This window comes from Myotis myotis, unplaced genomic scaffold (genome assembly GCF_014108235.1).
Source record: "Myotis myotis isolate mMyoMyo1 unplaced genomic scaffold, mMyoMyo1.p scaffold_m19_p_16, whole genome shotgun sequence".
In the NCBI taxonomy this organism is placed as follows: domain Eukaryota; kingdom Metazoa; phylum Chordata; class Mammalia; order Chiroptera; family Vespertilionidae; genus Myotis; species Myotis myotis.
Window position 1 is genome coordinate 17,482,967 of NW_023416320.1, and position 72,089 is coordinate 17,555,055.

General features: G+C 40.3%; 1 protein-coding gene across 1 annotated transcript; it reads right to left on the reverse strand.

Annotated features, from left to right (window-relative positions):
* Positions 1–3,557: 3,557 nt before the first annotated feature.
* Positions 3,558–37,581, reverse strand: TRHR (thyrotropin releasing hormone receptor). Its single transcript, XM_036337542.1, has 2 exons — positions 36,793–37,581; positions 3,558–3,965 (listed from the first exon to the last, which is right to left on the reverse strand). The coding sequence occupies exons 1-2, from the start codon at positions 37,579–37,581 to the stop codon at positions 3,558–3,560; spliced, it is 1,197 nt and encodes a 398-aa protein (XP_036193435.1).
* Positions 37,582–72,089: the final 34,508 nt, after the last annotated feature.

Sequence of the window (72,089 nt, forward strand, 5' to 3'; positions counted from 1 at the left end):
AACTGGAACTGTCCATTTGTTTTGAATATTGTCAAGATGTCTTGTTCTGTGCATTTAGCCTGCTTATGGTTGAATCTCGTTTGGACTTTTCCTATTTCTTTCCAGCATTTAGAATAGTTGTGCTGAGTGAAGCTCTAGAAATACACTCACAATACTGATGGTGAAGTCTTGTTTTATTCATGATCTGTGACCTTTACCTAATTACCTCAGGTGCAGTATCTAACCAAAGACACTCAGCAGTTAGTGAAATTGGGAGTAATAAATAAGTCAAGGAATTTTACTAAGAGGGTTCCTTAATAATATTACTTCACTCCAACAGCAAATTTTAATCTAGTTCTTTAATTTTCATTTGATGGTATGTTAAGTTTTGATTATTTATGGAACTACTTTATGATTTAGCACAGTGTGAGAAAGAATACTTTAAAAAGTTGTATCTCTTCTGTGTAAATCAGATATCTATTGGACATTGCATGAGAACCCTTAATTTTGTTATGGCATTTGCTTTACAGTGGAAATACTGTATCCTTTTGAATTTCCCATATGGTCTAAAACTAACAGATTGTTAGCAAAAAAAACTTTTTTTTTTGGTTAATCCTCACCTGAGGATATTTTTTCTGTTGTTTTTTTGAGAGAGAGAGAGAGAGAGAGAGAGAGAGAGAGCGAGAGAGAAAGAGAGAGAGAGAAACACATAGACTGGTTGCCTCCCACATGAACCCCACCAGGGGTGGGGAGTGAACCCACAATCCAATATGTGCCCTTGACTGGGAATTGAACCTGAGAGAGACCTTTCAATACATGAGCTGATGCTCTAACCAGTGAGCACAGCGGCCAGGGTGCAAATAACTTTAAAAAATTAAAATGGAAAAACTGAGCACATATATTAAATTTCCAAAGGCGGGAAAGGTGTACTCTGTTCTGTGTATAACATGAAAGACAAATTGTAAATTTTTTTAACATCTGGTATTACCACCCTGCAGAGCATATATATATTTTATTCTGCAGGGCATGAAGCTGAAAGAATTTTAATCATCATGCTGGCCTTAATAAAAGAAAAGAAAAAAATGGCATTTTCTCTCCCTGGTATCTACACAATTTAGGGAAGCTGCATTGATCCCTGACCCCTGGTGTTATCATCATTACAGCTGTAGTGAGATTGTGATGAAGATAATGTTGGTTAAAGGCCTATCAGCATGCCTGAGACATCGTTAGAAGCTCAATAATATAAGTTCCTTCCCCTAATGAAAAATATTGAATATATTCCAATACATCCCTTTGTTAAGCAGTTTATTTACATGTGTGTGTCTGTGTTATTATGCACCTGCATGTGTGCTCATGTGGTTTGGGGTTGGGTCCCTCTGGTGCTTCCAAGATTAACATTTAATTCAGGATGCAAGTCAGTTAAAATAGGTTTCTTAGTGTCATGCAGATAGACGTTTAGGGTATTTATATAAATACTAGAGGCCTGGTGCACAAAATTCATGCATGGGTGGGGTCCCTAGGTCTGGACGGCGATCAGGGCCTTCTGGCTGCCAGCCAGGGCCTCCCTTCCCTGGCTGCCAGCTGCTAGCCAGTACCTTACTTCATTCCATGCCACCCCCTGGTGGTCAGCACATGTCATAGCAAGCAATTGAACTCTCAGTCTCCTGGTCAAACTCCTGTGGGGACACTTTGCATATTAGCCTTTTATATATATATGGATTTGCTTGCATTTGTTTACTGACACAGTGACAGGATATGAATGTCTTCCTGGAGTGGATGAGGCCAATTTTTACAAAAGCATATCCTGAAATGAGGTTCTGGATGGCAAAGCAGCATTTTAACAAGTTTCCAAAACACAATGTCTTCTTCATTAAGAAGGTGGGGTGGGATAATTATCAGTAGCAATTAGGTTCCAGGAAAATGCACAAAAAAGGATACAGGCTGGAGAGGGAACATTTTAGCCTATGGGACACTTAAAAGTACCCAGTACTTTCTGGCCCAGTCATTAAAAATTAGCTATTACTGTCATCACCAAGGGCAATTTATACACTTGGAGATGCTGATTGGCCAAATCTCAGTAGGTGAGACATTTGAAAGGGAATGAAGTAAGACCAGACACTGTCTTGGGCAAATTCACATTCATGGCTCTCTAATAATCACTGATACAGACTAGCAAGTCTAAATCATAACTATAAAGAGATACAGATTATGAGTTGAAATTGGTTTTAGCTCTATTGAAAATAAAGCCAACAGCATTTTGCATTGCTTTGATTTAGACTCTGTAAACAAAATATCACTAGCAGTTGAAAAAAGATAAAGAACCTACAAATAACAAGCAGGCAGCAAGGAAAGACAAGTGTAGACAAGTTAACATCTGTAGGCTGTATGTAGTGATCAGAGAGGAGTCACACTGATAGAATAGCAAGTAAGCTTTTGAGAAGGTTCCCATCCTTTAAGCTAGAGTCAGAAGGATTTATTCACTGACATGGCTCAGTACTTTGCACACAGTAATATTTACTCAAGGAGGATTTTCTTTCTTAAAGTTTCAGAGACAAGTAAAACCTTATTTTAAATACTTGGCCTGTCTTGGCAATACTTTTCAATATTAATTGTGTGTTCATTTGTATTTTCACATTTACTTAATTTGAATAATTCTCATGTCTAAGCCATCACTTGGGAGGTTCAAAGAGTTGATAAGAGCTGGATTTACCTAAAAATTAAATCTACATTTCCTCCTAATTTGTAATTTTGACTATTGTGTGGTTTATGTTACATTAAACTTGAAATGATGGCTGTCTACTTTGTAAGATATAAAAATCATCTCAAAATTTTATAAGAATCATGACATTTCCTTTTGTATTTGTTTTAGTATAGTGAACATATTTGTCTGAAATCTCATTTTCACTCAATAAATATAAAATATTTTTCTATTTTTTCTGTAGTCTCAGATATTCATGATATAGCACTGCACTTTGTTGAAATGCTAAATGCAAACATTTAAGCATTAAATTACCAAAATTACCAAACATTGAAGCATTCACATGCTGCAAAATTACCAAATACAGAGGGAGGCAAAGTAGGCTTAACAGTTGTGAGTATGCAAAACACAGAGTTTATTCTTGTATTATTATTTATGAATTATTGTATTATTTTTCCATATGAACAACTGTAAACCTAATTTTGTCCCACCCATATATAAATACTTTGGTGGGAAGTGGAGAAATCCCATTTGGTAGAGTTATTATAAATAATGTAAATTGATGTCTAGATTTTATCTAAACTTCATAGCCCCCCCCCCAATAAAGTGAATTTCTCAAATTAAATGCAAAGGACTACACTCTCAATTTCCACCCTTTGGCTCTTTCACAGGTCTGCTTCAGTTTTTGTGACATTAGCTTTGTGACACTAGAAGGAAAATATGAGTCATTCTGTGGGTTAAAGTATCTTGGGCCAGGATTTGTTAGAGCACTGGAAAAGACTACCTGCTCTGTCTTCCCATATGAGTAGCGGCCTTTTCCTCTCTTGGGTTGCTAACTGCACAGATTCACTTTATGGTCCATTTTCTTCTAACTCATGAGTCAGCTTTGGCTAAAGGTTATTTCAGAAGCCAAACAGGTGTCATCAAAAGTCACTTTCGTGGCAGACAAATACGTGTCGGTGACAGTGATCTCATCATGCTCTGTGCTGAAGTGGTCTGACTCCTTAATGACACTGTAATTTAGGGCCACACTGTAGCTAGCGGGTTTCTCCATGGGCTTCTGCTTACAGTTGCAGAGTTTCCTGAAGGCCGCTCGGAATTTCTGAGACATGAGGTTGTAAATCACTGGGTTGATGGCACTGTTGAGATAAATGCAAATTCTGCAAAAGAGTAAGAACCAATTTTCTTGGAAAGGGCTGGAGAGAAATGAGTTGACGACCACAAGAGTCCGGTAGGGCATCCATAAAAGGGCAAACAGAATGACAACCACGGCCAGCATCTTGGTGACCTATGGAGAGAGATATAGAGAGAAATGCCTGTAAACACAAATGAAAACAAAGCAAAAGAGTGAAAACAATACACTCCCCATCCCAACCTTTAGTTCCGGAGATATAGTTTGAGACAAGGACTTAAGGGTAGGAAGTTTATCTGGGAGATGGTCCCAGGAGCCAGATCAAGGGCATGGAGGAGAGTGTCATAGAAGGAGAAAAGAGTGTCATAGAAGAAGAAAACCTTACTGAGAAGGTTCCCATTGTGGGCAACTGGCAATCAAATAGTGCGCTTCAGGGCTATCTGTCCAGAGGAAGAGAGGACAGGCATTTATCCACTGGCTGCCCTCCCCGCTTTGTTGAGGGGTACCTTTAGGGACTTTAATGGCCCTACATTCTCCTGCCTGGAAACTCCTGGGAGCTTTAGAGAGAACCTTGAGGCAGAGAAGAGGATAGATAGTCAGGGGACAGTGGTGCCTGGAGTAGGAATTCTCTCCAGGCAGGTCCCATCCACTGTAGCTGTGGCTGAAACCAGTCTTGCTAAGAGGATGTGACGTAGGGTGCCAAAATGCATATCTTCAACAAACATTAGGAGGCTTGGGGTCTAACCCCATCTTTACTTACCTTATATGTGATCCCGAGAAATGTGCTGAAGCGGTCTTACACCTCATCTGCAAAACGGAGCCAGCCCCGCTCCCCTATGTCAAACGAGGTAGCATAGTGGCTTGAAAAGGGTAAAGTGTCCTCAGCAAAAAAGCCAATGGCTCTGCAGTGTGGATGTGCCAGACACTATCCTAGGTGCTTGACATATGTGATCTCATTTGAAAAGCTTAAGACTCTCCAGAATAGGTATTGCATACTCCATTTTTCCAATTAGAAAACGGAGGTACCGATGCTGGTTAGCACTGTGGCGGGAGTTGTAGCGTCTTACAGCTGGGATTGGAATCCATGTCAGCAGGAATCCAAAGCTTTTGCCCTTCACATGCACAGCTTTCCTTCGGGGTAAACGGAGAGGGCGGCCAGAGGAAACAAACTCTGGAATTTAGTGTGATCCTAAGCCCGAGCAGTGCACAGGAGCTAGGATGTTAGGGAAGATGAGGTTTAATATCCAAGATTGGCCAGGGGCACGATTATTGAAAGGCATAATTTAGCAGATGCTTCGCTCATTCACCTCCGTGTTCAGTGAAAGGCTGGGAATTGGCCAAGAATCAGAGTTAAATCATCTGGCTTTGATTTTTTAAGTGCTTTGAAGACCTTAATAAAGTCATTCATCTGTACTTCCATTTCTACACCCGGAACTATGTCTGATTATATCGTTGCTTTTACTTCATAGAGGTCTGAAGAAAATAAAATAATGAACACAAGAAGGGCTTTGAAACTTTAGAGTGCTATGGAAATTTTACCCTTTTACTAATGACTGCATAAAGAGACCATAGTGTTTCAACTATAGGAAGGGTGTATTAAAGTGGTAGCAATGGGGGAGATCATAACTGGCTGCTTTTCTTCAAGAGCAACACTTTACACATTTAAAAACAAGGTTCTAGTTCTCTTTAGTCTTCCACAGGGTTTGAGAAATTTCAGCTTCCTCAACCTGTACTTTCTAAATGTTCTGAATTTGGAAAATACCCAGCTACATAGAAGGATCTGATTCTTCCTCCCTCATCCCTCTTTTTTTTAAAAAAAAAATAAATTATTGATTTTTTTTACAGAGAAGGGAGAGGGATAGGGAGTTAGAAACATCGATGAGAGAGAAACATCGATCAGCTGCCTCCTTCACACTCCCTACTGGGGATGTGCCCGCAACCACGGTACATGCCCTTGACCGGATTTGAACCTGGGACCCTTCAGTTCGCAGGCCAATGCTCTATCCAATGAGCCAAACTGGTTAGGGCCTCCCTCATCCCTCTTAACCTCTCGGCTGATTCATTGAAGCCGCACCAGCCTCTATTTTGTTCTGACAATGAGGGGGATCCTATTTTTAGAGAGGGCTTTTAAAAGTTCTTCAATGTAGAAATAAAGATTCCCATCTAGAAACCTCCTCTTTCCTTGGTATCGACTATAAATTCAGCTCCAAACCTGGTACTTAATCCTGGTTGTAGGATCCATTTTCATCTCATATGTGAGAATATCTCCCTCTCTCCCTCGCACTCCTCGTCTTCTGATCGTGGGGCTCTATCTTACCCTTAACTGTATCTCTTTCCCCTACCTAGGAGGTCCCCATGAGTCCTGACTTGCAGAGGTAATGTTAATCTCTTGCTGTTATTCTTTCTGGGTCTATAATAATTGCCACCTTCTTGATACTCTCCAAATATCAACTGCTATAAAACTTCTCACCCATGGGTACGCATCATCTTTTTCTCTTTTTGAATCCCATCTCTTCTTGAGTGACCCCTACTACTTTCTTGCAATGGTGCTTTGTGAGCTACCCACCTGCTCTCAAGTTACTGTGTTTCCTCTGCTTCCACGGGCTGTTTTATCATGTTCTGGAAGCTTCCTGCCCTCCTGTTCTATCTCACTTACCGTTCCCTGAGCATCTCTTCCAACTCAGTGCATGTAGGACAGTTACACTTCATATTTTGCTCACTGGGGGTTGAGCCATTGTTCAGTGGGAAGGTATGGTATTCACATGGGTAATATACCAGGGAACGCATCCCAGAGCTTCTGGCTTCATACAGATAAGGGGAAGCTACTCAGCCAAGAGGTAAACTGAAGCATGATTTTTTCCAAGCAGAGTTAAGATTATGAGTAAATAAGAGGTCATAGGAAATCAAAGGCTTAATTCAGTGATAAATATTCTGAGCTTTGGAAGGAGCCATAGTGATTACTACCTTTATTGTCATATCATCACTCACATCCCTGCCTTTGTTTCCTACCTAGCACTCCAGGTTTCTGACATCAGGTTACTGCTTCACACTTGCCAACATCCTTTCACTCCTTGCCAAGGACCCCGTAGCCTACATTTGAGTCATTCATGATGCCCCATCACAAATATATGTGAACATTATCATATTTCATGCTTATAGCTCTATGTGTAAGCTAGTATTAGCTCTACTTTGCATATTAAGAAATTGGGTTTTAAGGAGTGTGAGTTGTCTAAAGCAGTGATTTTCAACCCTTTTCATTTCATGGCACACATAAACTAATTACTAAAATTCTGCAGCATCCCAAAAAATATATTTTTCCTATCTAACAAAAAAAATAGGTATACTTTTGACTCATTCACAATGGACTGCTATTGTTTTGTTGGCGGTCTCCATTTTTTTATTTGACAAGCTAAGGGGGGAGAAGTTAGTGACCCTGACTAATAGTCAGGTATTGCATCTTTTAAGAATTCAACTGTATGGCACACACCAGTTGAAAATTGCTAGTCTAAAGACACATGGGTAGTAAGTGACAGAGCAGTAATTCAACCTAAGTCTACTTAAGCCAAAACCCATCCTCCTTCCTTTATGCTTCACTTTCCCTGTGAAAACCTTTTGCAATCCAATGATGAGATTTTTACTGTGTTATCCCCATCATAGTCACCAAAACATGTAACTACTTCTAAGTATAAATCCAACAGACTTATTGCTACTAAATTTCCGAACTTAAAGGTTGACTTTCATCTATCTTTATATTTTTCTCTGCAGTTGTCAGGTGAAACATGACACATTCATATCTACCTTTCTGTTTTCACTTAATGTCAGTGAGGGAGCAACTTTCATTGTGTCAAAGAAAAACAACCTGTTTGAGGTTAGAATCTCTGCCATGAGCTTCCACAGCCCTCCATGATTACTTTAACATCACTCCCAAAACTTTTTATTACAATGAACCATATTTGTCCATCTCTCCAATAGACAATGAGCTCCTTTAGGCAGGGAAAGGTTATTCATTTCTCCAGGGAATTAGTGCCAGATGTGATATAGACAGTCTTCAAAAAATGTTGAATACGTTCAGGCATTGAAAGAATTCAAAATATGCAACCATGATCTTTTTGTGGATTTCAGTTCCCCAACATATTGTTAGAGGATTTTTGCAAGTACTTTATTTTTTAATATCAAAAATCCTTTTAAATGGAGATGAGTTCATTAGTAAAATGAGTCCTTAATATATTTCAGTTTTTTATTTGAAATATATTTTTTAAAATTTATGGAGGTATGAAATGAAGTAAATATAATGACTTTCTAAGATTGACCCAGGGGAAAATGTCTCCAGTGAAATGACAAAGATTACATTTAATCCTACTCATAATTATTTTTAGTTAATTTCAAATATCTTTAATTGAACGTATTAACTTTCTAAAATGTTCACGAAGTTTTGTTTTTATTGATTTCAGAGAGAAGGAGGAAGAGGGAGAGAGAGATAGAAATATCAATGATGAGACTCATCTATAGGCTGCCTCCTGCAAGCCCCCTACTGGAGGTTGAGCCCAAAACCTGGGCATGTGCCCTGGCGAGAATCAAACGGTGACCTCCTGGTTCATGGGTTGATGCTCAACCACTGAGCCACTCCCACAGGACCGTGCTGTGCTCTTTACCTGCCCTGTCTATGGTCATTCTCACCACCTCCTCTGAGGCATCTGTACCATTTGTAGGTCACAGTCACAGAAACCGAAGCTTAGTGACAAGAGGTTAGCTCAAGGTCACAGAGCTAGTAAATGGCGGAGTCAGGATACAAACACATGCGGACTCTAATTATAAAACTCACCTTTTACAAAGCAGGATTGGAGGATGGCTGGTATTAAAGACTGCAATAAATGTGAATACAAATAAAGGGTGTCCCAAATTCATGCAAGAAGTAATTTTGATAGAAAACACAGGTTTATAATTAAAAATTGTAAATTTTTTTTTGATTCATAAAGCATATAGTATAGGGTTATGTATAGAATAGCATATTGGGTAAATGGCCTCCACGGCTTTGCTGGCACATACACACTCTTGTTGAAATTTTCCATGACCGTTTTGCATAAATGTGGCTGAATTTCAATGAGGCTCATTTTCATCTTGATGGCTTGGTTAATTGACAAAATTGTTCATTTGGGGTTCAGAAAATCCATGAGTGATTGTTGAGAAACAAATGCATCCACAACATGTCACTGTTTGCTGTGGATTTGGGGCTGGAGGCATCATCAGACCATTCTTCTTCGAAAATGCGGCTGCTCAGGCAATAACAAAAGAGTGCATAAGTGCCAGGAAAGCCGTGGAGGTCATTTACCTGATATGCTATTCCATACATAACCCTATACTCTATATTTTATGAACCAATAAAAAATTTACAATTTTTAATTATAAATCTGTGTTTTCTATCAAAATTACTTCTTGCGTGAATTTTGGGATGTCCTTTATTAACGTCCTACCTTCTATGGGCTTCTCCAAACAGGTCACTCTGTTTTGAAATTCTAATTCCTATTTGAAATCCCCAGTGGGAGGTCACCAGGGAACACCAGGGGGACTACTTTTGTTACGTGAGCACTGTCTTCAGAAATACATTTCTCTGAAAAATCAAAGATGTTCTTCTCATTAATCATCACCAGAGCAGTTACTGCCTGCGTGCCTGCGTGGCACCATCCTTCTCTGCTGCAGCTAACAACTCCTTTCTAAGAGGAGTCAGTGGTCCCATGAGGTGGGATGGCGGGGGTGGGCCACCTATTCACTAAGCCTCTTTCTGCTTCCTCCCAGGTGCATGGCTGGCTCGCTTTTGCAGCCCTCACTGCAGTTAGGCATGCTCACGTGATGAAATCCCTCTCAATGCATAGTGAGTCAAAGTAACAGGTGTCACCGGACACTTTCCTCCAGCTCTCCAGCTCTCTCTGCTGCTTGGAGACCGTGGAAGCCAGGTGAGGCCACAAGATCTTACACTTGCTATTGGCATTGTTGACCTCAAGAAAGGAGATACCTACCAAGAAGGGCGCCTGGGGGCTAGCTCTGCAAGTTTTTAGTGTGGCGATAGCTTGGATTTTAGCACCTCTTCTTCAGTATGAGAGCAAACACCCAGAAAGAAAATGTCCTAAAGATTGTCTTTCACCCTCAATTAATTTCACAGTGGTGGCAGAAGTTTTATTTCTGTTGTTATTCTTTATCCTAAATAAAGTAACAAAAATGCTAATTTGAAAATATCTTGGGCCATTATTTCTAAGCATTGCCATTTTTGCCGAGGCAAAGCATGGGATATGCAATTATATAAAAGACAGTCTTCCTTATAGAAGTCTCTGCCTCAGGATGTCCTTGAGAAACAGCATGACATAATCATCAAGAGAAAATGATCTTACAATATATTTTTGATTGAAAAGGAATTCATTCATCTTATTCTAAGAGATTCATTTGCAGCCTTACTGTGTACCTGTCCATGTCCTGGCCCTGCGGATTTGACAGTGATGCAGAGAGACATTGCCAGTGATTTCAGGTACCTTATACCCTGACGGACAGTTATAATACAACTAGAGGCCCAGTGCATGAATTCATGCACCAGTGAGGTCCCTTGGCCTGACCTGCAGGATCGGGCTGAAACCGGCTCTCCGACATCCCCCAAGAGGTCCCAGATTGCAAAACGGCACAGGCCAGGCTGAGGGACCCCACCGGTGCATAGTCAGGGCCAGGGAGGGATGTGGGAGGTTGGCCAGCGGGGAAGATCCTGATCGGCCGGACCCCAGCAGCAAGCTAACCTACCAGTTAGAGCGTCTGCCCCCTGGTGGTCAGTGTACGTCATAGCGAGTGGTTGAGTGGCCTTAGCATATCATTAGCATATTAAGCTTTGATTGGTTGAATGGCTGACCTGTCAACCAGACACTTAGCATATTAGGCTTTTATTATATAGGATGTGATAAATGCTAAGATAGAGGAAATTTGGGGTTCTATGACAGCACCTGATCTAAACTTGGGGTTGAGGATAGATGGTGAGGTCCTTTCAGTTTCAGTGACATCTAAGCCAAAATCTGAAGGTAAGGAGAGGCAGGAAGAGTGGTACTATGAGATTTGGTGTGTGTGATGATCAAGAGACATGAGATAGCAGGGCATACCCTGGCATCAGAAGTAATTCAATCTAATGCAGACCATGTAATGAAGTGGAGCTTCCTCTTGCTCTAGGAAGCATGTGGAAACCATTACATAGCCATCATTTTTATATGATAAGGCGATGCCACACTCTGTAGGGTGCTTGGCTTTCCATTGCCAGGACAGAAGGAGGGACGCATCTGCCAAAGCAGATAGAGCTTCAGGGCAGAGGGTTTTCTGGAAATGCCAGCTCCATGGAGCCAATTGTCATCCCAGAAGTAGACCAGGCATTTTTTGTAGAGTATATTGAAGGCCGGGCATAGAGGTAGAGAAATCAGTTGATTAAAATGTAGTGTTTAAAGAGACAGATTGCCAGCAGAGGTGGTTAAGGAGAAGAGCAGAGTGGGAACAGGATGGTCTAAGAGCTGGATAAGTTTCTCTTCTTGACCCCATGATGAGGATCAGGTTGAAATTTTGAACTCAAGCCCGACTAGATATATTACTCTTCATTTATTTAATTATGGGGAATAGTGGCATATAGTTCTCATAAGAGTTTGGATTCAGTCCTTCTCAACTTATCCTTTTGTCATCTTTATCACCTCTAGATAAATACTCTAGGTCTCATGGTCTTATGTCTGGACCTCATTTTCCAGAATCAGTAAGTGTACAATTTTGAAAAGTGTCTCCAGTTCTAACATTTTTAGATAATTTAGCTTATACATTACTGATGGTGACACAATATTCAGACATGTTTATGATCATTTTCACATAATTGGATTTTGTTATTTGGGGATTATAAAGCCAGGACAAGGGAAATAGTACCGAGTGTATGTATGCATCCCTCAAGGTGCTGATAAACCATAGGAACAGATTCAGCTCTTAATCACACTGATTGCCAGGAATCATCTTAATTGCTGCATTCACAGAGGTGGTGCAGTTTCATGAAGTGCTGAAGAAATTACTAGAATTCATTTCACTTTCCTATAGCCAACTAAGAACAGGGTGCCTTCTAGACCAGCGAACCTTTTGAGCTCGGCGTGTCAGCATTTTGAAAAACCCTAGCTTAACTCTGGTGCCGTGTCACATATAGAAATTTTTTGATATTTGCAACCATAGTAAAACAAAGACATATTTTCTATATTTATTTTATATATTTAAATGTCATTTAACAAAGAAAAATCAACCCCAAAAAATGAGTTCGCGTGTCACCTCTGACACGTGTGTCATAGGTTCGCCATCACTGTTCTAGATCCAGGTCCCTGGCTTCCTGACCTGCTGTTATTTTCTCTTTTAAAATTCACTATAACTGAAATATTGTTGAAGAAATGTAGTTATACAAAGGTATAGGGGTATCACTTTTAGAAAGAAAACAAATAAATCTTTCTAAAAGGGTACTGCCAATTTAAACACTGAATTTATATAAGTTTTAAAAGAAACGGGCAGACAAAAGTTATTTAATAGAAGGTAACAGGGCCCCATTCAACATTTGGCTCTCATTCAGTAGCAGAATATCTAAATTTCAGGGCACGCTTAAATAGTGAAAAAGCTTTCTCAGTACTAAAAAGGCAAAGCTATATAACAGGAGGTAACAACTACACCAGTAAACTGGCCTTTGAAGAACATTCACCTCTTTTATAACTAATAATCTTCAGAGAAGATAACTATAATGGTAAATAGGCTCTTTATTCATTTTGGATCCCACATTTTATAATACCAAAGCTCTATTTTTTGGCCTTCTGAGCAAAGTAAAACAACAACAAACTTTTATTGGATGTCTGCTCTACGGAAGATCAGGAGAAGTTCTTAGTACATATGCCTGCACATAAGTGCTCAATGAACAGCTGAATTATTGTTGAGTATACATTTATTATCCACAAATGTTAAAATAAAATTGTATTCTGGCTGGAATAGCCCAATTTTTCAGAAGTGTACTTCCATCTGAAAACATGTTCTTGTCTACTGAATACAAGACAGTTACCTTGAATTCTGATGCCAATCTTCGAGGGTAATAATATGTTCTGCATTTGAAGTCTGCCCATCTCCTGGATTGCTGCATATTAAAAATGTGTTCTGTGACTGGGAGTATTCTGCTATTAGATGGCCTTCAGCAAAGTGATCAGCGACCCTTTGCATTTTGTTACATTAATTGAGCCAACTGAAGGATAAACTTGACTAGAAAACTATATAAATCTGAATTAGCCAAGATTTTACAATGACTGAGGCCTCTAGGATTTTCATCTGGTAGATTTTCTGCTTTGTTTTGACTTAGTGTCTGGATGTTGATGTACATATATAATGAATGTGGGGTGCTTCGTATTATGGAGTGAGGTGACTAGTGGGGCTTAAAAATTGAATGATAGCGCTGGAAAAGGGCTTGGAATCCACTCAGAGTCAGATAAAGTATAATAAAAGTGAATAAAGTTGGAGTGATGGTTTATGGTGGGGTGATCATGGACTGTCATATCCTGTGTTGTGGATTACTTATAGGTTTCTTGACAGGAAGGCACTCAGAGATGCTAATGCATGGTTTTTAACTCTATCTGTCAAGTACAATATTTAAATGTTCCATTCAGAATAGCTATTCTGGCAAGAATTATGGAGAATTTTCTGTGCTCTGCTCTGATTTAAAATGTCCATGAATATTGGGTCACAAGCAAAGTCTCCCCAAATTCAAGAAGATTGAAATCATACCAAGCATCTTCTCAGACCACAATGGCATAATATTATAAATAAACTACAATAAAAACAACCCAAAATACTAAAATGTCCATGAAAATAGGGGACATACAAATGGACAAGAGACATATGAAAAATGCTCAAAGTCACTAATCATCTGAGATATGCAAATCAAAATAAAAAAGAGGTATCATCTCACACCTGTCAGAATGGCTACCATCAACAAATCAACAAACAATGCTGGCAAGGATGTGGAGAAAAGGGAACCCTAGTATACTGCTGGTGGGAATGCAGACTGGTGCAACCATTATGGAAAACAGTATGGAGTGTCCTCAAAAAATAAATATGGATCTGCCATTTGACCCAGTGACCCCACTTCTAGGAATCTATCCTGAGAAACCCGAAGCACCAATCAGAAAGAATGTATGCACCCCTATGTTCATAGCAGCACAATTTACAACAGCTAAGATCTGGAAACAGCCCAAGTGCCCATCAGCAGATGAGTGGATTAGAAAACTGTGGTACATCTACACGATGGAATACTATGCTGCTGTAAAAAAGAAGAATCTCTTAACTTTTGAGACAGCATGGAGGGACCTGGAGAGTATCATGCTAAGTGAAATAAGTCAGTCAGAGAAAGACAAATATCACGTGATTGCACTCATATGTGGAATCTAAGTAACAAAATAAATTGATGAACAGAGTGGATCCAGAGATATGGAAGCATGGAAGAGTGCAGAATCTCAGAGGGAAGGTGGGGGAGGTTGTGTGGGTGGGAGATAATCAACTAAGGACCTTGAATGCATATATGCATAACCCATGGACACAGACAATAGGGTGCTGAAGGCCTGGGACGAGGGGGGGCAGACTAGAGGGGGTCAATGGGTAAAAAGGGCAACATATGTAATACTTTCAACAATAAAGAATTATTTAATATATATATATATATATATATATATATATATATATATATATATATGCAGAGATTCACAGGAGGGAAAACTTTGCTTGTATTTGGTGATGCTTGGGGAAGAAATAAGGGGAAAATGGTGACGCAAGATTTGTTAAGCGTCGCTTTGTAAGTATGGTGTACCCAGTGAGATTGGAAACATTTTCTTCTCTACAAATCTAGGGGTGCTGAGGAAGGTAGACTCGCCGAGCAGAGCTGTTTCCTGAGTGAGATGTCTGTGGAGACAGGACTCTGTATCCCAGTGGGGCTGCCTGTACTGGTAGGGTTGCACGTTGGCACCCAGTTGGTAAGCTACGGTACAAGAGCAGGATGAGAGCTGGAGGCACAGGAGGGCATACCTCTGTGCAGAACATGACACGCCGCCTCCAGTTCTCCAGTAAAACGACGCACATCACCAAATGCCAAGTGTGAGGGCATTTCTTGAGGAAAATGGACAGAGCTCTGCACCCAAGTCTGATGTCAGGTGAGCCTTCAAAGCCCCTGCTTTTTAAAAGAACAAAGTGAGAAGCACAAACACACAAGGCGTGGGAAAAAGTGAGGGAACATTGAGCTGTTCTGGTTAATGGTTCAGGGCTCACTTAGAGAGAGACCCCGAGTGGTCGTCAGCCCCACTTTCTGAGAATCTCTGGGAGCCTTTTACCTGGGGACTGTGCAGTACTTCCGAACACGTTTCCATCCAGAATGAGGAAAACGAGGTTTAAAGAGAAGGCATTCCAATCTAACAGTGGGAACTAGCACATGAAAGACAAGAAGAGCATTAAGATACATGACATGCCTGTCATGTGCCAGGCACTGTGCTTGGTATGTTCTTCATAACGGTCCTACTTTACCTGCATGTTACAGAGAATAAGACCAATGCTGAGAAAAGCCATATGTTAATGAGTGAAAGTCACACTCTACCAACATGGATAGTTGACTCCAAAGTCTCCTCTTTACTAAAATACCTTGAATTTGGGGGAGAAACACATTTTCTTTACTGAGGTTAAAGGTTGCAATTGGTGCAGGCTGCATGTGAGAGTGAAGTAGGAGAAGGAAAAACTAAATTTTATTTCCAGCCAACGGTTGTTGCCTCTAACAAAGATATTTCTATTCGCACTGTGATACGAAGTCCTGATGCAACATATTTCTGAGTGTTTCTGATTTCAAGGTTCTTCTCCGAGTGGAAAACAGCTGTGCGCTAGGTAACATTTGCAACCAGACTCGAGGATTAGATGCAGAACTTTCCACATTAGCAGCGGGGCCCGTGTGGAGGTGTCAGTATTGATTGCAGCCTGATAATTGTGCACGCTGAAAGGCTGCCCCCCTCCTGTTGCCTGCATGTTTTCTTGTTCACAGGAGGCAGATATTTGGAAACACACTGGGAAGGGGAAAACTCAGCTGGCAGAATTGGAATTCAAAATTATAATACCGTCTTAATTTAGAAAATTAAATGTCATTCTGAATTCTTTTATGGGCCATGCTGGAACAAAGCTATAGTTTGTCTGCTGTGGGTTGCATGTGCTTTTAGCCCCTCACCCCCATTCTTTTGGGGGGGGTTAATCCTCACTCAAGGATATTTTCCCATTGATTTTTTAGAAAGAGTGGAAGCGGAAGAGGGAGGAGAGAGAGAGAGAAACTTCAATGTGAGAAAGACACATTGATCGGTTGCCTCCTGCACACACCCTGACCCAGGCCAGGATCAGGCCTGCAACCAAGATACATACCCTTGACTTGGAATTGAACCCGGACCTTTGGTCTACGGACTGACACTCTAACCACAGAGCAAAATGTCCAGGACTATTTAGCCTTTTCTAAATGTTCTCTCTTCCAGGAAAATTATTGGCAAATGGCTAAGCGTGTGGAAAGGTCTGCCCTAACACATCTGCTTTGGTTTTCTTACCTTTGCTCTCTAGGGTCTGTTTACTTTTCCTGATCATTTTTCTCATTGGAACCAGACCTTAGAAATTCTGAATGAAGCATCATGGCCAGTTCTGAGCTAGGAGCCTAGTTGTTACCTATAATACTTCTATGAAGAAATTGATCCTTTCTGAGGGACATATTTCCCAATCTAATCTCTTTCCCGAGCGTCTCTGGCCACACAGTCTGGTAAGGGTGACATTGTAGACTGTGATACAGGGAAGCAATCCCTCAGCTGCTCACGCAGCAGGGGGTGGAAAATCAATGAGAATATTTTAAAATGTAAAATGCGAGTGATGGAGAGGGGAGGAAGTGCTCTCTAAATAGAAGTAAAGCTCTTAGGGCTGCCAAATTTTTAGTGGCGTTTAGTTGTTTTGCTTCTAAAAGTCTTGGACCAAGTTCCATGGGGCTGAGCCTGCCTGGGAGGCAGCCTGCCCTTCCTGTACCTGTGTGTCTCCCAGGGGAGACTGCCTGGACCATGCTTGTGCCCTGGAGTTACAGGGCTAACTTCCTAGCTGTCCTGAAAGGACTCACGTGGCGGCGGTTCATTTCTTTCCTTCAGCAAACCATAAATTCAGTGTTTCCACTGATGTTAGCTCCCGAATATGCTAAACATGGGACTCAAGATCAGAAGACTTGGTTTGAAGTCTCAGCTTGACCACTCATGATCACTCAAAGCTTTTTGAGTGTCTGCAGTTAATATATGAAAACATATGTTTGAAGATCAATTGCAAGGAGGACATAAAAACACTCTGTGACATATATTAGAATTTTTTGATATAAAGAGGTGTTGTGTTTCTTAGCTTGCCTCGAAATCTGCATCCCTAGTAAGGAAGTCTAGCTTTATTACTACTCTGTGTTAAACAGATTGAATGAAGTTTCTTTGCCTGTATCAGCTTCTTGCCTGTTTGACTAGAAACCCTTTGGCTCTACAGGTGTGTGATGCAACCACGCATGCTGGTCCTGTGCTATGAGGCCCAAGCTTTCACCACAGAGTATGACGTCATCTGGGTCTCTTTTGGATAATATTGTCCAGGACACTTTGTGGTATTAGTATAGTGGTTAAGGGAATAGGCTGCAGAGCCAGACATAGCTGGATTCTAATTCTAGTTCTGCCTGTTACTAGCTGTATGCCATTGGACAAGACATCTCACCCTTCTAAGCCTCAGTATAGTCACCTGTGAAACAGGAGTAAGTATAAAGAATAAATGAGGTGATTTGTGTAAAGCTCCAGCATAGAATGTGGTCCTCAATAAACAATATCTAGCATTATATTTAGAGTGATTATATATCTCAATCTCTGGGAAAATGTGGAAGATTTAACCAAGTGGCAGAGAAGCCTTTGATGGTGATGGTGATAATAATAACTATTATTATACTCTATTGAGCACTTAATTTATTTTAAACATAGCACCAGAGACTTTATTGAATTACTCGATCTTTACAGTATTTATAAAGTAAGTATTCTCTTCATTTTATAGGTGAAGAGAAAGAGATCTAGAGATGTTACTATTATAGAGAGAGTGGTGGGAACTCAGCCCTTCTCATTACTTTCTTTCATATCCTGTTTATTTCATCTATACTAATATCACATTCTGAAAGGGTTTTGTTGCTTCATTTGTTTACCTGTTTATTGCCTCTCTTTACTCCCTAGAATGATGGCTCTTTGACGATCCCTGCCTTACCCTACCTGCAAGGAGCAACATGCAGGTCTGGCACCTGGTAGGTACAATAAATATTTAGGGAAGGAAGGAAGGAAGGAAGGAAGGAAGGAAGGAAGGAAGGAAGGAAGGAAGGAAGGAAGGAAGGAAGGAAGGAAGGAAAGAAGGAAGGAAGGAAGGAAGGAAGGAAGGAAGGAAGGAAGGAAGGAAGGAACCCACTATGCTATTCTTTGGTATTTTCAGCTCTAATACAAATACCATTATTATTTAGGGGATTTTTTTCTGATATTTAAGATCTTGATGGCAGAAATAGCGTGTATTGCCTATTTTTCTCACTGGCCACTAAAACCAGGCTGGGCATCAAAAAAATGCTTTAAGTTAAACATTAAAGTCAATGTGCAAAAATTCAGTCTCAAAAAGGGGCATGATAGATCAGACTAGAATTCTGGTCAAGAAAATTTTCTGGGGAATTTTATTCTGTTATTTAGTCTGCTACTCTAGAAATAATGATTGGATATATTGTTATGAAGAACCCAGGAAATATAAAGAGCTAAGGAGATGCTAACTCAATACGATTTATGTTGAGCTCATTTCCTATTACTGGATGTTGATTAATAATACTATGTTAATATCTACCAAGGGAAGGTAAGATTTGCCATGCAAAGATACAAATCTCACTTTGACAGGCTTCTTGCTCTGTGTTATCTATTTCCTTTCATATTTATTCATGTGTGGTTTCTCTGTCACTCATGAAGCTTTCTCTCTAAATATCACCCTGCATTTGTATTTTTAGGGCTCATTGAAATTAAGGATGCTCCCATATAAGGGCCAAAGCATTTTCTTTTGGGGAATCAAAAATCAAGATGGAGGCAGGAGATTCACTAGCTGCTAATTTTGGCTGTCTGTGATAAGCTTGAACTTTCCTGTCTTTGTAATTTTGTGGAATCCAAACATGGTTTATCATTTATTTCTTGAGCACCTGTCATGTGCCGGTGCCTTTATTAAGTATACAATATTTTCACAAATATACTTTTGCATAGACATAGTTCAGGGGCCGGCAAACTTTTACCATAAAGGACCAGGTAGCAAATAGTTTAGCTTTTGTGGGCCATACAACTGCTCAATTCTTCCGTGATGTGAAAGCCTCCACAGACAACACATAAGTGAATGGGCCTGGCTGTGTTCCCTTAACACCTGATTTGGAAACACAAGCAATAGAGCTAAATTTGGCCCATAACCTTAGTTTGCCAACCAATGGGAGAGTTGAACACGTCTCATAAAACTGACAAAGGACCTATAAAGGACTTCAAACCACTATGTGGATTTGTGGCTAATTTTTTTCAAGTTCTTCATCTAATTATCCACAGAGCCTATGAAAAATATGGGCCAAATAATCCTGGCTGTCAGCTTGTGGACCAAAGTTTTGATTTTATGTTTGATTTTTCCTATGACAGAAGCATGGTGAGCATTGCCTCTCTAAAATATACCACCTAAAAATGTGATGGGAACACTGTCCTTGTAGTAATTGTGGGAGCTACTTCCCCAGAAGGCATGCACTCTCATGGAAGTTTCAATCAGGAGTGATATATAGGCATCAAGACAGGAGCCAGTCAGAGAACTTGCTCTTTTGATTGATGGCAATTTACCCTCCTGGCCCAGAGAAAGACAAACCCGTGTGTGTGTGTGTGTGTGTGTGTGTGTGTGTGTGTGTGTGTGTGTAAATCAGACTTTCCTAATTAACCAATGTCAGAGACTCCCCGTTTATAGCAGTCACTCTGTGTTGGGATCCCGGCTCCCCCACTTACCAGCTGTTAGAATTTGGAGCCTGTTACTATTTCTGAGTCTTAGTTTTCTGTTCAGGAAAAATGGTGAAAGAAATCTTACCTCATCCCCAGGGTTGTTGTGGATAACTGAGATGATGTATACTGAGTTTTACACTAGTGCTTGGAACACAGTAAACACTCGAAAAGTGAAAGCTATTTTTGAATCTAGTAATAGAAAAACACTCATGACTTACTGTGCCTCAACCCCTGTTCTAAGTGTTTCATTTACATATTGCTCATTTACCCTCAACAATAGCATTGTGAGGAAGGTAGGATCATTAACTTCATTTTACAAATGAGGGAAGCCATATACCACCTACAGGTGGTAAAACTGGAATTCCATCCAGACAGTTTGCCCCCATCTGTGCTTTAACCACTCTGCCTACCACACAAAAGATGGCAGTCTCTTGTCTGTCTGACACTATCCTAAAAGGACAAGTGTTTCTTAGAGAGCTAACACTATATTTGGGTTAAAGGAACATTTCATATCAAACCTCTCTCAATCTCTGGCCTACCTAGAGGTCCCATTCCTGCCACTGGGAGATGCTTCGGTTCTGCATTAGAACATAGAATGTATTTTCTTTTAGAAAAATTGTTATAGAATTTATGAAATATAATGGAATAGTATCCATGATGCTATATATACTTCCTGTGTATAAAAGCCAGTGACTTATGTAGGCCAGCCTGGTGTTTTAACATTGCATTAATGGGAAAAACTCTGTTGTTTCAGGCATTGATTTATTAAGTGACATTTGCTAGTGTCTTGCATATAGAATCAAAATAACACTTCATTCTGAAAATGGCTATTTATTTGACCACCCTATATAAAATTGCACCTCTTCAATGTCAGCATTTCATATCCTCCTTATCTGCTTAATTTTTCTCCACAATCTGATATATCACAATTTGAATATACTATGCTTATTTGTTCATGTGCTATTTGTATTTATTACCTGATTTTGGAGAATATAGCCCTGATCGGTGTGGCTCAGTTAGTTGAAATGTCTCATGCATCGAAAGGTGGCAGGTTCCATCCCCAGTCAGGGTACATACCTGGGTTGCAGGTTCAATCCCCGGTTGGGGCATGTGTGACAGGCAACTGATTGATATCTCTCTCTCTTTCTCCCTCCTTCTCCCTCTCTCCCCCTTCCTCCCTCACAAATCAATAAAAAAATGGAGATGATAAATTGTCATCAGTGCAGAGGAGATGATGTGCGAACATCCTGAGCACCATGCCTGGTGCATAGTGAAAGCTCATAAACTTTACCTATCAGAAAGGTTAATAAACCACAGGCACCTATGCAAGTGGGACAGACTATTTTCCAGGGTGCCTTCCAGGTGGGGAGAAGCCCAGGCAAGCAGCCTGGTGCATGATATTAACTGAAGAATCTAAGCTAGAATATTTAGCCAGTGACTCTTGAAATGGGATGGGAATTTATGTCGGGATGTACTTCTGCTACTGAAGGCAAAATGTCCGGCTCCTCAGGGGCTTGGGAGTGAAATAAAAGTTGACAAATTTATAATGTAAGATGTAATATGTTCGAATCTTTACGATGACTGTAAACATGCCGTATAGCTGAAATATTGGCTAGTTAGCTCACAAGGAAATCACTACTCATTTCAGAGGCTCCTGCACAGAGCCTTTCCCATAGCCCTGCTGCAACAGTTCACCAGGATGCCTTACTTATGCAGACATTTCTCTTCGTTAGAAAATGACTTTGTGAGTTTTATTCTAGCTAATCCTCATACTCTAAGCTGTCGTTACGATAAATTATTGGTGTTTTGAAAGAATACTTTATATTCTAAACAACTTGCTTCTATTTTTAATATTGGAATCGTACTGGGTTGGTTTAGCTGAGGCAGAAAGGTGACCTTCCCAGATAAATAACATTCTAATTATAATAGCTTTACTTTATAACTCTTTAAAAGATAGCAGCGTTGTTGGAAAGTGGGCTTACACTTAAGTATCAGTTTGTAAAAATTAATGAACCTCCCTTCAGTGCTACCAAGAGCTTCTTAATGACCATTAAAGATTATTAGAGAAGATCATTCATACTGTCACAGCCCAGAAATTTCTGTCTTTTGACTAACTGGGCGTAAGAGGAACATGAGTTTTCTTTCAGTGCAGCAGTCTTTGAGATTAAAAAAAATATTCAAGACTGCCTTTTCTACTTGTTGTATATGCATGGATAATTACCTATTTTAAAACATGTTTAGAATGGGGACAATAGGCCTGATGGGATTTAATAACCTCTCCTGACTAATTATTCTGAGGAGATGGGTGGAGTTGGGGAGGAGCCAGAAACAGAAATGGTTATTCATTAGCTCAAAAGCCGCAGTCAATAACAGCAGTTTTCTACCTCTCTGAATTTTGGGTCTGCATTGGATTTCAAGTGGTGCGCACAGTCTTCTTGAGTTGGGAGAGCTCCCCTCAGGAATAAACAAACCTCCTTTATGATCCTGAAGTGTGAAGAGCTCGGTGCACCGGTAAAGGAAGTGTTTTTCTGTGGGGCCTGTCTGGCTCTCACCTTTAGTGCCTCTAGGGTTCTGAGGCACAAAACCTGGGAAGAGTCAAGCACCCTTGATCAAGTCGATCCCTGATTATTATTTGCACCTTTTGATACCATCTTTCTGTGAGCTAAAGTCAGTAACAAAGTCAAGAACTGTGTGCAAGATGGAGTGGGTTGCTTTTGTCACAAGGCTAATTGCTCTTGAGTGTGTTTCCAGAATCCTTCAAAGATAAATTGGAAAGAGCCAAGATGTTTGAGGGAAAACAAAACAGGCTGTGAACACCAGATATGCCAGCTGAAGATGCTGATAAAGGAGAGACATGGCTCAATGCGGTGAGTACAGAGCTATTGCCATGAGTTGTTTGTTTCTCCATGTTTTTGAGGAAGGGATTTATTGAGGCACCTGGCTTCTATCCATTTGGAGGCAGGCCCTCGGATGGAACTTTTTTTGTGACTGTAGAAGTCGCTGCCCTGTGGTAATGCACCGCCTCCCATGCAGTCCAGCCCTTCCTAACAGATCCTTGCCTCAGTGAAGGGACTGAAGTGCTAAATGTGAAATTGTACAGGTTGTGGGTATATCACTTCCCACCACTATAAAGGAAACAAACTGAGGACAATGAAATGCTCATCTAAGTAGGATACCAAGGGGTGGGCTAGAAGGGGTCAATGGGGGGAAAAGGGGACATATGTAATTCTTTTTAATAAAAATTTTAAAAATAAATAAATAGGACACAAAGTATAAAGAGCATCAGGTTCAGTGCTTCTGATCGTCTAAACAAAGGGATGAATTTTTCCTAATTTTCTTGACATGTTTACTGGGAATGAATCTCAGGACAGGCCCACTCCAAAGTGTTTAGATGTCGCTAAAGAATTCAGAGCACCTGCAATTTACTGCTGTACCAGGTTAGTTTTTCTAAATATGAATGGGACTTAATCCTGTTATCATTCTACCTGTCATCTACCTCTCTCATTTCCCAGCATGAATGGCCAAGTCTCTCTTTTAAGTCCCCTCCCTCTGCCATTGCCTCTTCATTCTCAGTCGATGACTTTCCATTCTATTTCACTGAGAAAGCAGAAACCAGCTTGTGAGAACTCATCACTTCCTGCCCCATAACCTAAAATTGATCTGTAACAGTAATTGTCTTTATCTCTTCTTGCATCATGCTCCTCCCTTCTTTAATCCACTTGTTTATCCACTTATTGGTTTAGCATTCATTGGATACTGCTAGGTGCCAGACACTGTGCTAGGTGCTGCAAATGGATCAGTGAGCTAGACACAATCTCTGCTGACAGGAAAAGAAAGATACCCCCCTTCTCTCCAAGGTAAAGCGCTTTGCCTACCGTCTTTATGGCATTCCTTCTGGCCTTCTCAGGACCATGCCCTGTCAAAATTGAATCTTGTTTGTGTATCTACAAATAATTCCTCCCACTCTGCTTTTGTCCACCAGTATTTAAGGAGGCTCAGGTTTCTTCTTAAGAAGTAAAATAAAATAAAACAAATGAAAATACTCTGACTTATTTCTCCCTGTCATTACTGCTCTCTCTCTCGCTCTCTCTCTCTCTCTCTCTCTCTCTCTCTCTCTCTCTCTCTCTTTCATAATCAAGTTTGTTAGAACAGCTGTCTACTCTTATTCTCTGACTACCAGTCCCCTGCTCCCCATCTATTCATTCATCAACTCCATGAAATCTAAGTTATTCCTCCCAACACCTTTTGGAAACCATATTCACAAAGGTTACCAATGCCTGTTCAGGTGCTTTCCCAGTTCTCGTCTTTACCGCTTTCTATTGACCACTCTTATAAGTTTCTCTCTTAGGCTTTTGTGACTCTACTTTCTTCTGGTTTTCCTCCCTGGAAATTCCTTCCATTCATTTTACAGGCTCTCCAGCCTAGTCTCCCCAGAATTTTAACTCCTCCAAAGTTTCTTTTCTAGTCCACAAAATTTCCTCCAGTAATCATATCTACTTCAGGGTCTTCAAAAAGCCATCTGTATATCGTTTGCTCCCAAATCTACATCTCCAGGCCAGATGATTCGTCTGAGCTCTAATTCTATATTTCTAACTGTACTCTTGTAGTCTATGGATACTTTAAATACAACATGGGAAAAACTCAATGAAATATGCTCACTGTTCTGAAATATGTGCCTCCATTCATTGTTCCTCATTTAGGCAAGTTACCCTATACAATTAATAATAGTAGTAGCTACCGTATACTATCTCTATGTTCCAGACACCATGCACAGTACCTTATATGGACTTTTACACTAAATTATAATATAATAATAACTACCTTTAGAGACAGGTGCTGTTACTAGCATCCTTTGTACAGATGTGCAAACTGAGTCAAGTTAACTTGCTCACATCACTTAGTGGCTCTGACCCCAGGGAGTGAGACTCTGGAATACAGGCCCTCAACTGTCAGTCACTCTCTTTTTCAATGGTTCAAGTGAGATACCTTTGGCTCCTTTCTCTTCCCTTTTCCTCACATCTACTCACACCAAGTCTATTGATTCTATTCCCAATGCATCTTTTTCTTTATAGTCTTACTGGTATCATATTAGGCCTTACCAGAATCATTGTCTTGCCTATGTGGTTACAGCACTCTCCTAATTAACGTTGTTGACTCTGGCCTATTCCTTGCCTACATTGAAGACAGTGACCTTCCTCAAGCATACATCTGATTAGAATATGATTTGCCTTGTAATTTTCCAGTGTTGTCCATATCCCTCAATATTTTATATAAAGTCCATATTTCCTTGCTTCATTAGGCTCATCTTTTGTTGCCCAGCCCTAATGAGCTCCTTGAAGTTCTCTGGACTGATTATGTACTTTTGGGACCCCCGACCTTCACCTCTATAGTTCCCACTGCATAATGTCTCCCTTCTCATTTTCACCTACAAAACTACTGTTCATTTGTAAGGCCCAGCTTAAGCATTTCCTTTTCCAAAAAGCCTTTCTGTTGTTCACCTCTCCAAGCCATCTAGGCCAGGTAACACTAATCCATGGTTTTCCCTACAATAACCCTTATTATTTTACTAGAGGCCCAGTGCATGAATTCGTGCGCAGATGGAGTCCAGCTGGCCCAGCCCCAATTGGTAGATCAGGGCTGGGCCTGTCAAGAGGAGGAGATGGCAGGAGGTTGGCCCTAAGGCCTGCCCTGATTGGCCCGGTCAGGACCCAGCCAGCTGGTGGGAGGGGCCATGGACAATTGGCTGGCGGGTCCCACCCCTGACTGGGGTGGGGGGCCTGATTGGGGGTGGGGCCAGCCATGGGGAGGGGCTGTAGGCCAGCCAGCCCCACCACCAAATGGGGTGGAGAGGGCCAATTGGGGGCCAGTAGCCTGGGGAAGGGGCCATGAGTGGTTGGCCAGCCGTCCCCACCCCCTATTGGGGTAAGGGGGGCAATCAGGGGCGGAGCCAGCTGGGGGGAGGGGCTGCGGGAGGTTGGCTGGCCAGCCCCCCCCCCAATCAGGCGGTTCACTGGCCACAGTGGGTGTCATAGTGACCGGTCATTCCGGTTGTTAGGGCGTTCAGGTTGCTTGCTTTTTATATATATAGCTGGCTTTAATTATCCATTTACTTTCCCGTTTTACCTATTAGACTGTGAAGTTTTTGTGAGTAGATACTCTGTTTTCAATCGTAGTGCCTAACAAAGTGCCTTGTATATAGTAGATTCTCAATAAAATCATTAATGAATAGGTGAAAATCTGTCCTTGATTCCACTATTTCCTATTTCATATCACAACACCTTGGAAGGGATTGAAATAATGTAACCATCCTTAGTTGTAGGATAACACCACCTCTGTACACTGCAGTTGGTTTATACACAGTGTTGACTTGATTGATGTTAAGGTATTCACGGAGCAGTCTAATTGATTCACAAAGACATGCCTGGAGGGCCATCCTAGCATTTGATAATTTCTGTTAAATAGTTCCCTTGTAAATTCACCCTGAATCTGAGCCTATTTCTATCTTTCCTGGTAGAGCAGAAAGTATCTCCATGCATGCTTTTCTCCCACCCTCCCCAACCCAAATTTTCTGAATACATAATCTTTCGAATGTGTGCCAAGTAGAATCAGTCACAAAAACGAACCCCTGTCAGGGGGAGCATGGCAGGGAGTCAGTGTGCTTATTGGTGGCGGTTTGAATCACTTGACTTTACCAATGATCTTTAAAATGAGTGTCCCGGCGTGCTATGCATTTACCCTGCTTCTGCCCTCTCTACCTCTCACGATGGTGCCACATCTCTCTGAATCACTTCCTTATTTCCTAAGCTACGAACTGCTGCCTTCAGAAAATATGCGGAGTTATTCCATAATCATAAATCCCCATAAAACTCGAACAACAAAGGCACAGAATGGAGAGGCATAGGATGTCTTACTTACTTGCCGCAACTATATAATTATGTTCAGGCAGTCTATCCAGGGGATAGAGCCAAAAGCCAGCAGTGTTGTTTATGAAAGGTTGTAGCAGTTTCTCCTCCAAAATGATGTTATCTATTTTTATTTCAACTAAATATGGCTGTCAGGTGTTTTACATTATTCATCCTATTTCATATGCACATGTATCCAGCCCTATTTAATTTTCTGAGCTAATTTAACTTTTAGCTTATTCAAGTTCTTCCCATGTGCCTGTCACGAATCTCAGAAGAGCTGTGTTTGACTCTAGTGTCCAGGCCATGACTTCTCAGTTTTAGATAAACCCACTTATTCTTTTCTTTCACTTTGAAAAGAAAACAGATTTGAATGACTTGCATATAAACATTTTTACCATTGTGCACGTTCTATATTTGTAGAGTAATTCACTGTCTAAAATTTAACTCAAAGTGTATTTGTTGAATGATGTTCATCAAGGAATATATTCAACCCACTTACTCTCTTAACTGAACCTTCTCTCTCTTTGGATCATTCTTCTTTCTTTACTGTCTTTTCCAATTGAGAGAATCCAATAAAATTTTGTCGTTGGCCTTCTGGCCATGTTCCAAAAGAGGAAAACAGGTCTTTTTATCTCTAGCAAAGACTCAATTTCTCTTCTAGCTTTCTAAAGGTAAAGCTTCATCCAGAAATCAATATTTGTCAGTCTTTCTTATCTCTTTTAAAATTCAACCTTGGTGATACCTTTTTCCCTTTTATCCTAATGATTTCCAAATTCACATATCTGATCTTGACCATTTACTTACAATTTAAATTTTCCACATCCCCATCTTAATCTGAAGATTTTAACATCTCTTCCTCAACATTGCTTTTAACAATTCCATTTTCAGTCTCCTTAAAAAGTAAATCTTTTGAGTCATAGTTGACTTTGCCATCTCGCTCATCCTTTATATCCAGTCTTTACTAGTTTTGTCATTTATCATGACACTGTGGACACAAATATGAATGGGATGATGTTTTAGCCAATCTGGTGGGAAAGACATTTGGACAAATCACTACAGCAACATGGTGTCCCCTACAGACTCAAGAACAAAATGCTACAAAGGGGAGGGAAAACACCAAACCCTGCCAGTGGAGGTCTGGAAAGCCTGCTCTGAGGGGTGATCTACAAGAGGGTGGATTAGAAGTAAGAGGTAAATGGAGGCCTGCAGAATGCTTGTGGCTAGGGATGTGCACACTGGCTTGGAGGCATGGTAGAGCATGGCCAGTTTAGGAAACCACTTGTCAGATGGCATGGTGGGGAAGGAAGAAGATGAGTTTGGGAAAGTAGGCAGAAAACTGAATATAAATATGCCCATTGTGCCATGATAATGTCGTTGGGTTTAAACCTATAAGAAATAGGGATATTGGAGGACTTCAGGTAGTGTAGTGATGCTATAGGTTTGCACTTAGTGACTCCAGGGGCATTCTGGGGGATGATTTAGAAGAGGCGGGGAGATTGGTTAGGAAGCCTTTGCAATGGTTTGGCGAAGCAGAGAGACCAGAGTTCTCATCTACAGTGCAGAGAGGAAATGAGGCTGGAATTGAGGAAATGGCAGTAGAAAGAAGAGGTTGGATGTGGGAGGATTTCCGAGGGAAAATACTCCAGGTATAATGATTCGAGGAGAATAGGAAGTTTTGAAATAGACATTTAAGGCATGAAAAGAGGGGCCTCATTATGGTCCTGTAAATGGAGGGACAGAGATCACTGAGGGCCCATTGGAATGGAAACTCCAAAGCTAAAGTGCATGCTGTCTATGGAGTGTGACCCTGGATGAGGGACCTGGGAAGGCAGGTGGTGGTGATCCTGTGTTTGGTTTTCTGGCCTCATTGATCCAGCCCCAGCCTGCATGTCCTCCAGATGTGTTTCCCACATCTCCCTAATATGAATCTGTGGCCCACATCTGGCTAATCTCATTCCTATTCCTCAGATAGCACATGCTTTTGTAATTCTGGGATTTTTTTCCTACTGTTGATAACACTGCCAAACTCAGTGCTGAGGGCAATGGGGATGCAAGGCCTTACTCCCAAGGATGTTAGTGTCAGTGGAAATACTGACAAGCTAACAATTACGATACATAAGAATTACTAAACCACAAGTAGATGCAAAGTGCTGTGAAAGCATAGGTAGAACTAACATACATAGTTATAACTATGCATTTAGGTATAGAAATCTGCCTGAGAAATTCAGGGAAAGCTTGATGGGGCGCATGGGAGGCATCATTTGATCTTAGATCTGAAAGATAACTGGGAGTTTGCCAGATGAAGGGTATTCCAGCTGAGAGAACAGAGCAAGTTCAGAGAACTGCAAATAATCTGGTGTCACTGGAGCATAAAGTGTACAAGTAAGGTAGGAGAGCTAGGAGAGATGAAGCTGAGAACATAGCAAGGATCTAGGATCTTACTTTTTATGCTGAGGAGTTTAAATTCTAGGCCTCAGGGAGCTATAAAGATCACTTTGATAACACATCTCTGTGTTAGATCTGTGAGTGAGCAATGTGCAGAATGATGAGGGTGGTGTGCAGATGGAAGTCAGAGAGCTTGATGAGGTGTGTATTGGATGAATGCAGGTGACAAATGGTGAACTGGGACAATGCCAGTGTGATGGAGGAGGTCAGAGGTGAGAGTTAGGAGCTAGAAGCTCCAGGACTTGGCTATTGCTGAGATTTGCAGGTGAGTGGGACAGAAAGGCTCTTAGAGAGACTCCTGTATTTCTGGCTTGGGCACCTAAAATAGGAAAGAAACACAGAGGTAGAGGTTTATCAGGGAAAACAATGGGTTCAGTTTTAGACATATTAGATTTGATGTATTTACATGAGGTCCACATAACGATTAAGTATGGGTCAGGAGATGTCTGCGAGAGCTGTCTATGGAGACTGGCAGGTGCTAGTTGTAAGGATGGGGGTGGATGGAAGTAGGTGGAATGCCAAAGGGCAGGGAGGAGAGATGGAAGGTAAATGTAACAGGACTAGAACCTGGTTGGGACTTCCCTCACTAGACAATGCCCTTTTGTGTTAACTGTCTCTTCCTTTTCTCCCTTTCTCCCTATTGCTGCTTTTAGACATTCTGCCCACCTCTACAGGTCTTGCTGAATGTTATGAACTTTACCAAATCTCCCTCCATTCCCCCCTTTTTCCTTCATCCCTCACTGATGAGTGTCCTCTGTTGTAGAACATAATGAATGGTCCACTCAGGACTATTTGTGTGCCTGGCCTACAGTGGGCTCCTTGAAGGTGAAGAGTTAGTCTTTATGTGTCCCTATAGCATCTGCACCTCTTCCAGTGCTGAGTGCATTGGGGGCTGTTTAATCACATTGAGGATGATAGTGAATATAAAATGACCTATTGCCAAATTTTACTTAATGTTGACCAAGACCTAGCTTTATACCTTTCACCCTTGCCCCAAGTCATTAAAAAAATTAGTGAAGGAGACTGAGCACATAGATACAGCCCCAGCATCATCTGTTTGGAACTTGGGATATCTGTTTGCAGTATAAAGAATCCACAAGAGTCTACATTATATTATACATTAAGGAGAATAAAATATCTTACTATTTTCAAGGTTAGCTGATTTTACAGTGTGTGTGTGTGTGTGTGTGTGTGTGTGTGTGTGTGTGTGTGACCAAATTGAGAATTCTGAAGGAGTGTAGGTTTTTCTTTTTTGTAGGCATTTAGGAAAAATAATTTTTGTTTGCTAGAGAAATTATGGCTCAAAGTTGCAAGTATAAAATTGGGAACAAACAATGTGTGTTCATCTAACCATAGGATACAAAGCGTCTAACTGCAGGGGATTGTCACTTAGTCATTTTATGGGATATGCTCAAGGTCTTTACTCATATAGAATATGAACCAGAAAATGTAAAGCTGTTTTTTAATAATAAAAATAAGACGGCACCTTTAGATAATTGTGTGCTAAGTGATGAAATTGCACTTTTTTACTATTAATGATGTGCTTGAACCCAGACAAGTGGAACAAATAAAACAATTATAAATGAAAGATGGGCCTGTGAGAATATTATAAAAACAGTCCCAGTGAACTTCAGACACCGCTAATTTAGGCCTAATGCTGAAGAGTTTAGTATCATTAATCTGCCTTATAAGATGAATCACTGGTCAAGCTACCCATACAACTTAAGGACTTTATCCTCCCAATTATCAGTCCTAATGCCTGACATTCCACCATTCCACTTCCTCCTCTTTGTTTAAGATTTCTTCTTTAAAAAGTAACTAGCAATAGAGGTGGGAGTTGGAGGGAGGCAGGGGGAGAAGAGATAAGATATATTAAAGCCCCTTCTTTATTTGAGTGTCTTCATTTTCAATGAGCACATCATATTATAGGAAACTAGAGGCCTGGTGTATGAAATTCATGCATGGGGCTTGGGGGGGGCGGGGGCGGGTTCCCTCAGCCCAGCCTGCACCCTTTCCAATCTGTGACCCCTTGGGGGATGTCCAACAGGCAGTCATACATCCCTCTCACAATCCTGGAATGCTGGCTGCTAATCACTTACCTGCCTACCTGCTTGGTCACCCCTTACTGCTCCCCCCCGCTGGCCTGGTCACCCCCAACTGCCCCCCCCCCCGCTGGCCTTGTCACCCCTCACTGCCCCCCTGCCAGCCTAATTGCCCCCAACTGCCCCCCTGCAGGCCTGGTTGCCCCTAACTGCCACCCTCCCTGCTGGCCTGGTCACCCCCAATGGACCCCCTCTACCAGACTAGTTGCCCCTAACTGCCCGCCCCCCCCCCCCCCCCCGCCAGCCTGATCACCCCACACAGCCTGCTTGTTCAGTCATTTGGTTGTTCCTCACTAACCCCCCTGCCGGCATGGTTGTAGGCAGCCATCTTGTGAGGGCATGAGGGTTACTTTGCATATTACCTCTTTATTATATAGCATTGCTTACAAGAGAGCTAGGAGGCTGCTTAGGGGTTGGAGGTCACTGCGGACAGGAGTGAGGGAAGATAGCTGATGGAGCAGGTGGGAGGAGAGCAACATGAGTTTTGTCTGATGCATCTGACTCAGTTTGAACAGTGACTCTATGAGTAGTTGTTATTCCCATTTTAATGATAAGGAAACTGAGGTTGAGAGAAATGGACTCACAGTCTTTCTCATTTTTTTCTGTGCTATTCTCTTTGAGAATAATAATTTTAACATTTTTATGTAAAAGCAGGATACAAAATTATATATACTATGTATATATGCAATAATATAAAAAGAGCAATGAAAATATCAGAAAAACAATATAACTAAATACTAATAAACTGTGGTTTTGAGAGGTGGGGTAAAGGATATTTTTTTCTTATTCCTAGTTTTCTCTGTTTTTTCATAAGACACATGATTGCTTTTATGTTGTCATTGTGGTAACAAAGGAAACAGCAACAAAAGGCATGTATTCCTTTAAAAAAATGCTTTTGTTTCTTGGATACCAACATTCTTCTAATAACGTAGAAGGCATTTAAGAAATTTATGAACACAAAGACTGTTTGGTATTTTATAGGCATGTTTAGTCACATAAAACCCATAATGAAAATTTGGCCATAAAGTGTTAAAGCTTCTATTTGGGTTATGTTACAGTTCCCCCACCAGCTATGCTAACAGAAAAGAAAGCTACAGTGACTCAACTGAAATTAAAATTGGTGGCGTGATCACTAAAGTATTGTGCAGACCCCTGTATCCCATGGAAAGCAAATGTTTGAATGGATTGTGTTTATCCATATGATAGCCCTCGGAAGCACACGTTTTTGTTGCCTCCAGAATGCCAAAAGTTCCAATCAGTTCCTTTGAAATGTACAGTCAATAATAGAGATATTTTATCTACACAATGCCGAACATCTGAATCGACTGAACTGGGAGAGTGTTTTCCCATTGTGCAGATACAGCTGAGATGTAACAAACTGATCATTTAAACTGTGTCTCCTCAATATCAAAACAACTAATTGTAAGCAAAAGATTTAGTCAATCAGAGAGTTCTCTTGTCTATGCAATTCCAAGCCATTCGTTTGAATAATTTACTTCATTGGATTTACCAAATATTTATTTAGTTTCCTAAAATGTAATTAAATCTCTGAGTAGTAGGAACAAGAAAGAACCTGGCCTAGGTTTCCTGCATAGAGGATATAAGTTGAAAACAAACAAACAAAAACTCACATTTGTCTCTTACATACAATGCTCTTTTATTTCCCTTTTAACTGTAGTTCTTTTAGGCTAAGCATATTTGACTATAATAACTTGGTTAGAAAGACCTGGCCTGGACATAATATTTATTAAAACAGGGATTAAACTTGCCTGAAAGAAAGAAAAAAATGCAGAGAAAATATTAAAATAGAAGTCCATGGGTCATAGAAGGTGGAGATTTGAACTTTCAAAGATTTAAGAAAATAATTACTTCAGAAGAAGAAAAGGCTAGATAAAGGTCATTGATTGTGGACAAAACTTCATGACTCTCATTCCCATTTATCCGGGGCACCATCGTTGTTCCAGACTCAGAACACTGATCCACGTTGAATGGCCTCTCTGCATCGCTTGTATTTAATATGTACAAAGCTCACCCTTTCTTTCTTCGAAACATCTCCTCACCTTACTTTAAATTTTTCTGATAGAAAGTCTTACAGCCTCACTCCCAAATCACTGCCACCAGCTTTCAGAGTGGTCTTTCTGCCGCCATCTCTCGTCCTCCAAACCTGCCTCGTCCAAGCTGTCCCAGTCATCATCCTCAACACCACTTTCCTCCTGCTGCTCCTGCTGATCACTCTCATTTTGTCGCCTCTGCACTAAGTTCAGTCTCCTTTTTCCACCTGATAGTTGAAATCCTCCAAAGCTTGCCTCTCTCTCTCTCTCTCTCTCTCTCTCTCTCTCTCTCTCTCTCTCTCTCTCTCACACACACACACACACACACACACACACACACACACACACACACACTCCTATCGATCCCATCTTACTCTTTACTACTCGCCCAAATACCTCATTCATTTTGGTCAACAAAGTCAATCCATCCTGTAAAAATCCCACTCTATGTGCTCCCCCTTATCTTCTCTTCAAACCCATACCCTTCTCATCCCAGCCAGGTCCTTTCTGTGTGGAGTGCTGTCCCTCCTGACTTTCATTTTCCAAATTATCCCCATCTTTCCAGAGCCTTCTCAAATGCCACCTCTTCTGTGAAGTCTTCTCTGATGTCTCTTGCTTCAAAATTTCCTTTCTTTTCTCTGAACTCCAATCCCATCTATAATTAGGGCTAAGTGACAGGACACAGTACTTAAATATGATTCTATTGATTCATATGTCATCCCATACTTCTTTCTGAGGGTGTTATTGGCATTTGTAACAAGGCACTTCCTTGCGCAGGACTGTCTTGCATATTCCAGGACATTTGGCATCCCTGGCTCCAGATGCTAGCTGACGGTGATGTTATTTTGACAATCCTAAATGCTCTGAGTACATTTCCAAACACCCTAATTATTAAAAGTTTCTTTAAAGAAGGTAGTGTATGATTACACATTTGTTTAACAAATAATCTGTTTAAATGGCAAATGTATGTTTTTAAGAATAAATCTGTATTTTCTTTTTTTTTATTATTGACTCTATTACAGATTTCCCCCATATTTCCCCCTTTTGCCCCCCTGCACCCTGCCTCCACCTCACCCCCACCCCAGGCCTTCACCACATTATTGTCTATGTGCATGGACTATTCATGTATGCATATAAATTCTTTGGTTGATCTCTTCCCGTCCTCCCCACCGCATCCCCTCTGAGAACTGTCAGTCTGTTCATTTATCCATGCCTCTGGTCCTATTTTGTTTGTCAGCTCATTTTGTTCTTTAGATTCCACATGTAAGTGACAGCTATTAAGAAAAGACAGCCAGTCAGAGAAAGACAAATATTACATGATATTTGTCTTTCTCTGACTGGCTGTCTTTTCTTAATAGCTGTCAGCATGCTAGAAAATTATGAAGGAGGTTAATTAACACCCAGATGTTAATTATCATGCCATTTTAGGTGTCTTTCATAAGATAGACAATCCTGGATGTTGCTGTTTGCCCTCATTTTATAAATGAGAAAACTGAGGCTCAGAGAGTTCTGCTTCTCCAAGATCACACAACTTGATTAGAACCCTGGCATTTAAGCTCAGGATTGTTTGGAGCCAAAATTTTCCCTTTTCCTTCTGCCACACGGCCTCTGTAAAGACAGCCTATCTTTAACAGCTTTGAAATAAGAGTGTGCATATGTAACAGAATTAACAATTTAATGCTGTTCAATACTAATGACTGTAATTGAAAGGAAGGAAATATTAGACCAGACAAGCAATATTTCAGATCTTATAACAAGAATATCAATTGGAGTCTAATGAATAAATTTACTCACTGACCTTCTTTGCTGCAGACATTAGCCCACGATTGGTCTCTAATTGAGATGTACATATGCTTTACTATCTTACTGTATTTTTTAATGTTTGTCTTGGCAGATGGTCAGCGGTTCTCTCTGAATTTCCCTTAATCAAGTTTTGGGTACTAGATGGCCAAATATGCCTTGTATTAGGTAGTACTGCTAGACCCAAAGCAATAGGAATCTAATAGTTGTCCAGGTCTTCTCTTTCTATAATCTAAATATCTTCAATAATTGAAGTTATATAAATCAATTACCGCAGTATCATTTAAAATGCTGTAAATATTTCTTTTCAGTTACAGTTCATTATTGATGTCATGTATACCTAAAACACAGACATTTATTAGTAGCTTGTTGCACTTGTGCCCACATTTCCAATTATAATTCTTCATATATCAGTTAATCTAGAGTTAAAATAGATGATCCATATGCATACTTTCAAGGTACACTCAGTTTCTATCTATGTACACAGGAAGAATTATATTCTACACACACACACACACACACACACACACACACACACACACACACACTATTTGAAAGAGCCAGTGTTGTTGATTTCATTTCTTTTACAGCTGTGAGCATAAATGTTTACCATGTGTTTATTCTGTTTAAAAAAGAAAGGAAGGAACTTAAAGCTGACTTCATAAGTAACTTAGAACAATTGTGTAAATATAGATAAATATGTACCTGATATAAATGTATTTTTCCTATATTTTCTTAGAAACCATATCTACTGTAACTGAAGTTGTACTTCATTCACTAGTGAAACTACTATCCACCTGTAGCCACCTGGGGATTCAGATGATCTGAAAGCATAAAGGGCTTTTTAGTGATGCTTTAGTAGGAAAAACATACATTTTTAAAAAATGCAATCTTGTGTGTGTGTGTGTGTGTGTGTGTGTGTGTGTGTGTGTGTGTGTGTATCAAGTTGAGCTTGGTGTTAGACTTTTTATCAGAACATTGCCTGAGCAAAGTGCATGCTCAGCTTCTGCAGGCTGACACACTTGTGGGGGCCTGGCAGGGGTAGAGGGTGATAAAATCTTTCCCACTGAGACTAAGGCAGGTCCTGGAACCCCCTCAGTCCTGTGTCTCAGTCGTGGGCAACTATAGAAGGGTAGGAAAAGTTTCATTATTGCTTTATCTCACCTTTTCTCAAGCTATCTTATCAAATCTTTGCAGTGCAATAGAATTCTTAAAAGATATCCAGCTGCCCCCTACAGAAGCCAGAAAGGGTATAAATATTTTGATACCATTTCCCAGAGAGGCACAAACATTTTAAAGGTGGATTTCTAGGGCTTCTGTTTATAGTTCCTTATACTTTAATAACACCTAAACTGGTACCCGCTGATGTGCTATCAACATCTCCCCATCTATTTTTAGATCTTCAGTTGCTTTAGAGATGGATTTATTATGTAAAGCAGAAGCTTACACTGTGAAATGTTTGCATGATTGTATTTTGGTTTAGGCATCAGCTAAGGAGGGCAAAGTTGATCCCATCTCACAAGGAACTCTAGCCCACATTTCCTCTGTGGACCTGGATTTTCAGATTTGCTTACCTGTCTTCTTGAAGATATTGTGCTGTTGAAACACCTATTAGAGGTCTTCAAATTCAAATTCTTGTTCTGAGGAGTTGAGCCGTTTTTACACGTCTTAGAGTTTTCTTTAGGATCTGAAGGAATGGGATTTAAAAAGAGGATCCTAGCTATAAATCCATAGAGGACAGTGGCCAGGATCATGGGCACACAGTAAAAGACAGCAAAGTCCATTAGGTAAATAGGTGAGTAGTAATTTCTGGAGATCTTGTAGCCACAGGACACCACGATAGCATCTTTGTAGGTGTTAATATTGAGATCCAGCAAGAAGAACCAGAGCATACAGTAAATGGATGTGAAAGCCCAGACGAAGATGATGATCTTTTTGGCTCTGGAAAATGTGCAGAGAAACTGGGCTTTGATGGGGTGACAGATCGCTATGTACCTCTCAATGGTGAAGGCTGTGATTGAACAGGACGAAGCATTGATGCCCAAGTACTGGAGGTAAGTAATGCAGAGGCAGCCAACATAGCCGTAGACCCAGGAACCGTAGATACTGTCTGTGATGTTGGGTAGGCCCGCGGCCACCAGGACCATGAGATCGGCCACTGCCAGACTCACCAGGTAGCAGTTTGTGGGGGTCCTCATGTGCTTGGTTCTCATGACCACGAGGACTACCATGCTGTTGCCCACAATGCCCAGACCACAAATGATGAGCACAAGTGAGATGGTGACCACTTGGTATTCTAGGGGCACCACCGCTCGTGGCTGGAGCTGTGTCTGGTTCAGTTCGCTGACTGTCTCGTTCTCCATCTTCAGTGGCTTGAAGTTTCTCTGAGACACCTCTCAAAACATTCTCTTTCCAGCGTCCTGCCTTGATCACAGTGTTTCCCTTCCCCTGTGAAGAGCAATAGTCCGCATTCATTCACAGCCTCACTCAAATCCAGGGATTGCCCAGAAACCCTCACCTCCTCTCCTTTCACCTCCCCTTTTTCTGCCAGAATGGGGCTCCTGCATACTTCTGAAAACTCCTTTTAGTGCAGGATGGAGAAACTGTTTCGAACAGCTTATAGTAAGAGGGACCCGTTTCATGGAGAAAAATGCTTAAGAAATGAGACACAGAAAAAGCTCCCTGTTTTAAAAAAGTGCTCAGAGGGAAAAACTAAACAATATCTGCTAACTGAAAAATAGATACCAAGAAACCTCTCAGATGCTTGGGAAAGTATAAATAAAAAAAGGTACGAGGGGGGACAGATGGGGTGGAGGGAGCCAAAGGGCTCAGTGATCAAGCCCGGTAGGAAATCAGCATCTGCCTCCTTAGCTCTCAGCGGGTGAGATTCCCATTGCTAGGCAAAAAGCAAGCCTTTGAGTCTCCATCTCCTTTGAGCCCCCTGCCCTACCCACCCAGGAAAGAGCAGTCTCTTCTCTTACCTTTTCTCCTGTAGCGCTGCCTGCTTCTCTGGGTGAATGAAGCAGGAAGAAGTCCAAGTTTCCAAACCTGCAGGAATTCTCATCCACTTTGTTTGACTGGGAGCCCACTTAGCAGTGCCCAGTCTTCAGAACTGCAGTTCCTCTGAGCCCTCGCAGCCCTGTTCAAGTGCTGACGGACCATGCAGCCGCAGCCAGGCAGCAGCAGCAGGAGCAGCGAGGCTGGCAAATCACAGATCGCCCCCTAATGAGAACTCACTCTCTCTCTCTCTCTCTCTCTCTCTCTCTCTCTCTCTCTCTCTCTCTCTCTCACACACACACACACACACACACACACACACACACTCACTCACAGATGTCAGTCAGTCCTCACTGATTCTTAATCTCCCCTTGAAGAATTTACTTGGAACTGTGCTGATGTTACACTCCTCAATCTGGAAGGCTGATCACAAGCAAGGGGTCCAGAAGCAGGCGGTCTTTATAGTTGCTTATGGTCTGAGTTCTATGGGCCCCTCAGGACCTGGGCAGCCCTGAAATATCTTGACACTCCCTGTTTGGTAGGACTTCAGGAATAGCACACCTGTCTTAGCCCAGACACAACCCCTTGAAGCTTAAAAAAATCTGTCTGAGCTGAAACCAACTTCTTTCTCTACTACGGAAACCCTTAGACTGTTTCTCGTGTAAACCAGTAAAATTGTCTCCTTCCTCTCCTACTGTGTGAATGCAAAATGAGTTAAAATTTATTTAAAACCATTTCAGCTTCCATCTATCTTCTGGGGCTTACAAATATTGCTGTATTTAAAAAAAAACTGTTTGAGCTGATAACATCCACTTAAACTTGCATTTGATCAACTAAGTTTGTTTTTTCAATTCTGCCTCTGCGTCACTTAATAAAATTTCTCTAATTGCTCTGAGAATTTCTCTGATTCCTCTGGGTGCCTCTCCCGTCTTCACCCACCCTCTGGCCTACCATCCCCATGTACCACCCAGCAATGTTTTCTGTCAATGTATTTGTAGGTGAAAACTTGCCCAGTGGAAATCTAGGCCAGTGCCACTCGGTGCCACATATTTGAAATGAAATTTTATAGACCCATCTTTTTTTTTTATCTTAAGAAAAGTGCACTTCACTTTGATTTTTATTTCTCTAACATAGCCTGTGGGCAAATCTTTATACTTTTTTATGGAAGCTCGGGTAAGATATCTCCCTTCTCCGGGCTCCAACTGAGTACACCAAATGTTAATGCTTGCCTACTTTTATTTTATTAACTGAGTAAGAAAAACAGCCCTTAACTGAATTCCCTGTACAGTGAATGGGCTGATACTCTGTTTTTAAGACGTTTAGATGATCTTCCTCCTGGAAGATGTTAATGGAAGGGTAGATTTTGAGCAGACAAGTCCATGGGGGTATCAAAGCCATGTTCAGAGCCAGGTAAGAAGATGAGTGGGAAGCTCTGGATCATGTTGAGTAAATTCCACCCTCTGAATGAATGAATGAATGAATGAATGAATGAATGAATGAATGAATGAATAAGGGCCCTTGGAGTATCTCTTTCTCCTTTCAAAGCATGTGTATTATGAACTAATAACTCAGAATCCAGATTCAGCTTTCAGATGTGTATTGTTTGGCCTGTACAATGCAAGCTCAAGTGTAATTTAGTGTAATTTAAAATAAATTGATCATTGTCTACCTTTTGAAATTGAGAAATTGTATTCTATATCTGGATTTCTGCCTCTCATCAAAATAAGAGAGATCTGGCAACCATGGGCCCATATTCCTACATAGAAATTATCATCAGAAGCTGAACAGTGGTTGTGGGTAGCAGTTTGTGGGGGTCCTTGATACAGGAAGTGCCTCCTATTGTCCTCACTTCACACTACGTCTAATCTGTCACACATGCCAGCGTCACTCAGTTATCACCCTGTAGCCATTTGAGTCTCGCCCTCTGTTCCTGAGAGAGGCGATGGAGAGTACCAGCCACATGCAAATTCTTTTACCCCGAGTAGAATTTCAGCCCACATTCTAGTTTGTTTAGCAGATTGGACAATGGATGCACCCTTTACCTCTCTCTTATCTAGAGGACAGACATTACTCTCAATACCCCATTTCTTGACTAGACCTCTCCATCTCAGGATAAAAAATTCTAAGATGAAGGCATGGCCTCTCTACCCCACCCCAACACCATTACCTTCAACCCAAAATGCCTCTTGAAGTCACAATTCATGAAGCACATCTTTCCCTGTCACTCTTTTTGGGATTAGAGTCAGCTTCCAGGCCTCCCCAAAAGACCTTACTTCAAGCTTATACTTAAGTAGTAAAGGTCAGGGGAGAGATCATCTCTAATGCCTTCTCCTCTGGCAGTGCCAGTTCTGCACCAAGTCTTCTTATTTTACGTTCTCCAACAATTCTATGCAAGGCCATCATTCTGAATCTCTATTTTGCATCTCTATTTTTTTTTAGCACATAATTGTTAAGCTCTTACTATGTGCCAAGGGCTTAGTATATAGAATTTTGTTTTTACTTTCAAATAGGTCATGGTCTATTGGGAGAAGTAAACTTATAAACAGCTACAGGGAAATATGCATTTTAAAAATAGATATTGCCCTGGCCGGTGTGACTCAGTTGGTTGGGCATTGCCCCATCCACCAAGAAGATACTGGTTCGATTCCTGACTAGGGCACATGCCCGGGTTGTGGACTCGATCCCCTGTAGTGCGAGTGCAGGAGGCAACCAGTCAATGTTTCACTCTCACATCATGTTTCTCTCTCTCTTTCTCTCTCTCTCTCTCTCTCTCTCTCTCTCTCTCTCTCTCTCTCTCTCATCAATGAAAAAAACAATAAACATCCCACATATATTGGGAGAAGGTTTAGATTGTGAAGGAGAAGTCGTTTGTGGGTGGCGGGGACAATGGACTGAGAGACCAGTGAGGGCTTCAGAGGCAAGGTAATCTGAAAACAGTCTCAACGTAAAGTACAGCTTCCTTTTGCTAGGAGGGGCGAGGGAAGCTCTTCTGACTGAAGGCCATAGGATATGTAAAGCCTGCCATGTAAAATGACAAGGATTTTGGAGGGCGCGGGGAGTGATTTATGATTCTGCTTTGGCCCTGAGAAGTTTGAGCTGGTGATGGGACAGCCACTGATGCCGACCAGGCAGGTTTCCTAGTAAGAAGCCCTCCTTCTGCTCTGACTGGGAGCATCCGCCCCTCCCCCTTAACTTGTTCTTTCAACTCTGGGGAGTCCAACTCTGGGGACTCCACCATCCCAGACCTGCCTGTTCATGATGGTCCTGCCTATTTCAATCACCTTAATACTCTGCAAAATTATATTTCCATCATAACTGTGATTTGATAAGTTGGGTTTTTCATTTGTAATCCCCAATCAGCTAATATCTAATATATGTTCCTTCTGTGTAAAGAACCGCACAAATAAAGTACAATTAGAATAAAACTTACATTTGGGTTGAGATTTTTTTTCATTTCTCACCATAGCTTAAATTTTAAGATATTCAACTTGTGGCTTTTATATCTTTTTATATCATTTTATATCTTTTTAGTACTAAGACTACAGAGAAATGCATCCTTTGGGAATAGTCCAGTGTCATCTATTTTGAACAAAAGGACAGTAAGTCATGGCTGGGGCAGTGTAATTGGGGAGCCTAAAACACTGCACACACTTTCATGCCCATTTCAGTCTCACCCTTCTTTCTCTGCCCTTACGCCTTTAGCCAGGCCATCACACTCGTGCATCAATAGAAGTAGCACAAGACTTCACAGGCTCCTCTACATATGGTCTCAGAATCCTAGTTAGGGCTATTGTTTTTTTGTTGTTTGTTGTGGTGGTTTTTTGTTGGTGGTGTTTTGTTTTTTTTTTTGGGGGGGGGGGGGGCGTCTGGCCTCAGACCTTACATTGAACTCTAAAAAGATTTAGTATTTCTGCTTCCCACCCTTGGCATTCCTAATCATATAAGTTGCTCTCAGTATCATCCTTTCTCTTTCCTTGCTACCCCAGGAAATCATCTGCTTGGGCAAGTCTTTGTCCTTGGGATACTGTGGCTGACATGACATCACCCCTGCCGGACCCTCCTACCTCTCTACACAAGAGGAAGTCAGGCCAGCCCTATACTTGTTTCCAGAGGTAATCTTAACTATCCAGGTTGTAGGTGGTCCTCAACTGGTTGTCCCAAACCCATTAGTGGATGGATGATTATTTACATCATCAGCATTTCTCAAATGTTAGCCTGCATCTGAATCTCCCAGAAACTTAATTAAAACCTGGATCCCAGGCTTCTTCCCCAAATTGCTGTTTTAGTTGCTCTAGGATGGGACCTGAGTGCATGCATTTCTTATAAACATCCAGGCGATGCTGTGGCTGTTGATCTGAGGACCATACTTTGAGTAACACTGTGAGTAGCTATATGATCTAGCTCAATGGTTCTGATGGGGGAGGTGAAGAGCAATGATGAATCAGAATAACCTAGAGAGAGTTTTGAAAATGTGCATGCTAGGGCAGCCCTCCTACATATTTTGGTTACAGGTGTATTTCCTAGGAGTGGCCTGAGAAAGAGATCTGGATTGTGGACAAAAGTATTTTTCTTACCCTCTGTCTTAAATTGGCATAAGCGTAGCAGGTGAGGAATTGTTGGGAAAGAGAATATCTATGCTCACTACATTCAAATGCCGCTGGGGTCACAGATAGAGCATTTGGCTGGGTCAGTGGTTTGTAGGATCCAGAGCAGAGTGAAGAGAGAACATAATTTAAGGGGGTGGCAAAAGCCTCAGTAATTGATATAATTAATATTTTAATGCAATATTTTTATGATAGGATTTTTTCTCTTTTTAATTTATCTTTATTGAGAAAATATTACAGATGGCCCCCCCTTTTTCCTCCATTGCCCCTCCCCCCCAGCACCAGTCCCTCCCAGGCCTTCAACACATTATTGTCTGTGTCCATGGGCTATGCATATATGCATATAAGTTCCCTGGTTAATCTTTCCTCCCCACCCCTTCACCCCTGCTTTCCCTCTGAAATTTGTCAGTCTGTTCCATGCTTCTATGCCTCTGGACCTATTTTGTACATAAGTTTATTTGGTTCATTAGATTCCACATATGAGTGAGATCATGTGATACTTATCTTTCTCTGACTGGCTTATTTCGCATTATGTTAATGCAATATTTCTAAAAATTGAAGTTAATGCAAAAAGTCTTTGATGAATAAAATATCAAAAATTTAAGGACAGGACTGATAGGATGAATTTTCCCTTTCAAGCAAGTCTCCGAGTCCTGATCCTTTATGCAAAATTTTGTTACTTTGTTTATTACGGATTATTTGGCATTCATTTTGATTTTTAAAAGCATTGCATTAAAGTTCTCTCTTGACGACTGGGTTTTTGGAACTCCTTTATATTTTGTACCCTCCCTTGCCTCGCCCTATTCCTAGCTTTCTCGTCCTTGGTTAAATCTTAGAATAATCTGGAAAGTTTTAACAATATATAGATACTTAGGTCTGTCTTTCAGACAGTCTTACTTAATCAGGCACAAAGTGAAGCCCAAGATTAGTATGTGCAGCAATGGTCACAAGCCACTGATCCGCACCAGCAAATGCTGGCCTCCGGGTGAGGGATTGGAGGGACACGCAGTCTAGGCTGCAGGACAGCCAGCGAGATGAAATAAACTGGGTGCGAGTCACCTGCCAAGATTCGAAAAGGGGACATCAGGAAACTTTGGCAGCCGAACACTGGCACAGTCTCGGTTCCTGAGAGGAATTGTATAACTGTGCAGGTATCTAGGTTTAGAAATGCTGAATGCGGTGCAGTCTATCAAGTTAATAATCAGACACAGAACCCACGTCAAAGACTTAGTCACCGGGATTGGGACATAAGGGATGGGTTCTGGAAGAGGAAAACAAGGGATTTTATGCTGAGTCACCCAGATGCTGAACTAAGGATGATACTTCAATTTCCTCTGTTCAGGTGTAATTTCCCCCAGAGCCTGGGGTAGATGAAGGCATTTGGCAAACTTGATAGGAAAAAAAAAATGGTCAGAATTCATTTTTGCTGAAATTTAAATATTAGCTAGAGAAAATACTTTATGTAATGGGATTATGAAGTTGTGTTTGTGTTTATTGGAAAAGACACGAAATCCTGTTTACGCTGAAAGATAAAATATACTGTGGTGGGTATTTTGGGCACAAGTTGCCCTTTTCTGTTTCTCTGTCATGTATACTTTTATGTGTCCTAGTGATGCCAGAGAAATTAAAGGGCCATATTCCCAGACACAGGTGTAAATGAGGCTCTTGCGCTATCTTCAGAATATGAGTTTCCTAAGACTCGCATGGGAAGAAGGCTTTATTTGCATCAAGTTACATTTCTCAGGTTCCAAAGTCCCCTGCCCCTTAAGCCAGCCCTGGACGAGGAGCAACTAGGAGTTCAGCAAAGTCAGAAACGGAGCCAGTGTCCAGAGCTTCCCTTCCATGTTGTAGCTGGGTGGTCCCACACTCAGGCCATGTGTAGAGCCCCACGTGCCATGAGCCCCATGGGACAGCGGGGAGTGTGTCCCTGCAGGAGGAGTCCCGAGAAGGCCCGGCACTTGGACCCAGGAGAATATGGCTCTTTTGTCTAGAAGTTTATGTATTTCTATTTTGAGAGCTTGCTGTGGCCACACCCATCCCGGCCAATTGCCTGTTTCCAGGTGTGATTGACAGGTAAGCATTTTCCCACATCACTCAGACCTTACTGGGCATGTATCTGAACGGCCTTTGTCCAGTCCCTTCTTCCATTAATCAGCAGGGAGTGGGCTTGGAGAAGTTAAAGCAGCCTTTTCGAAAAGCTGTGTAAATGGCATGCCTGTATCTTTTGGTCTCCCCTTTCATTCATTTCCTGTTAAATAACAGTCAGGTTATTACTACGCTATCACTAGTGCCCACATTGGGGGAGAAAATAGGATCTTAAATTTAAAAACAAAGTGCAGCAGAACTCAACCTAAAAATTTTAAAATGAAAAAAGTATAAACATACACACACATAGCTCCTTCAGTCCTGCAGTCCGTAGCTTTTGTTATCTGATCAGAAAGGCTTAACGCTGTTTACCAAAGTTTCCCCAGTGTCACTTGTGGGCATGGCCCATACAAAAGATGAAAGAGTAAGAATTCAATCAAAATATCTAACTTCTGAACTTGTGCTTATTTTGATTTATTGCATGTTTTATGAAACACTAAACTTATTTTTTTAATTCATATAATTGAAAAAATTGTGTTATGATAAACTTTCATTTGATAGCTGATCATATTTTATGCTTTACTCTGACTGCTAAGAATCTCAAGTCCAAATGTATATCTTCACATGAATAGTTGCATAAGACTTTAACAATAAAATGGTTTTTTTACCTACTAAATCTATCAACTTTTGTATTTGACCTTCAGTTCCTCCCTGGTTTGTATTTACTGTGTTGTACACACAAATGTAGACACATAACACTGCTTCCCAACTGAGTCTATACATAATTTTCTTTAAAAATAAATTTTATTGATTTTTTACATAAATTTACATCAATAAAAAGAATTCATTTTAAGTGTAGAGTTTTAACAAATATGTAAACCTTTGTAGCCACCACCACAAACATGATACAAAAAACTTCCATTATCCTAAAATGTTCCCTGAGTTCCTTTTCTGTCAGTTCTCTATCCCCAGAACAATTCTCTGACCCGGTAAATATGGTTCAGCATCCTACCTCTAGACTCTATTTATCTTTTGAAGAGTTTCATATAGGTGGAATTATACAGCATGTATTCTTATATGTCTGGCTTCTCCAATTCAGCATAATGTTTTGTATATATTTTTTACTTTGTTACATGAATCAGTAGTTTGTCCCCTTTTTATGGATGCATAATATTTCATTGTATGGATATATAGTTATATCATACTTTGTTTATCATTCACCTGTTGGTGGACATTTCAATTGTTTTCAGGTTTGGGTCATTATGAATAAAACTTCCATTAACATGCACATAAAATACAATGTTTGTGGAAATATTTTGTCATATTTCTTGGATAAGGATTATCAAATTATCTAAGAGTGAAATTGGTAGGACATAAATTTAGAACATGTTTACATTTTCATGAGTCTGCCAAAATGTTTTCCAAAATGACTGCACCATTTTCATACAAATCTACATAATGTTTTGTTTGTATTCAAATCTACATAACAGATACATGTAAAATATTCAAAGCAGAAAGTAACGCCACATGTTTAAGGTCAACTCTCTGAACTCCCTTTTATGCATTTTCATGCCCCCCCCTCCACATGCAGCAGACAGAATAATCAGAGAACATAGAGAAGGCAGTTTGCGTACAATACATATTTGTTGTACAAATGAGTGAATTGATTTCCCCAAATAATTGACATGAAATGTAATGTATAGAATAGATGTGATGAGTAAATGACAACACATATCAAGCACTTAGCCCAGCACTTGGCACTAATAAGAGTTTAGAGCATATTTACTACTCCATAAACACAATGTATTTGTGAAAAATGAAACTGGCATTATTACACTTGCTAAGACACCATATTGCACCTTTAAAATAGCTAAGCTATGAAATATGTCTTGCTGTATCTAGTGGAGTTTTTTAGTGGTTTGGCTGAGATCTACCTCCATGGAGATGCTTGTGCCATATCACTCTCATTCTTCTAAAAATGAGCTAATGTGAAATGTAACATTAAAAATTTTATTAATTAACAAAAATTCAAGTATTTGTTTATTCACCATAATTGTGTCCATAAGAAATGGGAGAATTTGTGGAATTTAAATTCTCACTGGTGCCTTTGAAATTGTAATGATTGTCATGGAAAACCTTGAAGAAAATGATCTATTTTCATTGTTAGGAATTGTTGGCTTAAGTAATATCCTAAGACAGAAAGGAGAGTACAGAATATAGGAGCTATCTATAATAATAAAAGCATAATATGCTAATTAGACTGAATAGCTGAACAACCTTCTGGACATCACTCCGGACGTCCTTCCAGATGAAGCCTCAGTGGCGGGGGCTGAGGCAGAGATGGTTAGGGGAGACCAGGCAGGCAGGCGGGCAGGCAGAGTGGTTAGGGGCAATCAGGCAGGCAGGCAAGCAGTTAGGGGTGATCAGGCAGGCAGGCAGAGGCAGTTAGGGGTTATCAGGCAGGCAGGCGAGCAGTTAGGGGCAATCAGGCAGTCAGGCAGAGTGGATAGGGGTGATTAAGCAGGCAGGTGAGAGGTTAGAGGAGATCAGGTAGGCAGGCAGAGTGGTTAGGGGTGATCAGGCAGGCAGGCAGGTGAGCCTGCGATCCCAGATTGCAAAAGGGTGCAGGCCAGGCTGAGGGACCATCCCCCACCTGTGCACAAATTTTGTGCACTGGGCCTCTAGTATATAATAAAAAGGGAAGGAAGACAGTCATTACAAATAAAATCCAGTCAGTTTTCAGGCTTAGTTGCATCTGGATAATTGGTTACTGATGAGCTCATGCTAGCACTGGGTGCAGAAGGGGCCACACTTCCATTGGAAATGTTTTGGAGAAGGTAGGTGAGTGGGAGCTCCTTGGGACTGATGGTGCTAGGAACTTTGTTTGAAGGAGTTCAGTAAGATCTGCTAAAATTAGAAGTGTAGTATCTCAGAGAATCAAAGGCCACTTTAATATTGAAATAATTAAAAAACACAAAAATAAATAAGTAAATAAAAAGAGACATTATTGTGAAACAAATTTTCAATTTGTGGAATCATCATAGTAATTTCCTCTAAGCAAGACCTTCCTGAGGTATCTGATTGTACCTTTTTTTTTTTTAACTTTCCAGAGTGCTGGGAAATCCTCTGGGAAGAAGAATGGCAGGAAAGAAACGTGGTGAGTGAATTATGAGACAACATTACAGAGCAATGTCTCATCTTCAGTGTAAAGGCTCTGTTGTCTGTCCTCCTGTTCATCCATTCATGCTTGGTAAATGCTTACTGATTGAGTGTCAGTTATTTGACAGGGTCTATGCCTGACACTATAGATAGAAATGTGAATATGAAAAGCACAGAGGAGCTCCCAGCCTGGCAGGTGGGGGGAAGTGTTGGGGGGGTGGGGGGGGACGCACATATACTGCCAATTATAATGCAGTATGTTCGCTGCTATAATGGAAGTGTGTACACATTTTGAAGGGTGTGCAATGTAAGGAGTGACTAATTCTATGTGAAGTGGTGTGTGCAGTCATTTCACAAGACCAGGGAGAAAGTCAATAATGATCAGGCCCAGGAGGAAAAAATAAGCAATGAAGAGTTGGACAAAGAGCCCCTGGCCAATCAGCTGGGAAATAGAGATGGAACCCTGCATAGAAAATTCTCAGTGGAGAACAGTAGATGGCTGGCCTCTCTCTGAGGCGGTTACATGGTGAATACTACTCCATAACACATGCAGTGCCTGACTTTCCCATCGTTGGGCATGGAACCCTTTTGCAAAGGCATATGCTAAGCCCATGTTCTTGCCTCAGACTGACTGGTCTTTGATCCGGGCTCACCCACGGTCTGTGTGACTTTCTTTGGCATGTCGTTTTAATCATAGTTATCTCATAGGGTTGCATGTCCTTTTTTTAGGATTAAAGAAAATAATATGAATTAAAATTATTAGAATTATGCCTACACCAATAGTGTCCTGACTAAATGTTAACTGTTATTATACTTAGAGTAGAAAAAAAAAGCCGCTGTTATTTAATTCTGCTGAGTTTTGAGACATGAGCTAACTGCTTATTGGTTTCAGAAAGTGGCAGGGCCATTTAAAAAACCTAGATGCTCATCAGTATTGCAGAGAAACAACAGGGGAAAGACGGGATCTAAATCTATTTCACGATGAAAAGAATGGATAGCAAAGCTCTTTTTCTGTTGAACAAATTCTTAAAGTAAGTCAGGGAGACTAGAGTGCCCATTCTTGTGACTGGAAGCTTTATAGTCTCTCTGCCTATTCTACAGGGATTTCCAAAAGCAATTGGTATTTCGCAAAATCTAGCAAATGAATATTTAAAAAGAGAATGAAATTGTTAAGCATTGTTGTTTTTCAAACTTCAGGCTAAGACCCAATATTGGGTTGTGAAATCAATTTAAATTTTTATGACAATTGCCATTTTAGATAATATAGGTAAGCATTATTCCATAGACTTCTAGTTTTACTGAATTCATATAGGTAAAAATATGACTGACACCATTCTGAGAACTTAATAATGCTGTGTTAATTCTATAACAATCTTAGGAAATTGATTACCAACTCCATTTTGCATATGAGGAAACCAACGGGTTAAACAACTTTATAAGGACAGAGAGTTGATATATTCCAGAGCCAGGGTGCAGACCTGGAAGTCTGTCTCCAGAGCTATGAGGTACATGGTTATAATATAAAATATACATCTCACTGTGGGTCTAGCTCAAGAGAGTTTGAAAGCCACTATGATGAGGAGATGTGCAAGTCCTACTACTCCAACATCTCTCATCAATTGTGCTGTCTTTGCAGTCCTCCTCCCATCTTGGCAATCGCAGCTAGTGTGAATGTTCACATTACTTCTGAGTTTTAGCCAAATGATCAAATCAATTTAAGAATGAGAGAAATGTCCGTGTATGCAAAAGAGTAAGATGTCAAAATCTTCAAGGACATCCTTTAGGGAGGGAAAATGGAGAGCAGCTGGCATGTGCAGATCATAAACAATTCAATTAGTATCATTTCACAAAATATTATTTCAGAAGATCAGTATTTTCTGTGAACCTATATACTCCAATTATTGTGGGGAGCAAAGATAAATAAGTAGGGTCTCTTGTCCTCCAGTAGTTCATAGTCCAATGGGAGAGACAAGCAAACACAAAATAGAAGTTACAATATGACCTTGCCAGTTCAATGATAGAAATGTGAAGAAATGCAGGGAGCTCTTTAGTTGTACATCAGAGTGGCCACCAAAGTGGCCTGGAGGATCAAAAAATCTCCTGGGAGAGCCCATTCTTGACCTGAATCTTGAGAATGGAAAGAGGAAAGGGTATTTCAGGCTGAGGGAAGAATGTATGTAATAAAGCGAAGAAGTAGGATATATTTATGGAACATAACATAAGCTATTCCAACTACTTACTACCACGTTTCCTGGTAATGAGAATGTCTTTGGAATGAAACATTCCATATTTTTCTACAACATCCTTATAACTGAAGAAATGCTGAATCTTGCCAAAATAGCTGCATTCTCCTAGGCTCTATTGAGTATATGTAATTGAATACTAGCACAGCTGGAAAAGGAAATTCCTACAACATTATGCCTGTTCCTAATAAATTCTGGATGAATTGGCTTACCTAAGGGGTTAGTGTGCTTCAAAGATTGAAACACTTTCTATTGATTGATTGACTGCCTTTCCAGGGAGATGCTGCAGGCAGCAATTTTAAACTTTCCTTGCTTGCCTCAATTAGTATGTCGTGTTCACTAGCTCCCCAGGGCAGAACAAGTTGTGAAAATATCTTCTCATTTTAGACATATGCTTTTAACAATGTTTCACAAGTAACATTAGCCTTTGGCAACCCAGAGTTCAATATAATGTGTTATGATCCATGTCATTCTTTTTTTTTTAATATATTTTTATTGATTTCAGAGAGGAAGGGATAGGGAGAGAGAGAGATAGAAACCTCAATGATTAGAAAAAAACCATTATTGATTGGCTGCCTCCTGCACGTCTCCTACTGGGGGTTGAGCCTGCAACCTGGGCATGTGCCCTTGACCAGAATTGAACCTGGGACCCTTCAGTCCACATATCAACGCTCTATCCAATAAGCCAAACCGGTAGGGCTCCAATTTCATTCTTAAAAAGAATTGGCCCATGCTTGGAAGAGCAAGGAGGCAAGATGATATGTGTAACAGAAATGGAATCCAATGTCCCATAAAAGACTTGAGTATCCCATAAATCAGCTGATGACCCTGGGCAATTTGCTTCAATTCTCTGAGGCTCAGTTTCCTGGTCTGTAAAATGAGGGTGATGGAATCATTGACACGTTCCAGAATTAAATGTCTTATTTTGAGAGCATTTCAGGTGCTTCTTGAGAACCGAGAGAGATGTGTAAGGCTCGGGTAGTGCAGTCATACTCTAGCACCTCTCAGACCCCATCATCCCAAGGGAACCAAAATGGAAGAAGTTGGTTTCCTCTGTGAAGCTGGACTAAGCTGTCTTCTGAACCCAGCTGGGGAGTTGGGCTCCCTGGTTGCGCCCTTTGGATTTCATCCCATTTCTGTAAACGTTGCCTGTATCTGCTGGTGGCCTAGCAGGCTGCTCTGGTCCTCTTGTGCCTCCAGCATGGAGAAAAGCCCAAGCCCGCAGGCATCAGAGAAGCAACGCCCTTATCTCGCAGAGCCCGTGAAGGCTAAGAGCTGCGTAAGGGAACAGAGCAGAAAACCCACATGATGTCAAAGGATCAAGCTCTTGTGGGCCTTTAAACCCACTGTCCACATGCAGATGAGTCCCCTTGGGAGTATAGGGTAAGAGCTCCTCTTTGGAGGTAATCGTTAGATCTGTCTTGCTTTCTGTTCTTCTGGAATGCATATTAACACAAGAGAAAACAGGAGCTCCGCTGGGCTAATGATGTATATTGTATGGGTCTTTTGCTCTACGTTCACCTCTTTTATTGGTTACCCCTTTAGCTGTGGTGAAGGAAATGCCAAATCCTGCTCCTGTCTTGTTGCTATAGTGATGCTAGAGAGATAAAAGCCAGGCATGAAGTGTTCAGGTGAAATTTGTATCAAACTAATGTTTAAATTAAACATGGACTTTAATTTATTTATTAAAATATTCAAAACCCGGTGATCAGGGAAGCTGAAGCACTGCTTTCCCAATTACCTTTGCCTTTTCCTCTCTGATTGCTGTTTTATGCACACAAGTGTCTTCATCAACAGTGACTCATCTGCGTTTTGTTATTCTCAGGTGAGAATCACCAAACCACAGTGATGGCAGTTGAGTGACTGGATCAGCTGAAGGGCCCACCCTTTCTGGGCAACAATATAACCTTCTATTCTTTGATGGGAGCAATCTAATTACAAAACGATTTTAAATGCTTCTTTCCCCTCCCACTTGAACCATGGCCCAAATATATTTAAAGTCACAATAACTATATTTTAGAAATTTGGTTTTGTTACTAGTTCCATTTTGTAGAATGGCCACTTTTGCTGGGTTATTTCTATCCATACATCTCAAGACAAAAGAAGCAATCTATCGGTGGCAGGTCAGAAATTTGCTACTGCATCACATTCACATAAGGAAACAAAGATATGAGTGAAATAAATGGGGGTAGGTGGACCAGAAGGTTTGTCCGGATCATCCTTTGAATAGGTCAACTTTGGAGAATTCTCCTCAGTCCTTGCTCAGGATTGAACTGACCAGGCACCAAAGACTATCTGCAATAGGCCAGATAATAAACATTCTGGCTTGTTAGGTCATACCACCTCAATAATAACTGCTCACTTTTTCCATGGTAGCACAAAAGCATTCACGGACAACATAGAGATGAATGAGTGTGGCTGTGTTCCGATCAAACTCTGTTTATAAACAATGAAATTTGAATATAATGTGATTATCATGTGCCACCAAATATTATTCTTCTTTTGATTTTTTTCCTCCCCAACCATTTAAAAATATAAAAACTATCCTTAGCTCACGGGCCACTAAAATAACGGGTTGTGGGCTGACTTGGCCATCAGGCTGCTGTTGCTGATGTCTGGCATTGAATGTGAAGACAGTGAATTCGGGTCAGATTGTCTCTCTCTGAATTCTGGACTCTTCCTTTCTACCTATTAAACCTCAGGCAGTTAATTTCTCCAGGTCTTGGGTTTCCTCGTGTGTACAGTGAAATTGCTGGAGTTTTACGGTTTAAGTAAAGGGATAGATAAACACTGGTTAGAATTGCTTTTACCATAGCAAGTGCTCATTAATGGGAGTCGTTCTCATCCACAGAGGACCTCAGGCACAATGGGAGGTGCTATGTCATCGTGGGGGCAGGACTGACATAGCAGGGTTCGACATCCACGGGAAGAGCCAGTGCAGCCTGGATAGAGCATATAACCACCCCTCCTTCCTTCTGCCATCGCCAGAGCAGCGCAGCCTGCCTTGCACCCACCTGGCCCTGGCTGCCTGCTCTTGGCCACCATCAATGTCCCACTGGTGACAAATGTCTCCCTGTGGAAACAGCTGCTTGTGCTCTGCGAGCCGGCACCTTCTGTCACACAAAATGTAATCATTTTTATTTGCCTTCCACTGCACTTTCTGTGTTGACACGGTGATTTCAGGACTGGACTCATCATTTTCAGATCTTATGATGGCCATTTTCTATACCCCATAAATCCAGAGAGGCAAAATTTGCTGAACATTACACAGCTGTTGGGCAGCTGAGAACTGCCCTCCAAGAGTTGTCTGTGAAAAGAAGAGGTGTTTGTTGTTTTTTTTTTCTCTGATGCTTGTTGCTTTCTTTCCTTTCTCTGCCCCTATTTATTTCTGGCTCCTGGTCCTTAAAGGGAATTTAGAGCTGAGGAATAACCCTATTTTTGAGGGAGAGAATAGAACATATAGACTAGGCATGTTTTATGTGGAGGAATTTTGAAAATATCTAGAGGTGAGCCTCTGATGATATGCTTTCTATTTTGCTTGCTTTTTGATGATTAGTTTAAAATCCTTCAAATCAGTTTTCCCAAGAAAGGACATATCAAAATCCTATTTTTTTTTTTTTAAGATACAAGCCACAAGAAGGAAGGCTGTACCAAAGTATTCTCTCTAACTTCAGGAAAGCCAGGTGTCAATTTGGAGAATTTCATAATGGAAACCATTGACAACACTTTTTATTGCTTCTTAAAAATGGTTTCAGACATTTTCTAAGATTAGTGATGCTCATTAGTATGTGATTCCTATTGTTTAGGTGTGGGACTCCCTGCTGAGTTGTCTTGTAATTAGTTCAGTTTTTTAAAACAATTAAATTATTCAATTATGAAAAGCATAAAACCACAGGTTTTGGAGTCAGTTCTATTCCCAGCCCCATCACTTACTAGCTTTGTGACTTTGAACAAGTTATTTAAGTTCTTTTTAATCAGTTTCCATCTCTGTACAGAATGGGCGTGTATGTAATAATCCCACTCATTTCATGGAATCCTATGTAATAAAAGGCTAATGCGCAAATTGTCCCCTCAACCAGGAGTTCAACTGGGAGTTCAATCAGGGGGCGGGCCAGCTGGCCAACTGCCCATGGGCCCTCCCCCCAGCCAGCCACGGCCCCTCCCCCCGGCCGGCCCCTACCCATGCATGAATTTGTGCACCGGGCCTTTAGTTGTTGTATAAATAAAAGTCATAATTCACGTAAAGCTCTTAGATGGCACATAGCACAGAGTAAGAATTTAGTCAGTGTTAGCTCTTTTCAATCATTTATTATTCATAAGGGTGTTCAATTGTCTCTACTATGTTCAGACTTTGACCTCTTTTATTTACTAGTTATGTGACCTGGGACAGTTGCTTAACCTCTCTGAGTCTCAAGCTTTTCATCTGTAACAGAAAGAATTATAATACTTACCTCATGGTATTGGAGTAGAAAATGAGTTAAAAGCATTTAAAGCATCTAAATTACATCCTGACACAAAGAAGCTGCTTAATAAGTGTTAGCTATTATTATATTTGTAATTAGTTAAGGTTTTATGGTAAATTCTGGGAATTTTGAGGCACAAGATTTAGCCACACACCAATTCGTAAAGGAGATCACGAGTAAGACAGTAATTGTAACAGAGTGTGATAGTGGTGATGGCTGAGGTGTGTGTAAACAGATGGTACTTAGTTTAAGGTAAAAGCCCACAGTGTTCATCCTTTAACACCATTGGGATCAGCAAGATTTTATTTTGATGTAGAAACATAATATCCTGCCTTAAAGCGAAAGCAGGTAAGTAAGCTGACAGTAGAGGGAGACTGTGTGGTCCAGAGGAAAGCAGATGGAGTCAAACAAACCTGGGCTTAGTCTCTCCCCCTGCTATTTACTAGTGAAATTTCTCAGCAACTTAGAAGCTCCATTTTCTTCTTAATAAAATGGGGATGATCTTACTTAATTGTATGAATCTTGGGAAATAATATTCACTTTCTATCTGGCACATGGGAGGCATATGGAAGCTACAGTGATTATTAGCTAGAAGTGGGAAAAAGGAAATTAGTCATCAGGTTAGAAAAGTAATTATTTATTTGATTTAAATCAAGTCTTGTCTCCTGGCTTCTGCAGACAAAACTTCAACATTCCAGTGTTCCAGACCTATAGATGTTAAAAAGCACAAATGACTATTGTAGAGGTATAATCATTTAGTTCTCAGGAAAAAATATGATTAAAATTGGTAGGATAATTATTTTAAAAAATTAATACAATAGCCAGTCCTTGATACAAATCTTAACTGGTGATTATTAAGCAATGTTTCCCAAAATATTTTACTGAAAATACAAATCCTACTAATCCCAAGTAATAGGCATTTTATGGTTCAGACACTTGCAGAAATTCTGGGTTAAACAAATTTATTCTACAGAACATTTCATACCTTCTAAGTTAATAAGGTGTATTGGATGTCTCTATGAAGAAATATAGTGTGTAACATTTCCTCAGTGTAGTTGACTATGGAGTTCTCTCTTCTTTACCCCTCCTCGTGTGTGTGTGTGTGTGTGTGTGTGTGTGTGTGTGTGTGTGTGTGTGTGTGTCATGCCCTTGTCCCATAGAGATCATTTTGGAAAATAATGCTTTGTCCTTTTATCCGCCCATATAACACCCATGTATGTCTGCTGCGTTGTCTCTTACTGACATTCCTGCTGGTATTCTGAAAGTCAAATGTAAATCTTGCCAGACACACAGGTGTTCTTCACAGCTCCTTGAAGCTACAGGAGTCCTAGAGCCTTTCCTTTGAACTGCCCACAGTGAGTTCCTAATGAGTAACTTAAAAATTTTTAAAGGAAACTCTCAAAGCATCAGATTGACACTTTGAAACGGGTAGAAAAAAGCGAATAATGGGAAAAAAGTAAAAGTGATAGCTGAAATCCATTGCAAACAGGTACTTCGAAAACAGTCTTTCATCTTGGATTTGAAAGAATTCTGTTTTGTGCATTACTCGAGGTTTCTCCTCTGTCTGCTTCAAGCTGATGGTGTAAATTACATAAATTACACTGTACAATGCTCACAACGAGAAAGAGGGGCTATACGTGTTGCAGAGACAGGGATATGCTGCCTGAAAGCAAATGCATCCTTTGGAGGAAGAATCAAGGAAGCAGCCGTGGAAAGACCAGCCAGCAGAACATTCTGTCCCTCGCCTCCTCCCCTGGAACATGAGTTGCAATGTGCCTCAACACACAATCAATGACCCACATGAATTCTTCAAGTCAGGATCTACCTGGGAATAAAGAAATACACTTTCTGTCAACCTGTTGTTTCCACAGCCATTTGCAAGTCTGAACTTATAATCTCACACAAAACTCAGAGTCAGTGAACATATCCAGAGCAGGTGGACACCTTCCCGGGATGACCTACTCAATACCAACAGGCATGCTTGATGGCTCAGTCTGAGTGAGTCACCGAGCGCGAGGGATCCATCTGCACCAGGGCTCTGTAGCTCTAGCAGACAGCAATCCTGTTGTTTTCCATGCTGGTTTGGGGATAACCACTCGTTCTTAATGGGAAATATAAATTAATAAATTCAGTAAAGGCTGTAATTAAACAATTTGAAGATCTGTAAAACTATCCAGTAACTGATTCTACATTTCCAATTTGTCCCCTCAAACTAAATTTGATCTGTCGCACTGACACATCTCCATGTACCCTGGGATGTTAAAGGGAGGCAGTAGCACCCTTCTAGAACTCAGACCTGTCATAGACTGCATAGTCTTGAAGGCAGGCTAAATGAGGAACTAGAGCCTGCCCTTTAATTTCTCAGTAACTTTTAATTTGTCTTCAAAACAGGAGTGCTCATTTAGAAACACCTTGTTCTGCCCTTTCTTTACATTTTGAGAATCTATTATTTTTTCAAGATTTAAGAACAAAGTTGGAGGTATCACACTACCAGATAGAAAACTATACCACAAGGCTATTATAATCAAAACAGCCTGGTACTGGCATAAGAACAGGCATATAGATCAAGGGAACAGAACAGAGAGCCCAGAAATAAACCCACACCTTTATGGTCAATTAACAGTAGGCGAAGGAGGCAAAAGCATACAGTGGAGTAAAGACAGTCTCTTCAATAAATGGTGTTGGAAAAATTGGACAGGTATGTGCAAAAAAAATGAAACTAGACCATCAAATTACACCATACACAAGAATAAACTCAAAATGGATAAGAGGCTTAAATGTAAGTCACAAAACCATAAAATTCCTAGAAGAAAAGATAGGCAGTGTAATCTCAGACAGCTCTCAAGCAATATTTTTGAGGATGTATCTCCTTGGCAAGGAAAACAAAGGAAAAATAAATAAATGGACTACATTAAACTAAAAAGCTTTTGCATAGCAAAATAAACCATCAACAACAACAAAAAAAGACAGCCCAGTGTATGGAAGAACATATGTGACAATGATACATCTGATAAAGGGTTAATTTCCAAAATATGTAAAGAACTGATAAAAGTCAACACCAAGAAGGCAAACAACCAATTTCAAAAAGGGCAAAAGCTCTGAATAGACATTTCTCCAAAGAGGACATATAAATGGCCAATAGATATATGAAAGGATGCTCAACATCACTAATCATCAGAAAAATGCAAATTCAAATCATAATGAGATATCATCTTACACCTGTCAGAATGACTATCATCAATAAATTAATAAGCAACAAGTGTTGGTAAGGATGTGGAGAAAAGGAAACCCTGGTGCATTGTTGGTGGGAATGCAGATTGGTGTAGCCACTGTGGAAAGCAATATGAAATTACCTCAAAAAATTAAAGATGGAGCTACCTTATGACCCAGTGTTTCCACTTCTGGGAATTTATTAGAAGAAACTCGAAAAATTAATTTGAAAAAATAAAACACTCCTATGTTCATTGCAGTGTTATTTACAATAGCTAAGATCCGGAAGCAGCCCAAGTGCCCATCAGTAGATAAATGGATAAAAAGGTATGATGCATTTACACAATGAAATATTACTTAGATGTGAAAAAGAAGAAAATCTTACCTTTTTGCAACAGCATGGATAGACCTGGAGATGATGCTAAGTAAAATAAGTCAGAGAAAGACAAATAAGATATGATCTTGCTTATATGTGGAATCTAATGAACAAAGTAATTGAACAAACAAAATAGAAACAGAAGCACAGAGACATAGAACAGACTGACAGCTGTTAGAAGGGAGGAGGTTTGGGGGGGCTGGGCGAAAAAAGGTGAGGGGATTAAGCAAAAAATATGTATATATGACACATAGACACAGACAACAGTATGGTGAAAGCCGGAGGGAAAGTGGGGTGGGGGGAGTGGAAGTGGGCAAAAGGGTGATAAATGGGTCAGAAAGAGACTTGACTTTGGATGGTGAATGCACCATGCAGTGTGCAGATGATGTTTTATTGAGTTTGAAACCTGTATGGTTTTACGAACCAATGTCATACCAATAAATTTATTTAGAAAACTATTTTAGACATTAATTATGAATATGCTCCATTTTTTATTTTTTTTAAACATTAAGTACTTGGTTGTTCAAATTTTACTTAATTGCTTAAGAATATATTGTGAGAAAAAGTAGCTTGATTTTTGTACTTATTTGTTCACCATACTTATCTTCTGTTTGCTACCAGGGACCATATTCTCACAGCTAAAATAAGCTGAAGCCTACCTAAAGCCTCAGCTCTGTCCCAGACCCAAGATGTAGAACTAGTTTTAGTTTCTCCACTTTACAGGTGAGAAGATAGACAAGGGGGTGATAAGTTCACCCAAGGCTACCCAGGTTGTATGGAGCGGAGTTGGGAATTTATTGCAGGTGCTCAGTTCCTGGAGCCTGTGTTCTTAACCAGATGTTCTGGTCCTCTCCAGTGCTACCATGTAGAACAGACCCATTCTTTGGGTCCTTTTTTAGCTAAACAGGATGGGGAAAAAATGCATACATGAGAGCAGCAAAAAAAGGGAAGGAAAAAAATTGCCACAGTCTCTGTCGAATTCTAAAACAAGAGCTCCAAAATGTGTGGAACCATAGCAACTGCTGTAACTGCCTTCTTGCCTATGACACTTTGAAGGAGATGGCATTCACTAGGGTGCATACATGCCACCCCATCAGGAAGCCATTCGTCTCGCTTCCCTGTGGTCAGTCTTCACATGTAGTAATCAACACGGCTAAGTGATGAGCAAATTTAGACTAACTTCCTTTGCTATTGCTTGGGCGACAAGGCAACAAAAGAAAAGATAGAATGCAATCATTGCTTTATTAAGGTTATGCTTTGTCTGGCATAACATTCTTAATAATGAAGACAGAAAAGTGTTAGATTGTAGTATGATCAAATGAATAAATAGCTACCTTTAAGGTCAGACCTGCAGGGGGATTGTGGGTAGTTCAAGTTCATATGCTGTGCTTTTCAACAGACACTAATTCTGTGGCCAAAGTGAATTTTGTATTGTTCCCTTCACTTCTGCAGCCCCTTAGGATTCAGGGCCTTCTCCTTCTCTCAACTTGGAAAATGTCCTCTGGTAAACCTCTCCCTGTTGGATTGACCCCTGCACTCTCCAAAAGCTGGTTCAGGTCATGGTGATTTCATGTGCATCTCAATGTGTCAGCCCCCTGCCCCATCCACAGCTCTGTTTGAATCAGTCTCCAGTTCCCATGGCTATCACTCCCAGCTGACAGGCACCCCAGGTTCTACTGGGCTCTCCTAATACTGCACATCTTTCACAGGAATCAACATATTTTACCTGTAAAATTTGGCTTCCTGTGTTATCTTCACTGCTTCAGCTTAAGAGTTTGAGGGTGTTCTTTGTAACATCCACATTGTAAGTGCAGCGTTTCAAAAGGACTTGTTGGCAATGTTGAATGAAGTCACCTACCACAAAATTAACTCTTGTCAAGCCCACCGTTCTATTTAATAACATTCTTTTTCCTTGGGAGGAAAGCAGTATCTCCTGTTGGTAAGCATGATTTGTGTAGGGAGTATTTCTTCTTAGAAATTGTGGCAGGCATTGCTATTTGTGTCCCAATATTTGCTTTCCCCTGAGCAATGTGCATAACTCTACGCTGTAATTCCCAGCTTCTCTTGAAGCTCTGAGATACAAGTGAAATTTGCTCTTCAGGATTTCCCGGAAGGCTTCAAGGAAGCTGTAAGGAGCTCTGAGGTAAGGTCTTTGCATTTTACCTCTTCCTGGGAAGCAGGCATAATGATCGGAGATTTAGTAGCTATCGTGAACCATTAAGTAACTTTGAAGATGCTAAGCCTTATCTTATTGATAGAAAAAGCCTTGATTTATGATGTTCATGGACAGACCAGCTTTATATTTCCTACTTCTATAGTTCCTTTTAGTTAAAAAGAAAGAAATTTCTACTTTGTTTAAGAAAATATTTCTATTTGTTTATTTTTTGGTTTAATGTTATTTGTAGACAAACCCAATTCTAACCAGTAGAGAAGTTAATTTAAGTAAATATCCAATCAAGTGTTAAGTGGCATAGTACAGGTAAGATGTTATTAGGAATTCAGTAACACTTTAGAAGAGATTGTTATAAAAGAAAAAAAGATCACTCCTCAAGTTTATAGTCTTAATTAGAGTGAATTGCTAATAATTTATAAAATAGAAATGCAATTCAAAATTGTCATGAACAATTCATTGGAAGATAATGAGGAAAAGCTTTGTAATATGTCAGCATGGCTAGGCTGAACTGCATTTCTCAGAATTCCTTTCCAGTGTCTTTCCAGGCAGAATGGGGCACAAGAGAGGTCCTTGTAGGACAGGTGGACACAGAAGTGAAGCTGCAGCCAGTGTGGAACTTACACAACGTGCTGTACACCTGCCGGTCCACCTCATGAGTTTGAGGTAGCAGCCAGGTCTGCAACTACTCCACCTGCCTGTGGATCTTCCTTCAGCTGCTCTGAATCCTGCACCAGGTACGTGTGTTTAATTCTATGAAGGAAGGTCCAGACCTATTCAGACACCCACACCATCAAGGTCAGAGGCAACAGGAAATGACACAGATTTGATTCCTTTTTCGTGGATTCTAGATCTCGTTTATGGGTTCTAGCTTTTTCTTGCTGACCCTCACTTGACCTCCATCTTCCCTTTCTGAATGGCTGAGTGGACTTTAAGCTCTAACATCAGGTGCAAAGACAATAAATTTACGGAGACTGCTTAACCAGCTCCCACAGTTGCAGAAGGTCAAAACCCTGTTACCAATGCATTTATATTGTGAGGTTCCCTAGTGGTTCTGCTTTTCTGATTCAATACCAGCTGATACCATGTACCCTTTCAAAACAGTTTCATATTTAAGAGGAATAAATAAATGCAAGGCAGGCCAATTAGGAATAAAATGCCAAAAACAGCATATAACTAGACAGAAATAGAAAAGGGGGAGTTTTATGTGCCATTCTTGATCTCATTAATTATTTAAGAAATATTTATTGGGTGAAACTTAAATGAAAAGTACTATGCTATGTTCTAAATTAAAATGGGCAACAAATTTGGTCCTTGCCAACCTGGTACCAGTTCTAGGTGATGACACAGCAATTAACAAAACAAATATTCCCATCCTCTTGGAGCTTACATTCTAGATGGCTGAGGGAAACAATGAACATATAAATACAGTAATTAAATATGTACATATCAGATCATAGTAAGTGAAACAGAAAAACCAAGTAGACGTAACCCCTTCATTACATTGTAGGGGCAAGGATTTAGAGACTATGCATGCAAAGGGCTTCATCCACAGTAAACCTCTTGTAAACTCAAGTCATTATTGTTAAAAGGAGATAAAAAGAAGAGGGCCAGGTGATAAAAATCCATGGAAGAGGAATAATTAGAACTCAGTGACTGATTACTTTTGTTATTTAAATATGGATAGAGTAATGAGATTTGAATTCTGGCCTCTAGAATATGAGAAAAATTTTTAAAAATACATAGTTCTCCATATTGGTGAGATAGTAAAAGAGAAACTCCATTAATTAGGAGAACCAATGAAGATAATGCAGTCTGGCATGTGGCAGGGAAAAGTGAGCATGAACATAAGGAGGAACGTGAGACCATCCACAAGATAAAACCCTGGAACTATTGCTGAACCTGAATCTCTGAAGAAACCTAATGAGGAATTCCAACGAGGTGAAAATTGACTGAATGAGTCACTGCTGTTTGGAGAGACCCAACTCCCCTTCTGATTCTGGTGTGATGCTTCTGCTGGTACCTGGACTGGGCCGTGGAGGGATCAGAGAGGCAGCCTGCATTGTGGTGAAGCTCATCTGAATCACGGGCCGTTGTGGCTAATGGGACCTCATTGTGGGACTGGAGATGGGCACCAAGCTCTTCACCTGCCTTGCAAGCTTCCCTGCAGCCACTGCACACTTTTTTTTTTTCTTTATTGATTAAGGTATTACATATATGTCCTTACCCCCCCCCCATTGCCCTCCCCACTCATGCCCTCTCCCCTCTGGTATCTGTGTCCATTGGTTAGGCTTATATGCATGCATACAAGTCCTTTGGTTGATCTCTCCCCCTTACCCCCACCCTCCCCTACCTTCCCTCTGAGGTTTGACAGTCTGATTGATGCTTCTCACTGTACACTCTTTAGATGCCATCCCCATTTGCCCTTCATGAACAAATGCACAGAGTTGAAAAACGTGAAAAGTTCTAATTGCCATCTTCAAGATACGTTAACTTTTCCAATCAAGAAAACTGAATAGTAGGTGCCGTGTTGTTAAGAGCGTTAAAGAAAAAGTTTTGCGATTAATAAAACCAAATGAGATCTGATGGGTTTCATTTCAGCTGCAGATGTTGTAAATAGCAGTTGCCCTTTCAATGACTGTACTAGTACAGAACAGCAAGTCACTGATCATCTTCCTTTGTGTGGAGAAAGGTGACTGGCACTGCAGAATTAGTGAGGGGCTGAGCGTGGGAGGGGAAGCGGTGACAGCAGAGACTGGGTGGAGGGGTGGTGCTATGCCAAAAGGTCACCGTGACACAGATGACAACAGAGGATGTTCTCAGCTTAGCTGGCTAAGTGAAACATCCTCACTTATACTCACATTTTTACTGAGTTGGGTGGAAACCAATTATTCTGCATCCTAGTGGAGAAAATATCGATGATATGGCAACATTTCTTTGAAGAAGACAACCTATGAAACGGTTAGGATGAACACAAAGCATCTTTTGGTTTGGAGCCCTGATGGAGCAAATTTTATTGACACAAACATTCGGAATAGAAGGTGCTGGGAGGCAGGAGGAGCTATTTTTTGTTGACTCTGGTACGTATTGAAATGTCAAAAGTCACTGAAGACTAAACACACTTGAAACCTGGAAATGGTTTAGGATTAAGGTTTTCAACAGGAGATTCTACGAAGCTTATAAGGAAATGTGTGCATAGAAAGTTTACACCCCTTTCCCGAGTTAAAGGGAGAGCAAGTACAGTGTCCTTTAGGATCGCCTTGCTGACACCACGACCCATCCTCACCCCCCCGCCCAACCATGTATAATACTCATAACCAACCTTATTCAATATCTTTTTCTCGAGCCTTAGGGTTAAACTAATAAAAATGATAAAATACTTATAAGAATACTTGGGTTGTGTCAGGTATTGTTTAGACTCTTATATCCATCCACGTAGTTCCCATAACAAGCCTATGTTATTATTTCTGTGCTACGGATGCACAGAGAGAGGTACAGGGAAGCGACACAACTGCCTCAAGGTCACAAGGTCTGTTTTCAGAAGCTGGGTGTGTGTGTACAAGCATATTGTAGTTGTGAAGAAATGGTTACCCTGAAATAACAATGTCTGTGCAACTATGTGAAAATGCTCACTGGTGAGAGCAGTAAGTACTTAAAATAATCTCTTTTTACTGATCCCTTTTGAACTGAGAAAATATTTGTATTACAAACACTAATGGGAGGGCCCTGGCTGAGCAGCTCAGTTGGAGCGTCATCTGGTTCACCAAAGGTTTGGGGTTTGATTCCTTGTCAGGGCTCATATGGGAGGCAAGTGATTGATGTTTCTCATATCAATGTTTTTTTCTCTCTCTCCCTTCCTCTCTTTTTAAAAATCAATGAAAACATATCCTAGGATGAGGGTAAAAAAAAAAAAATACTAACAGGAGGGGTTTGGGACTCCCTTATGAAAGAGTTTTTGAATACCAGATGATGTGAGTTTTTATTATTGATTAAACATAAAATACAGTTTCTTATGAATATGGTTGGGCATGAAATATCTGTGCAAAACAACAAAACTTCTTGTGTAACACTTCCTTTTAGCTTCCAAATGTTAGTAACCACCATGAACTGATAGGAAAAGCAGTTGGCAACTTTTGCACTAAATTTTAATATCACATAAGACATGAAACTTTTTCTTCATTAAGATTCTGTTTCCATGGCCATTATTACACTTGACCTTCACAATTGTCCTCATATAACAAAGACCAATATTCCAATTTCATTTTATATATGAGAACCTTGAATGTTTTACTGAGTTGCTGAAAAAGACAAAACCTGGACATTATTTGAAACCAGCATTTCTGAGTCCAAAGTTGAATGCCATTTTTACTATGCTTCATTTATGTTTGAGATATTTTAAAGACAATTGCAATATATTTGTACAATATGAATGATATAGAAAGATCAAGGGTCCCAGGTTGCCTGGTGTCAAAGGAGTTCTCTGCACATGGGACTTTCAGGGTTTAAATTTAGAAACTCCCAGAAAATTGGGAGTTTTGTAAATCTAATTGTTTATCTGATTATAAAGAAACCCAAACAACAGTCCTTGGTTTCAATGGCCATGTGTACATACCTGGTATATGAAAAACAAAACAAACAAACAAACAAGAGAAGGTTAACATGCCATTAGGTGGGTTGTGACTGAGAGTGAATTAGAAATAAATGAACGTGATTCACTTTAAAAGTGGGAGGAATAAAACAGGGCAAAGTGTAAACAATCCTCTTTCAACTCATTAAAAACACATAATCATGAAGTGAGGAGCACGGAAAAGCTTTTAGTAGAAGGAAGTTAGTGACCAGTGAGGTCTGAAATATTGTTCAGAGACAGATGGGCTGTTTCCCCCTGAGTATTTAATGAGAGCCTGATGAAGCTTGGAACAAAAACACTGTTTCTCACCATTAAATTGGAAGTATAAATGGAATTTTTGTAACTTTATCAGTATGGAGTTAGAGCATTGAACTTACAATTTCTACAAAATATTAACAATTGCTAACATGGACCACAAACCTACCCTGATCCAGACGCTGTCATCAATGTTTCACATACAATCCTCACCACGTTGTGTGGAGAGAGGCTGCTACCAACTCCGTTTTCTATGGGAGGAACTGAGGCCTATGAGACGCCTCCATGGCAAAGCTGGAGTACAAATCCAAGCCGGATGGTTCCAAAGTCCCTGTGCCCCTAACCGCTATGTTGCCTGGAGTTAGCACATGATGGGAAGTGGCTACAACTGCTTAGTTCTAGCTCTCACTTTGAAATCATTTCCAAAGGTGTGAGGAGAATGTGTGAGCAGGGAAGGGCCATAAGGAGGAAGAGCTATTGGAAAATTAGGGGTGGAGTTTGGGGGAAAATATCGACTGATGCATCATTAATGAGACTCTTAGAGGCATTATTCTCTCTTTCTCCTCTTGTTCTCAACCAGCAGAGTCTTCCCTTAAGTGACAGGCTCTGAGCTTCCTTAGCTCCTGTGTGGCTGGCATACCTAATGAGATGAGAAGACGAGGAAATGTCAATTTCATGCAGCAGTTCCATTGCCACTCACTGCCGCCCAGTGTCCCTGAGGAAATCTGTGGTTCATTCTGTACCTTACCTTATTTTTTATCTTAAATGAAATTTTGTGGAGGTATATTTTCCATAATTAGAATATGAGAGTGGATTAATGGTTAATTTATTAGAGCAGTAGCAATATTCCTGTACAAAGATTCTTTGCAGTTTTGTTGTGTGTGTGTGTGTGTGTGTGTGTGTGTGTGTGTGTGTGTGTGTGTGTGTTTTAATCTTCACCCCAGGAGTGAGGATATTTTTCCCATTGATTCTTTAGAGAGAGTGGAAAGGAGGGAGAGGGAGGAGTGAGAGAAAGAGAGAGAAAAACATTGACATGAGAGACTCATCAATTGGTTGCCTCCTGTTTGTTTCTGCCTGCCTCCCCCCTGCCCCCCGCCCCCGACAACTGGGGCCAGTGATTGAACCTGCAACTGAGGTACATGTCCTTGACTGGAAATCAAACCCGTGACCCTTTGGTCCGCTGGCTGAAGATCTAATCACTGAGCAAACTGGCCAGGGCTCTTTGAAGATTTTTATATTCAAGATGGAAGTGAGAGAATGTTCTCTGCTTTTGTGATTATATTAAAAGCCACAGAGGCCATTTTTTTTCTATGAAATGATATTTAAATGTGAGTCATAGTAAACAGGATATTCTGTCTCTGTTCAGAGTACTTTACATGGGATTTTCTACAGGCATGGGTTATTTCAGACGTTTTCCCACATGTATGAAGGAAAGAAAAGTACTGACGTGTGAAGTAAAGTTGGACATATTCCAAGCCCCTAATTTCTGTTTTAAAAGCAATTGTAATTGGCCCTGGCCGGGTAGCTCAGTTGGTTAGAGTGTTGTCCCCTATATGCCAAGGTTATGAGTTAGATCCCTGTCGGGGCACATACAAGAATCAACCAATAAATGCATAAAGAAGGGGGACAACAATCAATGTTTCTCTCTCTCTCCCTTTACCTCTCTCTCTAAAATCAATAATTTTTAAAAAGCAGCTGTAAGTTTTTAAAAATTCTTAAATAAAATAGGTGGTATATTTCATTGATATTATAAAGATATGAAAATGACCAGACGATGTACCTGGCTGGTAGAAGTATCTGTGCTGTCAGTCAGTAGGGGGTGACAATGAACCTTTATGTCAATCATGTTGCCAGAATACAGAGATGCATTTGGCTTCCAGGATATTACAGTTTCTCGAAAACTATATTCTTAGTTACTTTAAGGTGAATCTATATTTAATCCTGTTGCTGAAATCAACCAGGTCTCAAAGGATCTAACTTTTCAGCAAAATAAAAAGTATAAAGATTTTTTTAAAATTATTTTTTTAAAAGATTGGCATTTGTGGGTATGGAAGACAAAGCAGAGGCTTTGGAGTTAGATAGACTTGGATTTAACTCCTGGTTGCTCCTCTTCTCCACGGTGTTGATCAAGTTCGTCCTCTTCCTTTTCCTTATCAGTAAAAATAGCGACAATAAAAGCAACCTATCTAGCTCATAGAAGTATGAGACTTAAACTAAATCATGGAACTATAAAACCTAATAGATAGTAGGCAAATAGTGGGCATATGATTATATCACAGACATGTGGAGTTTCCTAAACGTCTTAGACTCCTCAAAGGGCAAAAATAGAGCAACACCTGATTCTTACTGTAGGGGCAAATTTGCCAGTTTCCCCTGCCTCTGGACTTAGATCTGTCTGCTTACAAAAGTCATTATTTTGAACCTGCTATTCCATCCTTAGACAGATCCTAATCTGTTGAAAGAAAATGTTGTATTTACAGGTTTTATTCAGCTAGACTTGGATTCTAATGCTACTACTTGTGTGGTTGCAAGTCTCACCAGAATCCTTTACTTTTAATTTCTTTTTAAGAGCTAGTCAGAAAATGCTTCCACATGCATGCCACACAGGTTCAGAGATAGCAGGTAATGTCCTAGTCATTAAAGATTAAAATTGAAAAATTTAATAAACTTAAAATATGAGTTTATCAGTTAACAGAGTAAATGTTGGCATTTGACAATGCATTTCTTGCAACTTTTCAAAAGTACACCTAAATCAGGCAACCTAGAATTAAGAATAATGGGGAAGGATTAACCCTTTTTCTTAGAAAAATGTACTTTAAAATTGATGTTATTTTCCATAAGTACTCAGAAGGATATGCATGGTCTCATGAACACTTGTTTCCCATGTATGTGAACCACCTGGAAAAACTCCCCAAGAACAGTTGTTATGAGCACATTCTATACAATTCAGATTTTCTTCTTTTAAGGGAGATGGTAAATTTTGAGGGCAATTACAAGAAACGGAATAATGGTTGCCCTTTAGAACTCTTCTCTTCGGTGTTCCAGTTCTTTCGCTTTTATTCCTGTCCTTTTACATCTTTATTAGAGGCATTTATTATAATTGGATATTTCTAGTTGAAATGAGGCTCTGAGAAGCTATTGCCATGAGCACAAGAAAGAAAATATTAATTTTCAGAGTAATTAACTGTGGTTTTAAATTATAGAATGATTTTATGAGCTTCCCAACCATGACAACTCAGATAAAATTACTGAGATAGGGGAAAACTTAAAATATGTTATAGGTTTTAAATCATTATGTTTGCTTATATTCAAAATGACAGATCTGTTTCTTTTGATACCCTCATACATCCGAAGTGACACATAGAAGGTAGCTTAATCTCTTATTAACTAGATATTATGACATGCTAGAAAATGGCAACCCAATCGATGGAAAAGCAAAGTTTATTCAACAAGTTTGTGTCGCCAAATGATTGAGTTGATGCAGAATTACATCTCTAGCTTTCATGCCTATTTCTAGATTGCTCTATTTTCAGTTTCTGACAGTTGTCATAATCTCTCCAACTTTCTCATTTTTTGCATATGCTTTTCTCTCTGTTTGGAACATTATTTCCCATCCACTGAAAAGTCCACATTCCCTGGCTAATGCTTTCATGCATCTACCATTCATTCATTCATTTGATAGCCAAGTAGAATCAACACTAGTGCACATGCAAGGTGTTGGGGGAAAGGCATATAGTCATGAGCAAGACATGCCCTGCTCCTCCGCTCAGGGATTTCAGCTCTAGCAGAAGGAGCTTTCTCCATCGCCTTCCCTTCCTGTGTTTCTTGTCAAGTTTGCCCCTGACAGGAGAGTCTTTTAGCCGAATAATTTTGACATTAAAAAGAAAAGCAAGCCCTAGCCCGTTTGGCTCAGTGAATAGAGCATCGGCCTGCAGACTGAAGGGTCCCTGGTTCGATTCCCGTCAAGGGCACATGCCCGGGTTGTGGGCTCGATCCCCGGTAGGGGGCGTGCAGGAGGCAGCCGATCAATGATTCTCTCTCATCACTGATGTTTCTCTCTCTCCCTCTCCCTCTCCCTTCCTCTCTGAAATCAATAAAAATATATTTTTTTAAATAAAAAAAAGCAATCAATAGTCACAGGCACAGGTTTGTTATTCTTATAGATTTATTTACCTACTATAATTATCCAACAGCTCTAAGAGTCTACCATCATTTTCCCAAAGGATTGAGAGCACAATATTGCCTGAAAAATAAAATGATAATTCAGAAGCAAAAATAAGTAGAGATAGGGTACGTAAGGCCCTGTTCTAGCACCACCAGCTGCATTGACTGTAATTCGTAGCTACTCATGCCAATTAATGGCACACAGGCAAATAAGCAGAGGTAAGTCACAGGAGGTATTTCCTCTTGTAGAATTGCTTTTTTAAAAACAATGATATTAGAGAGAGGAAGAGAGAGATAGACATATCAATGATGAGAGAGAATCATCAATCGGGTGCCTCCTGCACAACCTCTACAAGGGATGAAACTCAACCTGGGCATGTACCCTGATGGGGAGTTGAACCATGACCACTGAGCAAACCCAGCCAGGCTAGAATTGCTTTTATTAAATTGTTGTCTACTGTGATTGATCATCAGCCTATACTGTGATAAAATATAAGAACATTATTGAATACATTCTGTTTGATCTTAGGACAATACTCTTTTTACGCATTCTGATAAAATGCTGTTTCTATGTTATGAGTCCTGTGCATTGAGGAACTGGTCAAATTTCCATTTTCCAAGGAACTTGGTAGAATGCTCAGAGCCAATTTGTGGCTAAGTTATAGCACATTTATGATGCACATTTTACATTTTAGCATCATTCCTAGTTGCATTTTATGGCATTTGCTTCTTCCTTTTGCTCTGTTTTTATTTATGCTATCCAAGTATTTGCAAGCCACATTCAATCTTTTCTGGAACAAGATTGGGTATAAATAGATGGGTAATAGGGAAGTAAGTGGTAGATGGTTCCCAGTGAAGTGCTAATATGTCTATTTGGCTCTCTCCTTGAAATACCTTATAAATAACACAACAAAATGACTCACGGCTTACCACTTGATAAATCTTATAATATAAAGAGAAAGATCTAGTTGCAATATTAGTTCCTTGGATCCCTATACCAAACAAAAAGATTGAAATAATTTTGGTTGCTACTGTTTTCTAAAGTAAGCTTGTGATTTAAATAACACATTTTCTTTTAAATAGCAAAAAAGGAATGCCTACAATCTCTATTTCAACCACTCAGTCACACTAATTTTATTTATTTGATAAAGATTATTGGAGTTAATTGCACTTTAAAAGGCTATGTAAGTGGAACTATAAAAATATTTTTAATATATGGCAAATTTTATATCATCAATTAAACTAAATAGGTATTTTATAAGGAACAAAGACATTACTTGGGACTAAATTCTAGTCAATAGGAGTAGATTAAAATAGAGCGGTGGCATCAGCAATTGCCTGATTGTTAAAAATATTTTTAATACCTTATTCATACTCCATCTGCCATTTCCTTCCTTCTTCCTATTATTCAACCTGCTTGCCTGTCAAGAATTCTTTTCTCCCCTATCCTTTAAACCCAATGAGGCATTATCTTCTACAGAACCTTCCCTGGTAACCCAGGTTGAATGAAATGCTCTTTATTGCTTCTCATACTATCTTGTACCTTCCTCCATGATTTTCACCATTTACATATAAAATTCTCCTTTGAAATGCCTGTCTCACTGATTAGACTAAGTGGTTCTTTGATGGTGTTGACCGTAGCATATTTCATTCTTCTAGGTGCCAACTACTTTAGGTGTTAAAGAAAAAAGATTTATTGAGTCAAACTAAACTAAATCAGGCAAGTAATAAAAAACCAGAGAGCACAAAGATACTGTATGTACCATGGATTACATACTCCACTACCACAGGGTCCAACAGATGATATAAATAAATAAGCACATGCTTGTTCTAAGGGAGATGACTACTCCAATCCACACAATTGTTACCATGTAGGATGGCAGCACTCTCCTGCCAGATTTGAGAAGCCAGAAGGTTCAGTTTTTATGTGAATGCTGCTATCTTAGATCCTAGTGGCAATAAACTTAGTTTTCCTTTGAGCCAAACCAAACTTACCTGTTTCTAGTATGGGGCGGCCAGTTATGTCTCTGCTGTGATATTTCACTTTCGTTTTGTTTTGTTTTTGCTGCATACTATGGAAAACAACTCTAGATATCTGAGACAAAAAGAAAAAAGAAGAGAGAAAAAAAGAAAGAAACCTATTGGGAACGGTAATCAAAGAATTAGAGGAACAGCTAAATAACCAGATTTGAGGCTGGACAGAGCCTTGGTAGCACCTTTTTGCCACTAACACATCTACAATGAATCTTCAGGGTAAATGATATAAAAATGCTGTCTTTCTTCCCCCACAGGAAATTGAGCACATATTTTGGAAGGCTTTTACTGGATCTCCAGCAGGATGTCCTGTGATGTAGCACAACTCTCCTCCAGCTGGTCACTCCTTCCTTGATGCTTTGTTCATTAACCAATTAACTAACTAATTAATAGTCATTAACCAATACTCTAATATATTAAATTATTAAACAGGAACAATAATTTATGGCTGTAATTATTTTATAATAAAATAATAATTTCTAAA

What these genes read in the sequence shown, in the direction of transcription:
- TRHR (XM_036337542.1), bottom strand. Translation starts at nt 37,581, where the DNA reads ATGGAGAACGAGACAGTCAGCGAACTGAACCAGACACAGCTCCAGCCA. An exon ending in CAATATCTTCAAGAAGACAG is followed by an intron (nt 3,966 to 36,792) that starts GTAAGCAAATCT and finishes CTCTCTCCATAG; the next exon opens with GTCACCAAGATGCTGGCCGT.